Source organism: Lissotriton vulgaris, chromosome 7 (assembly GCF_964263255.1).
Source record: "Lissotriton vulgaris chromosome 7, aLisVul1.2, whole genome shotgun sequence".
In the NCBI taxonomy this organism is placed as follows: Eukaryota; Metazoa; Chordata; class Amphibia; order Caudata; family Salamandridae; genus Lissotriton; species Lissotriton vulgaris.
In genome coordinates, this window is record NC_141695.1 from 870133312 (window position 1) to 870205400 (window position 72089).

Below are 72089 nucleotides of genomic sequence, written 5' to 3' on the forward strand. Positions count from 1 at the left end.
TAGGGTCGAGATAAAAAAAAAAGGTTTACTTTGGAGTGATTTTTAGCGCCTGGAAATCCTGCCCTCTTGAGTGCGGTTGCATGTATGCCATGGCATTCATACAGTACCTTTTCACACCCCGCATATGTAGGTGATAAAGAAAGTTTTGTAAATTGTAGATGCAGACTTGTTCCTCATTCCCAGTCTCTGCAATCGCTATCAATGGATTTTTTTCAAGTAAATGAGGGTTTTTCAGCTGCATAATGTGTTTTTGCAAAACTAACTCATTACAAATGTTATTCAAAATAAACGTAGCTGACTGTTCCAAGGGTTGTGCAGTGTGACGATGGCTTCATGCAAAGCCAAATCCTTTGTGTATTCATTGTGCAGCCAAGCGGTATATTTTTACGTAATATTCAGGTTAAAACAATCATCACAATGCAGCCGAGAGCTAAAGCTGCTCTCACTCTTTTGCACTGCAGTGTATGTGACGCTGGCGTCGTGGTTTGCTATTTTACAAAAGAAAAATACAAACATCTTTCCTTAAAAACATCCGTTCAAGGGACAGAATTTCGTCAGCTTAATGTCTCTTGTAATGGAGTATTAATTATAGATAATCACTTGAAAGAATAAGGAAAGGATTCACACAAACTAAGTACTGGGCTGGGGCAGAGAGGAAAGTGGAACAGGAGAAGTGGAGTATTATTTTTATAGTTTAAAGGTCCTCTGACTCCAGAGGAGCTCTGGTCTCACCCCTGTGTGATGTCTTTATTTATGGCCTGACAAATGGCTTACATCACATGCCAATGGCTTGAATTTTACTGCTTATGTTTGGAAGTAATAAACAGAGTTTGCTGAAAGCAGCCTGGTTCTAAACGCAAGCAATACAATTCATGCCATTGATTTATCAGGACAGCTGTATCCATTCTTAACATGCAATCATTTGAATGCGAACCTAGTCCACCTTGGACTCACTTGTCTCGATGGCTGCATGTTGCAAATGTTCAGTGAGTTTGTCAGGATCCAAACTCTGTCCTCAAGAGCAATTTCTGCTCTTCTCATATTTTCCCAGCTTTGTGTCATGAAAACAAAATATAAACTTTCTAACCCCAAAAAAGGCTGACTGCGTTTTGTGATCGGGCCCCTTGTTATTTTCCCAGACTTTTAATATTAACTAAATACTACCTGCTCTTACAATATCTGACGAGTTTATGGACCAGTCTGCCTGGCCCAGAATAATATCAGTTCTTAATTACTCCCTTAAACCTAATTAGAGTCCAGATAGGCAGGAAATCACCCCAGTCCACCTTTCCGGTTCCGAGGTATGTAACAGGTAGGGCATGTTCTGGTGACTGAAACATTCGTTTGTGGCCTTCCAAATTTTCTGAAGAAAAATAAGCATATTTATAAATTGTGCTCAAAGAAGGTGACAAGACGAGCAACAGGGTTCTGGAACAAGTTCAGAGGGCTTCAATGACCTGGCTCCCTACTAAGCAGGCACAGGATGGAAGAAAGAACGTTTTGAGATCAGTGGGCAGTGGCATTTGGTTTTATACTGGTAGCAGGGAGTGAGACCTTCATCTCACAATCACTCTGTTGGGGTCATCCTTTGAACACTGTTGGGGGTATTTTCTTGTGCCCCTTTTTGTGGCACTACTCTGCCACTTCAGGAGACTGACACAGGCCACTCACCGCCTGTAGCTCTGCTCAGCTATCACAAAGCTAGCTTTTAATGTTCATTCCTTAGTGTCTCACTGTGTCCAGTCCAACAAATTACAATAGCTTTTAATTCTTCAGTTTATTTAATTTCTAAAGATATATCAATAAATAAAGAAATCTGTGAGGTAATCAGCATTGTTAACTCGAAGTCTGTTATGAAGTTCTTTGGTTATACTGGATAAGCAGCCACCTACATTATCATATGAAATCTCTTTATTGATGTCATAGCTATACTTTCACAATTACTTTATGAACTTTCTTGCTTTCTCAATTTTTCTTGAAAATGTACCATTTGCCCTCTCTTTTTTCAAAATTTTTGCAGAGGAACCCCCAAACCTCCCTTATCCCAGTTAGACGCGCTCGCCACGCTTGCTCGCCACAGTACACTCATCCCGCAACATTTACGCCCTGCCACTTTCAAATGTCACCAGCCGCCACTGCTCTCCTCACAGGAATTAAACTGCCTCCTCATCACTTGCAGTTCTGAAGAGTATCAAAAACCAAATTATTTCCAGATGACTGACCCATTCTTAACCAAGACTATCTAGGACTACCTCCACTGGCTCCACCAACAAAACAATCAAACAAAGGCCAATGTACCAGCTTTAAGCCCTGTTGAGAATAATAAGCCGTGGCAAAGGTGTTCTTATCTCTCTGACAGTATTCTGCTTCATTAACTGTTCATTAAGTGCCACAATAGCAAGAGCATCCCTTGAGCCTTTCAATTGCCATGCACTACACCCAACATTTCACAGAATAAACATACACTCTAACTGCAATGTACTCCAGGCACAATTCTAACAAGTATGAGAAGTCAACCTTATTCTCTTCTCATTCTCTGACATGCCTCAGCACTGCACAAAGTAAGTATACGTAAGACTGAGGCACCCTCTGGCTCTCACAGATGCCATTCAATGTTACCCACATAGGACACACTCTAAACATACTTTCTCTCAAGCAGAGATTCCAGGAAGGGCTAAAACAAACCCAACAAGTACCATACTTTAGGTATTAGTGCTTCAGGGTCACTCTAACAATTTAAAATGCTATATAAATTATATAATATAATAATACAAATAAGTACTATGTGCTGGGAATGTCTTGTTTACTGCTGCAGCAAAAACATCCAGAGCAGCTGAAAACGTTCAGCATATCTGGTTATCACCGTCAGGGCTGGACTGGTCGTAGCAGGCATCAGGTGTTTGCCCAGGAGGCTTGAAGGGTGGGGCCAATTTTGGAGCAGTGGGGGCCAGTTTTGGAGCAGTGGGCGGCAGCCCTCATTAACAAAAGCAGCAGCGCTGGTTGCTGGTTTTGTTAAGCAGCAGTGCTTCAATCCTGCACCCCTCTATCCCCCCTAGGGCGGTGCGGGTTAGTCGACCAAAATTGCCAGGGCTGCTTTGGATCTCCATCACCATCTCTTCAGTCAGTCTTCTAAGTTCACCTGACACACCCATTGCTAACCATGCCAGTTCAGTGATATATAGAGGATGAGACTGAGGCAAACTTAATCACACCTATATTGAAAACAATATTTGCAATGTGATGCTTTAATCAGGATTGAAAATACCCTGTCCTTCCTTATGAGGGTATGACACTCAATAAAATGTAAACAAGCATGATCGGCACACACAGTCAATTCATCAGAGTCAAATGTCTCTTAGCTCATCATAGCATAGGTTGCAAAACAGTTTATTGAGATGAGTCTATGTGTCTTGTGAATTCATCTTTTAAAAGAATTGGGGATTCCCAGTAGTCAATGTGCTTTGTCTCAAAAGGAACTTCTTCAGAGCTACAATGACAAACAATTAACGTATTTTTAAAATAATCTTACAAAAAATAATCTTCATACATTTTTAAATCTATTTATGAAGTGACATATGCCAAATTTCAGTACATCTTCACAGATGTATATCGAAAGTTATCATTAGCGATCATGCATCAATTAACTGCACCTTAGGTGCAACCTAACTGTGAAGTGAAATGTTTTACCTTCCACGTAATCAACTAATGAAACCTACAAATTTACAAAAGAGGCCAGGCATGACTTGAGGGATTACTAAGGTATTTTCTGCATATACAAGTTATCATAATTCAAAAAATGTAAATTGCAAATTTTCCTTTGACGAACAGGCTCAATTCATAGTAAACAAAACTTGAATTCAATTCTTGAAAATGTATATTTCCCAGCTTTGCTCAAAAATCCCATTGCTCAATTTAGACAATTCAGTTCCCCTGGAAGCTTTACATAATCTAGATTATCTATACAAAACATGGGATACCTTGTTTAGTAGTATATATGATCCCATTAAGATCCTAGTCATCGGTCCACATTTCTATATCTTCAACATGATGAGAGCATTCTGTGATTCACAACACATATCATAAGCCTATGTTGGCATTTTATCCTGGTAAAATGGCCAATGAACCCTTTCTATCGATGTCCGAGTGGAACTAAATGACTAGGGGACATTTAATTAATAATTATCCTTAATACCATTGCACAACATGTCCCCAGTTGGGTCGGTAGATTTCCCATTGAAACCGCCAATCCAGAATTTCTTGCTTGTGTGAAACCTCATCCATTTAATGGATGCTGGAACGATGCTACATCGAGTAGAGTTACTATGTTTCTCTTAAAATGATAAGATTAAGGGCGATATGTATCAAAATAGCATTTTGCGATTCTCAAATATCGATTTTTTGCTAATCGCTATTTGAGAATCGCAAAATGGTATGTATGTAGAAATCAGCTTCTTTTTAGCGATTTCTTAAGATTCCTTAATTGCGATTAGCAAATTGCTAATCGCCATTAAGGAATAATTTCCCATTCATTTCTATGGGCCAGGAGGCCCATAGGAATGAAGGGGAAATTTGCGATTAGCAATTTGCTAATCGCAAATTGAGAATATTCGCAAGGGTGCAGGGGTGTCCAAAGGACACCCTGCTGCACCCCTGAAAATGACATTTGTGCGCATATGGCGCACATACATGCCCTAAGGGCATGTATGAGCGTCACATGGCACCTTTTGTTTTTAAAACAATTGCTTTTTGAAAGGAATTCGCAACTTACCACCAACTTGAAGTTGGTGGTAATTTGCGATTCCTTAGGGACAATTAGCAATATTTTTTTGCATGATATATTGCATTTAAGGAATTGCACATTGTGCGATTCCTTATATGCAATCGCAAAATAAGGAATCGCAAATTGTGCGATTCCTTATTTTGAACCACATTTGCTTCATACATACCATATTGAGAATTCGCATTCGCAAAGGCCGAAATTCGGCGAATTTCGGCCTTTGCGAATGCGAATTTCAATGATACATATGCCCCTAAGTCTGTTTCACTGACAGTTTGTAAACACATCCCTATACCATTACAGATTTCTCTAAATGGTAGTGATTATGATAAGCTTGAGAAGCATTTCTTTTTTTATTTAAAAAAAAAAAAGCATATTGAATTTAGCTGACTTGGTTTTACAAATAGTAACCAACATCTTATAACGTACAGAACAAACAAGCATGATGTCAAAACATTACATAGCCGCAGGTGCTGAACCTCATTTCACCTGATTCTTCTAAAGGCCTTTGTACGAGAGAGCCAAGAATCTCACTGGTATACTCTAATTCTCAATACTCTATTAATTTATATTACACAGGAATGGCATAAGAACGCGGATCGTGATTATCGACCGCCATTTTGTAGTATATAATTTCAACATGCAATAAGCAGATGGATCCCCAATGCCCGAGATTCAACAATCTCTTTTGTATTTTAAGCATTGCTAGTAAGCCCTGGTTGTCTTAGATGCATTATATGATTGCATTAACCATACTATTAGAGATCGTTCCTGATCATAGCGGTTGAACCAAGCGCAGAGAGAACTGACACTGATTAGGGCAAGTGGTCGCCATCTTGTAATTCACATACCCTTTATAAAGTGTTATAGTCCTATAGACTATGTGAATACTTCAAAGAATCACTGGTTTCTAAATTATTTATTCACACAGTAATTGTTTATTTTGTAATCATGCTGTTATAGCCCACCTGTTTCTTCTCAAATAAAGACCAAAATTTGTCGGCCAAAATTCTGCTCGTAAAAGTTCATTAGAATGATAACACAAACTACAATGTAACCAGCAAGAAAAAAAGAAAGACGTCCCCCTTGTCTCTATGTTCTTTCCTCCAGTCGTGATGAAAGCAAGTGTGGCATATTATAAGCAAAAGATTCAGGTTGTATATCACAGCAAAAATTATAGTGTACCTGATCACAATTACCTGTGCTATTGATCAATACTGAAAACGGCATGAATGTTAAGCTACCGCCATCTTTTAACATGCATTTTATATAACTAAACCCTATAGTAGTAGCTATCAAAAACCATTTAAATTTCATATTGTAAAGAAATATATTGAAACCCAGAGAAATGAATTGATGTAGTGTGATTAACCTAGTATGATTTGTCTCAGTCAATTCCGCCTCATTTGATAGTAGTGTTATACTAATACATACTTTAGAAAACATGACTAACAGTGTGATTCATAAAACACATCAGAGTTCAATCTGCATAGTAAAAGCAGGCAGTATGATCACAAATCAGTTTGAGAGGAAAATCATTAATGAGAGAGGAGAATATGTAATGTTAATGAATTTACATCTGTGCTATAAAAACCAATAAAAGCAAAATTGTGTGACATAATGATTTAGTTTTTAACCAGATGATTATAAAAAATGTTAAAATAAATGCTCTTTTAGTTGAATAAAATGGATTCCCTGAAATCAAAAATGAGTAAAAGGATTTCTGTTTATGTAGCAATACTATCATGAAAACCTGCAATTTCAAAATGTCGAGAGAAAATGTGTTTGTTTACTTATAAATGATATAGCAAATAAGTTAATGCTTAATGGAATATAAAATGTTGTTTAGAAGTATAAATGTTTATGGAAAAATATTAATCACAAATGAAACAGCTTCATCTATATTCAATTAAACGTTTGAAAGGTTAGCACCTTTCGGTAAATAATAATGTCTTAGTAGGTTTCTCGTTCAGGCCTTAATATGCATTTTAATTTTTTCCTTCAAATAAGACTAGAATGTCCTGACATTACTTCCCTACCAGTTATGAGAACTGTTCCTAAAGTTTCTTTACTCTATTTTTGAATAAAGGACACTCTTTCTGATAGTACGAACCTGTGTCAACTTTGTTGCAAGCTCAGAAGTGAGCGCTTGGGAACGTACATGATATCATTCGAATGAAATCCTAGCTACCAGGTGAAATGAAATTGAACTTTTAAATAAGGATGGACATCGGGTGAATGTTATTATGTTTAATTTCTGGATCATTTGTGTAAAGGTGAGGATCACCCCATGGACAGACTGTAGACTTTGACCAATGAAATCATGCAACCTGCGTAAAGAATACTTTTGTGGGAAGGAACTATGCATAATTGGAAGTGTAACTGCCCTGTGGGAAAAGGGGTCGTGGCTGAATATCTTTGAAATATCCTATGCCTGGCACGCTGTCGAACTGAACTCTGATTTTCCTAGAACTGAACTTTCCTGATTACCTGCACCTTGCCGGCTGGTGAGATTGAGCAGGCAAACCTTTCGGCTATAGAGGTGAAAGACTCCGGCTATTGCATGCTATGCTCTAGCATCTCTTTAAGCTCACTTTGAATCTCTGTATTCCTGACTATCTGCAACGATTCTTGGTTTGTATGATTCATATCTGAATTTCTGAAATTGTTAGAATTGTTAGAGTTAGAATAATGGTAAGGGTTGACTAATAGAGACATTAAAAATGGACTTGTGACCAAGTATGGAAATGTTTGTTTGTTTGTGTCTCATGTTAAGGTCTGTCACTTACCTTAATGGAAGTAAACCGGTCAGTTGTGGCCTAGGATCCCAGGATAAAGACTAAGTGCATTCTTAGGGGTCTATAACGAAGTCTGCCCACCATCGCCCCGCATGTGTAATTAGGATGCGCCCAACACACTGGCTGGAGCATTCCACATTTTTTACATTGCACTAAGCGGTGCTGTCTGCAGCAACCGCCGCAATACGTAAAAGGCATTTGTGCATTTGCATGCACAACGTGGCAGGCACAGCGTGGTGCCTGCCACGTAGTCCATGCAAATGCAGGGGGGTACCATAGGTACCCCCATGTGCCCCCCACCCTTTCCAACATCCTGGAGGCCCTCAACGGGCCTTCAACTGTGGAATTTGCATGCCTTTCGGTGGCGGCATTGCCAGGCAGAAAAGCATCAGACAGTCTTTCCATCCGCCGCAGTACCCCCCGCCATCATAATCTTGCGGGGGAAATGGGTGGGGGGTAGGGGATGATGTCGAGCAGATCGCCACCACCATGCGGGCGGTGGCGATCTGCCCAACATCATAATAGTCCCCTAAGTGTGGCATACACTTAGCATGTTTTGTCTGCTGTGGAAGTAAGTACTGTGCAAAAGGCCTTGCCGGTGCAAACAAATGGAAACTTGAAGGCTAACAAGTGGAAATTATTGAGGTTTCTTTAAAAAGGTGCATTTAAGGAAATCTCAAGGATTTTTTTGAGGGCGAATTCACGCTGGTCGAGATTTTGCTAGAAGCGAGAGAAAATTCTTGGAGTGTATGGTGGTATTGTTTCTCTTAGTAGAGAAGACAGAGTTGTTTTATGTTGTTTGTTTAATTTTGTTAAAAGACTTGAAAAAAAAGCCGAACAACATTGTGAAGGGAGGGTCAATTGCAGTGAGAAGATAGACTGACATTATTTTGTGCCACACTGGTATTGGTGGACGAGGACGCCTTTTGATTGGTGGTAGAGAAACATAACACGGAAGAGAAATTGTTGAGGATTTATATGGCCGAGATACCCGCCACCCCCTCTCAACACAATCCCCAAGAATTGGGAAACCGGAAACAGTTCTTGAATTTTTGGAAGGCGGGAAGGGAGTCACCCTTCCCGGCCGTATTTATTAAAATATGAAACAAAAAGAAAACATTAAAATAACAGTTTCATATAATGTACAATTTCATTTCCACATTACGATGTTGGCTAACCTTAACAGATCTCTAATACAAAGGTTCTCCTAGCCGAACTAACATCCTACAAAACATTTGACTTGAAATTGTACATCCTAACGTTAAGGGCCAACGGCAAGGTCGTAACCGGTGTCAGATCCCTAAACCAGAAATACCCCCCTCACTTGTGAGAGGGGCGACCGCACAGAGGCGTACCTCAAGTGCATTTACCAATTTCCCTTTGTACTTGACGGGGGCCCAAATAAACTCGACGCCATTTAACGGTCGTTCGAGGACTCGTGTGAGGTGTCTAAAAGGTAGCGTAAACCCCCTCACGCACCCCACACAACTTACCCATCTGCCGTCGCAGATGTCCTGGCCCCGGGAAATTCCCCAGGAGGGGCCGTAGCCCCTCCTATCCAGGAAGGGGCCTTGACCACCTTTCCTTTCCTTCCGGCGGCCTCTCCTTAGACAGGACCGCCTCCCCATTGAGGGGCCAATTGGCCACCTCCCCCGCGCGCTCCCATCCGTAATGGGTGACGCCCCCTCATAGGGATCTTCCAATTACTGCTCACCGATCATGACCTTACCGCCCGACCAAAATAAATACGACAGTTTTACCTAAGTTACTAAGATCTCTAACCAAACAGCATTTATTATCAAGCATAAATACTGATCAATCCTTGTTCAAAATTACTTTATTAGCAAAATATACTGACAATCATCAATCTTTATTGCATCGTTAAGAACTATCACGACAATCATCACAACCTGCAAGAAAAGCAGAGAAAATCAAAGATACTATCAACTGTATTCACAACGAATCGCTGTCCTCAGGGGCTGGTGGGTGGGTCAAAATTGCTCTTCGTTCCGTCTCAAGCTCACGTGCAGCGGGGAGGTGCAGCTTCAGAGCACAGGAACAAGAGGATGCTTTGTTAGCTTCCGCTCCTTTTATCCGTCTTCAGGGTGGGCGTGAACCCGCCCCCGCCTGCCTCCAAGGGCGTGGCCGGCCGTGTTGGGTGTCTAGGCCAGCCCACTCTAGGGCGGGAAAAAGGCGCGCCCCGGCTACGCCGCTTCGGGCATACCAGCCGAGACTCGCCTCCCGCCCAAGATGGCTTCCCGGGGGGATCGTGGTACTCGACCATACGTTCGGGGGGACCGATTGGTCGCCCCTTTCCATATGGCCGAGATACCCGCCACCCCCTCTCAACACAATCCCCAAGAATTGGGAAACCGGAAACAGTTCTTGAATTTTTGGAAGGCGGGAAGGGAGTCACCCTTCCCGGCCGTATTTATTAAAATATGAAACAAAAAGAAAACATTAAAATAACAGTTTCATATAATGTACAATTTCATTTCCACATTACGATGTTGGCTAACCTTAACAGATCTCTAATACAAAGGTTCTCCTAGCCGAACTAACATCCTACAAAACATTTGACTTGAAATTGTACATCCTAACGTTAAGGGCCAACGGCAAGGTCGTAACCGGTGTCAGATCCCTAAACCAGAAATACCCCCCTCACTTGTGAGAGGGGCGACCGCACAGAGGCGTACCTCAAGTGCATTTACCAATTTCCCTTTGTACTTGACGGGGGCCCAAATAAACTCGACGCCATTTAACGGTCGTTCGAGGACTCGTGTGAGGTGTCTAAAAGGTAGCGTAAACCCCCTCCCGCACCCCACACAACTCACCCATCTGCCGTCGCAGATGTCCTGGCCCCGGGAAATTCCCCAGGAGGGGCCGTAGCCCCTCCTATCCAGGAAGGGGCCTTGACCACCTTTCCTTTCCTTCCGGCGGCCTCTCCTTAGACAGGACCGCCTCCCCATTGAGGAGCCAATTGGCCACCTCCCCCGCGCGCTCCCATCCGTAATGGGTGACGCCCCCTCATAGGGATCTTCCAATTACTGCTCACCGATCATGACCTTACCGCCACAGGCCGGATAGTTGACCGGCTATCCGGACCCCCCACAAAACACTCCTACCTAAAGGTCATGCCGTAAACTCCTTAACCATGCTATGAAGTCTCCTATGAGTAATTCGTTCCCCACCCGGGACAAATGAACACCGTCCCCCAAATACATACTGTCCCCTTTAATACAACCATGCGAGACAGAATGCAGTGTACTTGAACGAAACAATCTACTCATTTTATTATTAATTTTCCTTACTGAATGATTCAACGCAGAAACAGAAATAGCCCCCCGCCACACTTTCCGTGGGATCATATGGGACCATGCAATTGTGCACCCTGGAACTCTTCTCGCCAACCAACTTACCGTGGAAAGCATCGCCTCAAGAAGAAGTCGTCTACCAGTGGTCACCAAATCATTGCCCCCAAGATGTACTATGACTACAGACGGCGGTGACCTTGTCCGCCCTAACAAACCCTCGAAAAATGATCGAAACTGGTCAATACAGAGCCCGCCCTTTCCGTAGAAGGACACACTGTACCCGTATTCCCCAGCCACGTGAATCATGTCACCTGCTTTGAATACGTCCGCGGCACGCCTCACGTATGAGTGGCCCACGACCCACACCTCCTTTTTCACAGCCGGCAATGTCTGACCGCTGGCCCCCCGGTGTCGGGTCGACTGGACAGTCCACCCCGCCTCGTAGGCTTGCGCAACTGAAAACCAAACAAAAACAAGAAGCGTGAGTACATCGTTACAGCTTCACAACATGTGCAACCGTACATACCTCTTATAACAGTTCGAGGACCAACGCCCCACACGTTTTATTTGTTCAACATTCAGACCCCTGGCTGTAGCTTCCGTAGCAGCCCCTATCCGAAAGGAATGGGTCCCAAAGTCGCCGGGGTTCAAGCCCGCGGCAGAAATCGACATCGCAAGCACCCGCTGAAACTGAAACCTCGTCAGTGGGGTGGCGTCAGCGTGTCTTAACAAGGTCCCCCCCCATGCTGCCACCCTCTGCGCTAAATATGCCTCTACGCACCCAACAGGGCACATGGCAGACCCGGGGATCCTCTGGATGATTACGCAGACCCCGATTGCATCCTGATCGGATTTGGACTTTACAAACGAGACCGTCATCGTCTCCTCTCTGACCTGAATGTGTTCCCGGCACAGTCCCCCCATCGTATCCTGCTTGTTCTTTGCCACTAATTCGCTTACCCGCATAGCGCCATGGAATGCTAATGCAAATGCGGCTCGGAACAACACTGCTTCGTACTGGGATGAACATGTTACCGGTAGCACGGATAATAACAGGGCCAACCTATCCAAACCTATCGGGTGCCTATCGTCTACTCTGCGACCCTCAAGGCGTTGCCATCCCCGTAGCGCTTTCTGCACAACGAAAGACGCTGTCGGGTCCTGGACCTCATGAGCCCTTGCCATGAAGGAAATGGCGGCCCGATGTCTCTGGGCCGTAGCTACTGACTTGCCTGCGTGACGTAAAGAGAGCAGGAATCTTACTACAGACTCTTCCAGACCCCAAAGCTCCCTCCCGGAAGTACCCAAAAAGGCCCAATAGGAACGGAACGCCCCTTCATATGCCTTCCTCGTCCTGGGTGCTAAACTCTCTCCCACGAGGTCTTGTAGTTCGGGGCACCGAGAGACCAGAGAGCTTCGGGAAAGGGTGCCGCCACCGGGTCTGCTGTGGGCAGAAAACCCCAGAAGGCCTGCATACGGAAACGAGAGAGCGCATCAGCCGCTTGGTTCATCACCCCCGGCACGTGCCGCGCCCTAAACAGTACATTTAGTTGCATGCACAACAACACAATTTCCTTGAGTAATCGGAGAATCAATTTGCAACGTGCTGCCTGACTATTGATACACTCAACCACGGTCATGTTATCAGACCAGAAAACCACAGAGTGACCCCTAAACCCTTCTGGCCATATTCTCAAGGCCACCAGAATAGGGAATAGTTCGAGAAAAGCAATGTTACTCGTCAACCCGCACTCATGCCACCATGACGGCCATTTTTGAGCCGACCATTGTGTACCCAATATGGCGCCAAAACCCACACTCCCCGCCGAGTCTGTCCATAGTCCCAACTCCTCGGAAGACACTGCTGGTTTATTCCAGACAATTCGACCATTGAAATCCGCCAGGAATGCAATCCAAATGCGCATGTCCTGGCGAACCTCTGCCGAGAGTCTCGTACGATGATGTCCTTCCTTCAAGCCGACCATGGACTGTGCAATCGAGCGGGAAAAGGGGCGCGCCATCGGCATTACTCTTAGGGCAAAATTCAACTGACCCACCACCTGTTGCAATTGATGCAAGTTCACTTTCGTTGCACAAATACATGTCTCAAGGGATAACCTGAATTTTAACACCTTTTCTTTAGGTAAACGAAAACAACCTTCCACTGAGTCGAGCTCGATCCCCAGAAACTCGATCAAGGTCGAGGGACCGACAGTCTTACCTGGCGCCAATGGCACACCAAATTGATTCATTAGGACACAAAATTCATGTAAGGCCTGTCCACACTCAGAATCCCCGGCCGCCCCCAGAAACAGAAAGTCATCGAGATAGTGCATAACATGTTGAAAACCTGTCTTCCTCGTGAATACCCACTGCAGAAAACAACTGAATTTCTCGAAATAGGCACATGAAATCGAGCATCCCATTGGCATACATTTATCCATGTAATAGCGACCCTGAAACTGGAAACCAAGGAGACGCTGATCGTCTGGGTGTACCGGGAGCAACCGGAACGCTGACTCGATGTCCGATTTGGCCATCAGCGTCCCGGGCCCCAGGCGATTCAACATGGCGACGGCCTCATCGAAAGATGCGTACCGCACCGAACATACTTCTGGATCTATCGCATCATTTACGGAAAGACCATGTGGGGCTGACAAATTGTGTATCAGCCGAAACTCCCCCGGGTCCTTCTTGGGAACCACCCCTAGAGGAGAACACACAAAATTAGCAACTGGCGGAAAATCGAATGGACCGGCGACACGACCTCGAGTCACCTCTTTCCTAATCTTTACCTGAACCACCGTCGTGTGCTGTAAGACCGACATTTGATTCTTACAGTCCGGTACCCCCTGAAAATCCCCCACTGGGATGCGGAAACCATATGAAAACCCGTTCCGCAACACCCCAGCGGAAGCATAATCTGGGTATTCGCTGAGCCAAGGAATCATTGCCATGGTATCAATCGGGGTCGGTAAAGGCGCCCCTCGGACTATATTAGACCTGTTTGGCGCCTCCCTTACCACCGTTATCACCCGTTTTGGCTCTGCACATGGACTCAGGATGGGATGGCTGCCCGCACCCCCCACACTCATGTCTGAATTTGCATGACCCCTGGGGCCTGGTACATTTGCCCCTGTTAAAATTCCAACATATCCCCCTTTTACCTGTGTTGCCACTCGGCTTTGTGTGGGACTCGTTACCTGTACCTGTCCGAAAGGGCGTCCCAGAGTTTTGGCGGGAGGATTCCCCCCCGTTACTCCCTACTAATGGCACCTTCAACATCCCTGTACTCTCCATTTTTTGCCAAGACACAGAGTCGTAACAGTCCCAGGACAACAACGGGTCGTGTTCCTTAGCTTTTCTAAACAGATTATCATAGCAGAACCACTGATTGCCCCCATATGCCACAGAATACTCCATAATACGTGACTGATAGATGGGTAACTCGGTCAACAACTCAGGTCTGCGTTCCCCCATGATGGAAGTAAAAATTCCCCACGCTCTGCCCCAAGTACCAATGGTCTCATCAACCTTAAAGGCGGCCATTTTAGCGCGCCAAACACTCGGATGCATGAGCTCCTTTTGACTTTTTACATGCTCGATCTCATAATGGTCGGTAAGCAATGAAAACATCTTTACATATTTGTCCGCCCAAATCAACTCCTTGACTTCTAGTGGGACGTGCTGGGCAATCTTCTCCTTTCGAGAAGGTGCAGAGTCCCCACCCGCAATCGGCAATGGCCGCTTACCTGAAGTAGACCCCACGCTTGTCGCCGAACTTGGGCCTGCTGTACTTCCAACCGCTGGGACCTGCGGGGGAACAGGAGATGGAGCTTTCGCTGCCTCCCTCGATTCCCGCAGTTGTCTCATTACTGCCCGAGCGTCGTCAGCCGTGGCGCCCTCGCTATCGTTTCCCAACCACGCTGCCAATTGCGGCGCTAACTCGGGGGGCATATCCTCCCTGTTCGCCGGGGTGACCACCACAGGGATTGGGTTCCCCTCCTTTGGCGCCGGGGTTGGCTCTTCTCGTGGCGCTTCGGGAACCGGGGTCTCCCCCCCAAGTGCTCCCCTTCTGGGCCTTTTGCTCTTTCCACCGGGAATTGTTCCCGGTAAAGGCCGTTTCGGTCCTCCCTCCCCGTCCTTGGCCTCAACCTTTCTCTTCAGATCGGTTATCTCCTTCATGAGCATACGGAGCATCTCATCGGTACCGACCCGCTTTCCGACCTTCTTGGGCATTTCTTAGACAGGATATCTGTAAGACAAAAAGAGGGATTACAACGCTCAAAATTGCTCTTCGTTCCGTCTCGAGCTCACGTGCAGCGGGGAGGTGCAGCTTCAGAGCACAGGAACAAGAGGATGCTTTGTTAGCTTCGGCTCCTTTTATCCGTCTTCAGGGTGGGCGTGAACCCGCCCCCGCCTGCCTCCAAGGGCGTGGCCGGCCGTGTTGGGTGTCTAGGCCAGCCCACTCTAGGGCGGGAAAAAGGCGCGCCCCGGCTACGCCGCTTCGGGCATACCAGCCGAGACTCGCCTCCCGCCCAAGATGGCTTCCCGGGGGGATCGTGGTACTCGACCATACGTTCGGGGGGACCGATTGGTCGCCCCTTTCCATTCTTTTTGTAAAGGTTTTTGATTTAGTGTCGAAGAAGTTTTTTAAACTGTTGAAAACATTGTTTCGTAAAGATGAACCAATATCAATTAGGTAAGGAATTCCTGTGGCTCCGGAAGGAACCCATGCTTCGCTTATTTAATTAGAAAAGGGATATCATGCGTGCACTTGTTTGGAGGACAGGATGAAATATACTGAGAGAGATGGTGACTTAGCATTTCCAGAATTGGGAACTTTTAATACCTGAGTTTTGGAAAATCTAAGGAATCAAATGAATAATTTGTGACCAAATCATGGACCTATGCAATGTGAAGCTCTTGAGGAATGACAACATGAAGCAAATAAGAGAGAAAAGGAGCTAAAACAGAGTAGGTACAGGAATACTGTAAGTTGATATGCTGACGCAAAATAGGATGCACAGAGAAGGAGATGGAGAAAGGATGTAGCTGAGAGGGAACAAATGATTCCTGTAATGGTAGCCGAGACCAAAGTAGTAGAGAAATGCCAAGGAAAGAAGAAACATGTTGAGAAGTTGAATACTAGAGATGCTGATTTAACTAATCAAGGAGTTAATATGAGGTAGACAATGAATTCTTGAACGAACCTTTACTCAATATACCTCCACCTTATCACGAAGAACAGAATAATGTAGAGACAAGTCCCTTTGTAGGATTGCAACACTAGTAAATTTACATCTGGCTCAAAAGAAGACATTTTGGAATCAGAATCAGACCCCAGATAGAGAAGGGTTGCTGAAAATAATAATAACAAATCCTGCAGGTGCCTTATTTGTTCCAGTGACTTTAGGACCCATTATTCCGTCAAATAATTATGGACAAGGAGTTTCACAAGTTCATGCTATAACAGTTCCCAATAGAAAGATGGGTGAAACTCCTACTGTATCAGAGAAAAATGTGAGTGTGGAAAATCAGGGAATGGCTGAAAGAAATGGAATCAATAAGAGTTGATTGAAAGAGAATAGTAGAAGAAATGTACATGTGGAAGGAGAGATTGAGCCATTAGTTCAGAGTTAAGACAGGTTAATGGAAACCCCAAAAAGAGGTTCACAAATGGATACAAGAAGGATGCTACTGATGGAAAGACTGCTTTCACCGTTATCGGGAGGGTCAAAGACGGGTGGAACAGTTGAGGGAGTACAGAGCCCAAGAGAGGATACATCCTTAGGACCCTTCCCAGAAAAACTGGATGAATGGATAAGGGATATTGCACGTGGTTGTAAAATACACAGTGATTCTTCTTGAGATTTGGGCATAGATGTGAGCAAATTAAAAGTGGAAATAGAAAAATGTATATTAGGAACCATAAATTCTGAAAGATTAGCCAAATACAGGATGAATAACTACTTTTTATGTGTAAGGATATTACCCAGAAAATGAAAAACACCAGAGATTGCACAAAGATCTGGAGTGTACATATAAAATTCCAATTCTTTATAAAAGACATATCGATTGGATTTTAGTGACAAGGATTTAGAGAGTTTAAATGCCTCAGGAAGAAGATTACAGATTAAAGATTTGATTAACACCCTAAGACGTTGAGGGAAAGTGGATCAATGGGAAGGCAGATGGGTTAAAAGGAAGGAAGTGACAGTGCCTTTACCTCTGTATACTGTGAGGGATGTGGAAAAGGGATAGGTAGAAGCAACGGTATATCCTATGAGAGAAGTACCAGGAGGCGGGTTTGTTCAAGTCCCTATGTGGATGGCAAGGTAGACAGAAAGCCTATTTTGTTTCTTGTAGACACTGGTGCTACCCATTCCACTGTGAGAACTTTGGAAATTGCCCACCTACCCCTCTCTGGAGAAAGTATCCAAGTTGTAGAAGTATCGAATAAATTGATCTCTACCCCAGTGACCAAACCTGTGAAAGTACAAATTAGAAGTTTTAAAGATCAACACAAATTTGTAGTGTGCGATACCGGTCCAGTTAACCTGTTAGGTCGAGACTTGTTATTTGAAATGAATTGTTTCATTTACTGTACACCAGATGGGATAGAATTCCATATAAAAGATGAAGATGTGTTGCCAAAAATGGCCAGACAAAAGTTAGAAGTAAATAGTTTATATGCTTTACTTACAGTGAATGACTTGCCTGGAGAATTGAAAGAATCAGTTTTGCCTGATGTATGGGATTTTTCAGTTAGAGACATTGGTTTGATAAAAGGAGTGGCTCCAATTCCAATTACTGTAAAACCAAATGTATAATTCCAGAGAACTCCAGCATATAATTTGAGTCCCGAGACAGTTGTTGGAATAACCCCTTCGATTGAAACATTGATTGAACAAGGCATCTTGAAAGAAATATTAGGAGGTCCACGTAATTCGCCTATCATGGGTATACGAAAACCTAAGAGAAAATATAGAATAGTTCAGGACCTTGGAGAATTAATCAGATTGTACTACCTTGTTGTCCAATAGTGATGAACCCAGCTGTGATTCTATATCAAATTCCATGTGAAGCAGAACGGTTCTCAGTGATTGATTTGTGTCAAGCATTTTTCTCGATTACCTTACATCTGGATAGCAAATATTTATTTACATTCCTGTTCGGAGACCATGTCTTGGCATGGTGCAGAGTACCACAATGTTATGCTGAAAGTCCCTCAATCTTTAATCAGATTCTGAAAATAAATTTGGAAACACTGTAAATGCCTAATCACTCTTTGCTGGTGCTGTACATTGATGATTTACTTGCTTGTGTTACTGATTCCATTGCTCTACTAAACCATTTGGCAGTAATTGGGCATAAAGTGTCACCAACAAAATTACAATTTTGTCAGAGAGAAGTTCTTTATTTGGGACATCACATTGAAAAAGGAGTCAGAAAAGAGTCTCAAGAACGGACCAATGCCATATTGTAGATGAATCGGCTGAGTATACAAAAAGAAGTCTGAATGTTCTAGGGCATGGTTCAATATTGCAGGCAGTGGATACCAAATTTCTCACTGGTAGCCAAGCCCTGACACACAAATACATGTCATATCCTGTACTCATGGATGAAGAATGCATACGTTCATTTCTTGAACTGCAAAACAGTTTGGGCCCCATTAGGATGGCGGGCGGATTGCCCCCGCCAGGCTGGTGGTAGCCACCGCCAGCCTGGCGGGGGAAATCCGCCTGCCATCCTTCCCTGTATTCCCCCGCCATATTAGAATGGCGGGGGGGGGACCATTGCGGAGCAAAACACCGCCCGCCACTTTTCCGCCCGGTCGCTTTGCGGCCGGGGCGGAAAACGAGTAACATGCAGGCGGTGTCTGTCAGACACCGCCCGCATTATTACAATGGGCATTTTACAATGCCTTTCCGTGGCGGCATTGCCGCCACGGAAAGGCATGCGGTGTTCACTCTGGGGGCCCCCTGTGGGCCCCCAGAGTGAAGGCCAAAGGGGGGTGGCACACGGGGGGTACCTGTGGTACCCCCTGCATTTACATAATCAAAGGAGTAGGCACCGCGCGGTGCCTGCCGCTTTGATAATGTAAATGCTGCACAGCATTTTTAGTATTGTGGCGGGCGGAGCACAGAGCTCTGCCCGCCACAATACTAAAAATACAGGATGTGCCCGCCACAGTGGCGGGCACATCCTAATGCTGCATGCGGGACCCCCGCCCTTAGGGCGGGCGGTCCCGATTTCCGATAGGATGGCGGGCGGGCAAAGCCCGCCCGCCATCCTAATGGGGCCCTTTGTGTTGAGCTCCAGCATTGGGAAGGCCCGACGTTAATGACAGTTTTACTCTATTCTGCAGTGAGCGAGATGGTTGTGCACTTTCAGTTCTGATGCAAATGCACCGTCCTGTGGCATATTTTTCAGCCACACTGGATCCTATGGCTGCCGCTTTACCAAGATGTTTAAAAGCTGTTGCTGCAAGTGTGATACAATTCTAATGGGTCATCCTTTGAAACTGTATGTGCCACATTCAGTTGAGATTATGTTAACGCGAACATGTAGTCAGCATTCTTACAAGTAGTTGCTTAAGAAAATATGAGCAAGTGATATTGGGTGTGGAAAACGTGACTATAACAAGGTGTACGAGTCTGAATCCAGCTACCTTGATGCTGCTCCCGAGTTGTGAAGTGGTTGTGGAAGAAGCTGAACAAGATTGCCATGATGTGACTGATTTGTGTACAGAGCCAAGACCTACTATAAAAGACACTCCATTGCCAGAATCTGACCACGTTATTGTGCTCTAAATCCATATGTGTTTGATGGGGAATTATTGAAAGAACAATCTGATGAATTTGAATGCAGACTAATATTTTCAGTTGTTAAGACATGGAAAGAGATTCAAGAATTGCAAGATTCAGTTACCCAGACAGAAATGGAATGGTGAATCAAAGAAGGATGTACACGTAGATCAGAAAATTAAATGTGGGTTTATACAGATGGAAGACCTGTATTGCCACTTAGTTTTCTGTCACCAATGGGAAGAGTCTACCATGGAACAACACATATAGGCAGGGGTGCAATGATGCGACTTTTTAGATAGACATGGTACAATCCAAAATTCTGAGAAATTGCAGAGAGTCTGTGCCAGAGATGTATAACATATCAGCAGCAGAATACAGGAAGGAAAACAGTGGTAGCATGGGACAAATTGGAAGGTCGGAGGTCCTTTTACCCGCATGCAGATGGATATAATTGAAATGCCTCCTTATAATGGATTAAAGTATGTCCTTATCATTGTGTGTGTGTTGGGTTGAGGCATGCCCTACACAACAAAATAACAGCCTAACAATTGCTAAACTATTGCTTAGAGAGCTCATCCAATTTCCAGTCTTGTTGGAATCAGATGGAGGAACACACTTCAATAATGAAGTGGTGCAAATGCTCTGTGCTGCTATACAGATTGAGCAAAAATGTAAATGCAAGTGTCAGGCGTAGTTGAGAAAATTAACACCACAATACATTCCTGATTAGCAAAGGTATGTGCGTCTACATCACTAAAATAGCCTGAAGCATTTCCTCTGGTGCTGATGAGTTTGCACAGTATTCCAGATAAAAGAACAGGACTGTCCCCTCATGAAATAAATATGGGGTGGGTTATGAGACAATGCAAAAAAAAGAGGGTCCCTCAGTCATAACATTTTAGGAGAGGAAGGCAGGGTACAATAGAACAACAACAGAGAACCTCACCTTAACATATAATTAATAATAAGGTAATACCTGAAACATCAAAAGTACATTGCCCCACAAAACATTAGTTTATATTTTTTTATTTATCAAAATATTTTTGTATATTCATTTTTCAAGAAGTATAAATCAACTCAATAATATTGGAGCCCAGAGAACACGTTCAAACATAAACTCAAAACATGCATTCAAACATCATCAAACACAACTACAATCATACACAGCACTGTCATACTACAAGACATAGCTCAACAAATCAATACATATTATAATACATTTAATAAACACATGAGATAAAACATAGTTAGAAAAGTGCCGACGCACGTGCTTCGGAGGGGGGTCCAAAACCCAAGATTCCTTCGTCAGGGCACAGCGGGTCAATTATACATTGGATGTTTAGTGGTCACTCATAAATATCCAGTAGTTTTCTTATACATGGTGCAAAGCGGGCTCTATATAACAATAGTTTGAAGTTTATTTCAAAAGTTAATCTGTGGGAACAATATAAAACTTTTAGCACATTTCTAATATATACAAAACAATCATATGAAGCACTGGCCATACTCCGTATAAGCCACCCTAAATGAACTGTGAGAGAAAAGAGGGTGCTAAAAAGAAAAGGCTGAAGAAATTAGGCTATTTCGAGACACTGGTTAAAGTGTTCAATTGAAAACGCAAAACCTGCTGCTAATCATAGAATATGATAACAGAAAATATAAAATGGATGTCACTGGTTCCAAGACTGAAAATCCGAAAAATGTTGCTTGCCTAGACGAAAGTGTATAGGTGCTTGCTTTATGTGTATTGTTGTTGATCGTTCTAAATGTACCTCCATTGTTTATTCCATCAAACCTACTAATGTGTACATGAGTACTACTACTGAAATAATGAGAGTCCCTAGAGAAAATATAGGGCCAGATGTACAACCATTTTTGCATGGGCAAACGGGATTGCGAACCTGTTTGCGCATGTAAAAACAGCATGGGAAATGTACAAACCCTATTTTGCGACTCGCAAAATAGGGTTTTGCGACTCACTATTAGGCAGGAGCGTTCCCTTCCTAATAGTGAGCGCAGCCCTATGTAAGAATATTTTGCATCTGCAATTGCGGTTGCAAAACACTCGCAAATTACCACCCTCTTCAAAAGGTTGGTAATGCACTCGTAAAAGGGAAGGGGTCTCCAGGGGACCCCTCCCCTTTGCAAATGCAGAGAAAAATATGTTTTAAGAGCAGGCAGTGGTCCCAGGGCTGCATTAAAACAAACTGCTTTATTTAAAAGCAGTCCCAAAAATGGTGGTCTGCGGAGCCCAGCAGACCACCATACCTGGGAGGGCCTGCCATTCCCAATGGGGGTGCAAATTGCGAGTGGCTCATTAATATTCATTAGCCTCTCAATTTGCGACCTTATTGGGAATCACTAACATAAGAAATACACTGTTGTACATTGGATATAGCACTTTGAAAATTGCGAGTCGCAAAAAACTCGCAATTTGCGAGGCGCTATTTCCACGGTTGTACATCTGGCCCATAGACATTAAAGAACTAACAAGTAGTGACTTACACCAAGATAATTCAATAAATGACTTTTCAGTAAATGTATTTACTAAACTGTTGTATGAATAAATTGACACTATGGATGCAAGAGATTGGTAAGTGTGCATGCAATTTCCTACGTCTGTGTCTGAAGGGGTGACTTACCATCACCTTCGTTTAACATGTGATATTTCTTGCAGTGTATTAACAAGTTCATTCTATGGCAAGTAGCCGTGTCAGTATTAAACCTGGGCGTAGTTCACCTAGTAGCGCTACGCGTATCTACGCAAAGTGCACTTCGAACTACGCGAGCTACGCGTAGCTCTGCGAACTGCGTAGTGCACTGTGCAAAATGCTGTTTGCACTGATTGCACAGTGCCGGATGCTTGTCCGCACTGTGCAGTCAGTGCAAACCACATCTTACACAGTGCAAGCGGTCATTTTCTGCCGCTCAAGTAGATTTCTACTCGAGCGGCTGCTTTCTCAACGCGGACTAGTAGTTTCTCATCGTGAGTGGTCGAGAGCATACGCGACCACTCGCAATGAGAAACCCGACCTCCCCACGTTGAGAATCTCGCCGGGAGGTTTATATTCCATGCTTGCCATCGGCAACTTGATGTTGCTGATCGTGAATGAGAAAAAAGTGTCGCCGGGATGTCATTTTGCTCGCTCGCGGTCACCAACTTGACGTTGAGGACTGCGGGCGAGCAAAAAAATGACCGCTAAGCTACACCACATGTGTTTGCACTGTGCTACGTGCAGTTCCCGGAGTGCAAAGTAGCGCAAACTTCACAAACTACGCAAGCGTAGCGTAGTGCTTCGCCCAGGGTTCATTACTATTCAAATTTTGAGCTAGTATTTCCTGAAATTCCTATTAAGAAGAACATGAATATTGTGGCTAGTGCAAAAAAGGCTGTAAAGGCGTAAAACACGAGAGTTCAATCTACATTGTAAAAGCATGCAGTATGATCGCAATCTAGTTTGAGATGAAAATTATTCTTGAGACAGAAGAGAATTTATAATGTTATTGAATTCCCAATACATATGTGCTTTGAAAACCTATAAATGCAAAAATGTGTGATGTAATGATGGAGTTTTTAACCAGCTTCTGTGCTCGTGAAGGAACTGCGCCATCATGAGACATGGGTGGCGTGTGCTCATGACAGCATGGTTCCGGCAAGACCACACCCGCTCATCAATTCACCTGCACAGGCGGGGAATCAGTACCGCGTGGGCAGAGCGGCCGCAGCATGAAGGAACCAAGCCGTCATGAGCACACGCCGCCCGTTTCTCATGACGGCATGGTTCAGTCACAAGCACGGCAGAGGTTAAAAGCATCCTGGGACCGGTTTTAGCACAACACCCCTCATCAGCCAGGTTTGCTTGAATTCAGTGGTGCAGTGAGCACAGGACCCACGTCTGGGCATACCCATCCCACTTAGGGTGGCAAAAGGAACAAATGATGAACAGAATGCTGAACAATGCAAACATTTACCCCCAAACAAAAAGATCTGGGTTTAATCCATTATTCTTTCGCTCACAACGGCACCCTAATTTGAACCCAGCCATATGCAAATCAATCTTGGCCCTGTGCTTCACAGGAACCGTCCAGCCTGAACTACCAAGCCACTCCTCCCTGGACCAGAAACAAGCATCCTGGGACGGGTTTTGGGGCATCACCCTTCATCAGCCAGGCTAGCTTGAATCCAGTGGTGCAGTGAGCACAGGACTATCAATTGGTTTTTTTGCATTTGTCACCCAGAGTGGGACGGGTGTGCCCAGATGTGTGTTCTGTGCTCTCCATGCCACTAGAGTCATCTGCTGTATGCTGTTTTTTAATATTTTAAATGTAGTTAATTGTGTGGGTGCTAGGAATGTGTGTATATGTGTGTGTGATTGCGCATGAGTGTATTAAAAATATGTGCATATTTGAAATGTGTATATTTTTATATGTCCTCTTTGTATGTAACACATGCATGTTTGGCTGTTCCTGTGTGTTAGGAATATACTTCTAAATGTGCTTTAAATACACCTTTAGAAAGTGTGCCTTGCTGTGAGTCTTCAGAATGAATCTGGACCTTCATGTCTAGTTGTGTACTTCACTAATGTACATCTGGCTGTATCTCTTAATAATCTGTTCAGGGTATGCCTGCATTATGAAGATATTCCAAAATAGGTGTTTTATGTGTGTTTGCATCAGGAATGTGTGCCTGGTTGTTTGTGTTGAGTCGAGGTGTCTGATTGTGACGTGTTAGGAACATGTGTCAGGATATGTGTGTAGAGTTGTGGCTTACGGCAGAGTGTTCAAGTTGAGAGGAGTCTAGATACAAAGAGATATGGTGGCTGGGCATATGTGTGAGAGCAAATAGTTCTTCCAATTAAGAGAGGGATCAGTTCAAATATGTTTTGTGTCCACATATGAAAGAGCACTATGTGCATACAAGTGAGTGAGGGCCCATGTGCTTGTAGGTGAGATAGTGCTTACTGGATTTAAACAATGAGGTGCTCAGAGGTGATGGAGAAAAGGTGCAAACGGGCCATATAGGGATTAGTGCATCTAGTTTTGCAGAGGCTAAATGTATATTGTTACAAAGCGTGAAATACCTTCATATGAAAGGGACGTAGGTGGGTAGAGGTGATCAGAAACTATGTTCACCCAGATGAGAGTGGGTCTAGGTTTACACAGGATAGACAGGGCTACTTGAGATGAGCATTGTGATCCCAGAAAACTCAGTTAGTGTAATTGTCTCTATACATAAGTAATGTGGGTAGATGCAACAAGGTGTATGAAAAAAGATACAAACTTCAGAGCTTCATGTGTATAGATGAGTGTTGGAAACTGGCTTCCTGATTGACGGGGTGAAATGCAACTCATGCAGAAGCCACAACTTCTGTCTGGGTGAAGTCAATAGCAAATCCAAAATTAATCTGTATTTACCTTCTGGTAGCTTGACACAAAGTAGTCAAGCTTACCTTAGAGGCAATGTGTAAAATATTTATGCAGCACATCAAACAGTAATGAAGTGAAGACATGTAACAAGAAACATACGACACCAATTTAGAAAAATATAGTAAAATGCAATAAATTATTTGACACCAAAACGAGAATTCAATTTGTAGACCTGGAAATATGCAATTTTAAAGATTTAAGTGAAAACAGTGCCTAAAAGCATAAAGTGCCCACTTTGGTTATCTGGTCTCACCATACCAGGACAAAGTCCCAATTTCAAGTCGCCCTTGAAGGATGAATATAGTGAAGAAAAGTCGAGGGTGAGTAATACTGTAGAGGTTCTAAAGAGCTGCAAGGCTGCAATACGAGCTCCTGTGTTGTCATCACAGATGCAGTGGATGAGAGTCTTGTGATGTGAAGTCCTGCATCACACATCAGCAGTTCTGAGGAAGCTGCTGGGCTGCAAAACAAAGTCTTGCGTCGTTGTTGAGGAGGCTGTCAAAGAGGGCTTTGCGATGCGAAGGCCTGCATTTAGAATGCATTGCACACCAAAGCATGAAGTGATTGATGGAATGATTTTCAGCCACTGTCAATTGCTCTGGCTGCATCTCAGTCCATCATATTTCACCCACCATGCCACCTCCATTTGGACCCAGCCATACGGAATTCCGCCTTGAACCTGCTTCAATGGGAACAGTTCATCCGATTCTGCCAGGCAGGTCCTCTCTGAACCAGAAAACAAGCAACCCAGGATTGGTTTTGCCCTGATTATGGGCTTATCAGCCAGTAATAGCTTGATTGCAGTGGCACAGTGAGCATGGGACCCACGTCCATGTCTTGGCATACATGACACACTTATGGCATCAAAAAACAAGTGATGGATGGAATACTTGACTTGACCTCAGCCATTGATGATTGCTCGGGCACACCTAAATTCATTGTTTTTCGCCAACCATGTCATCTAAGTTTGGACCCAGTCATAAACAAATCAGCCTTGAGCCCCTAATCCAAAGGGAACAGTCCAGCCCAAACTGCCAGGTGAGGTCCTCCCTGAACCAGAAAACAAGAAACCCATGATCCGTTTTCCTCTTTCTGATTGGCTCAACAGCTAAGTGTAACTTGATTCCAGTGGCGCAGTGAGCAGGGGATCAACGTTTGGGCATACCTGTCATACTAATGGCATCAAAAACAAAGTGATGGATGGAAATCTTGAATTAATCTCAGCCACTCTGGCCGCATCTGTGTCCAAACTTAGGTGGCATGGTGTGCAACATAATGATGGATTGGAATGCAGCTGAGTAATTACCAGTGACTGTGATTTATTCAAGCATTCCATCTATAACTTTTTGTACACTTTAGTGAGTCACCCTAAGTGGGACATATATGCTCAGACGTGGGACCTGTGCACACTGTGTCACTAGAAACAAGCTATACCTGGCTGTGGATCACTAACTAGGTCCCTAACCAGGGCTTTAACGAGAGCAAAACCAGTCCTAGGTTGCTTGTGTTCAAGTTCAGGGAGGACCTGCTTGGCAGCTTGGGCTGAGCTGTTCCATTTGGAGCAGGGTCAATCCTGATTTGAATATATCCAAGTCCAAGCTGAGGTGACCTGGTGTGCAAAATATCACTGGATTGTGATGCAGCCCAAGTATTTATCAGTAGCTGAGATTAATTCAAGCATTCCATCCATCACTTTTTTTGTGTACTTTAGAGGATATCATGCAGCAGTGTTTCTTCAGAGACTGAGGACTGCGATGCTAACACTAGCATTGGGGATTAACCCTGGGGGTAGTTCTCGTAGTTGCGCTACGTGTAGCTACGCGAAGTGTACTTCGCACTACGCGAGATACGTCTAGCGCTACACGAACTGCAAGGTGCGCGGTTCGCAATAATTGCACAGGCCGGATGCTTGTCCGCACTGTGCAATCATTGAAAACGGATTCTCGCACAGTGTGAGCTGTCATTTTCTGCCGCTCGAGTAGATTTTTACTCGAGAAGCAGCTTTCTTAACGCGGACTGGTAGTTTCTCATCGCGAGCCGCCACGAGCATACGCGATCACTCGCAATGAGAAACCTGACCTCCCGGCATTGAGAATCTCACGGGAGGTTTATTTTCCTCGTTCGCGATCGGCAACTTGATGTTGCTGATCGCGAATGAGGAAAAAGTCTCGCCGGGATGTAATTTTGCTCGCTCGCGTTTGCCAATTTGACGTTGAGGACCACGAGCAAGCAAAAAATGCCAACTACGCTACGCGATTTTGCACTGTGCTACATGCAATTCGCGTAGCACGAAGTAGCACAAACTACGCAAACTGTGCGAGCATAGCGTAGTTGGCTGCCCAGGGTTATTGGAAATGCATTGTGCGGTTGTGGTTCCGAAGTGAGCTGTGAAGAGATGCTGTGCTCTGAGTCGGGTTTGTCCACAGCTGGACTGGCAGAGAACCTTCAAGACCACTTCCAAGAGTACAGGACTGGGTTGCTACCACTTAGGGTTAGGACACATGGCAAACAGAGTCCAGGTGCTGGGTTAAAGGTAGTTGAAGCCTTTTCTGCCACTGAGGCTCTGATCAGGAGGCCAGCCAACTAGCTTTTGGAGACAATTTGGTGGTTGTGGGTTGAAGATACAGGTTCAGTGCATCGCTCAGACAGCAGGGCAGCAGAGTAGCAGTCCTTCTTGCAGAGTAGCACAACAGTTCTTTTTAGTCTTAAACAGGTCCAGAGATGTACTGAAGGGTTGGGTCTGTGGGGCCATTATTTACCTCTGGTGCCCACTATGAAGTAGGAGAAGGTTCTGGAGGTGCCCACTCCTGAGGTGTTTAGTATTTCCTGTCTCCCTGTACTGGCCTCAGCTTCTCTGCGGTTACAACAGACTGGTGTTAAACTGTGGGAGAACAGAGCCTGTTTGCAATGTCCCCACACTTTTTGCCCCCATTTTGACTACAGGATGCTGATTGTCTGACTCTGATTGTGCCCCAGGCTTTGATAAACAGACCCAGGGCCTGTGCCCTGTGTAAAAGGTACATGGTCATTAGGTATAATTACAATTGATACGGACATCCTACCTGTAAGTCCCTAGTAAATTCTAGGGCAGTAGGTTTAGAGACCCAGCAGATTTAATACACTTAAGTGTGCACTACTGTGGGGCCTGCTGTCATTTAAAAAACCTGTCCTGCCTTGCAGGCTGCATTTAAACTTAAATTATAGGCAAGTTCGACTAGAATTAAAGGTACTTCCAAAGTCTTAAAATACCTTATTTTTATATATTAGTCACCCCTACAGTCTCTCCTGAATGCCCCAGGGTTGGGTCCCTTTCAATTTTAAGCAGGGACATTGTAAAAGATATTTTGTATGCCCTGGTGAGGAAAATTTTTCCAATTTTGTTTTTCCGAATTGTAGCCCAATGGCTTCATAGGCTAACATATGAATACTTCATTAAAGTATAAATATTGGGGGGGAGGGGGGTGGCTTGAGCGCAGAGCAAGATGGCCGGTCCCTAGAGAGGCTCTGCCCGGCTGAGCCACTATCCGCTTATTATCCAACTATTGTGCTGTCATCAAGCACTCCAAAACCGGTGCATCTCACCCCTGGAAGCGCCTGCCTGCAATAGTGCTGTCATCCAGCACAAACACCTACCGCTGTGACCACTGAGAGCTGTGTCCCTGTTTCTGCGGCCTTCACACAATATGGCGGCTCCTGCGAGGTCCTGAAGGAGGGCCGCCGCGGCCTCACTGGGCTTCCTGCACCCAAGGTGATCACTCTCCTAGCTGTGGAGTTTGCCCTGGCCTCGCTGCGTGTCTGGTACCGGCTGTCGACCTCCCGGGCCAGCTGCCCCTTCCTGCTGTGGGCCAGGCACCTGCCACTGGAGGAGACGGTGGCGCTGTGCCCCTGCGGGGCCCTAGCCCAAGTTTCCGGATTCGCCTGACCGGACTTGGAGGAGAAGCTGTGCAGTATTTTGAGCGCTTGGCGCCCGCTGATGTGAGTGGGGGATGGCCTGACCTCTACAGGTGTCTTTGTTATCAGAGCGGCTGGGGGTTCGGGCCACGGCCTGCGAACTGTGTGGCGCGTTGATGCGCGAGGGTGCATAGCTTGCTGCGAGCTGGCAAGACTGTGTGGTGACTTTCCCGAACCGGCTGGGGGACAACATGGCGGTGAGTGGCAGTGAGTTGCATCGTTAGGGCGTGCTGTGATTGCTGCTGTGGTATTTGGTACGGAGCAGCTGCCGGCCTCTTTGGTCTCATTGGGGGTAGTATTGGCTGCTGTTTTGAGTCTGCTGAGATCGCGGCTCCCTCCCACCTATTGCCTTTGCTGTGGACATACTTTGTGGGGAAGTTCTCTCTATACGACCTACAACCCCTGGTGTGAAGGCCTCAGCGCCAACGATCCTCTTATGGGAGAACTGTTCTTTGCCTGTGAGGCCCCCTTATCGGGCTCCACTACGACATAACCTAGTTTTGGTGCACTTTCACTGCTCTAGTGCCTCTGATTAATCTATTATGATCTCAAGCACTCCCTGGCCGGAAGCCTGCATTTCATTGGGCCCTTGCACTGCCTGGCTCCCCCCTTGTTGTGCATACTGGGACTGTGGACGTTGCCGCTTCTGCAACCATTATGGGGAGGACTGATAAGAATCAACTGCGTCTCACTTTTGAGGTGCTCAAATCTCCCAAATCCCCTCAGAGGGCTGCAACGGACTCTGAGGCTGATGCTCCAGCTGCCAGCCCCCCCACCCTTGAAACAACGTTGCTGGCTATGCAGTGCAGCCTGCAGTCCATAGAAGGGACAATGGCCACTGTTAACCACCGCCTGAACCACTTGTCGGCGCAGCTCGAGAAGCCGAATACTCGCATGGGGGAAGTGGAGCACTGTGTGTCGGTGACAGAGGATGGCGTGAGTGAGGTTGCCGAAAAAACACTCAATATGGAGAAGGTCTGTCCCTTATCCAGGCTAAGAACAAGGATTTGGAGGCCCGGTCCCGGCAAAATAATATTAGAATCACAGGCCTTCCTGAATCCACGAATGTTGGTAAGATGGAATTGTTCGTGGAAAACCTGATCAAGGACATTTTTGGTACTGAGCATCTCTGTCCCATGTTTATTGTTGAGAGGGTGCACCACTCCCTTGCTGCTGAGCCTGTTCCTGGCACTCCACCCCGCCCAGTCTTAGTGCGCCTCCTGAACTATAGGGATCGGGATGTTATTCTACGCATGGCCCATGACAAGGGCAACATGGAGCATCAGGGTGACTCTCTTTCGTTCTTTCCCGATTTCACAATCGCTGTGCAGGCAGTGAGGAGAGAGTTTGGTGCTGCAAAATGGTTCTCCAGTCTGAGGGGGTTCCTTACGCTATGCTATACCGTGCCCGCCTCCGGATTGGTTCAGATGGGGCCTCAAAAATCTTCATGCCAAAGATCTCAAGCGGGTGCGCCGAGAGTCTCTGGTGCCGTCTGACAATGTAGAACAGTGAGGGTCTGCCTGCCTGAACCCAGTACCAATGTTCTATAGATGGTTCTCATTTATTCTTGCAATTGGAATGATGTTTCTAACTGTCCATTTTGACTTTTCAGGTCTTCTCCTTTTGCTTGTATTGCTACATTGTTTTTTTGTGCCTCATTGGGCCTGTGGTTACAGTATCAAAGTGTGATAAGCACAGCTACCAGGTTTTTGCTCAGCCATCTCCTACTAGCTAGGAGGCCAGATGCGCTCCAGCTCCCTCGCTATATGGGTGTCCCCAAGTGCAAATTTCACTTGTTTGGTTTTGTTGGGGGTGGGTATTTTTGAACTGGGATGCTTTAGCGAATTTGGGAAGCTGAAGTGAGTGCGGGGGTTTGTAAGTGGGTCAGGCAGACAGGCATTGCAGTTATTTTGTGCATCTCTTGTAAAGGTATACTATGGTACTTCAGACAAACGTGGTGTGCTATATAGTGTTGGTATCCTGTTCATGACAGCTCCTCAACATGAGTGGTAAGATTACGTTCCTCACCTGGAACATGTGTGGACTCAACACCCCAAACAAAAATAGAATTAGTACTGGCGTACCTGGATAGAATGGAGGTGCAGGTAGCCTTACTACAGGAGATACACCTCACTGAAGAATCAGCACAAAGAGTGAGTGCATGCTGGGCAAATGTGAGACTTACTGTAGTTCGAACTGACACAGATGAGCATGGGTGAGTGGCGATAGTACATGGACAACTGAGTGGTATGAGTGTGCTGTTGGTCAACGTATATGGACCAAACACAGATGATCCGTCCTTCTTTTCGGACGTATGGCGCAGGTTTTCTGAGTTCCCTCCGGCTGCAATAATTTGGGATGGCGATTTTAATGTCAGTCTTGTTGTCACCTTAGATAGGGTTAGTAGTGGAAAGGTGAGGCCTAAACAGGCAGCGGCCGTGCTATTGGGGTTACTAGATGCTGGCCACCTACCTGATGTCTGGCGTCTTCAACATCCTGCTGGTCGGGAGAGCACATTTGTATCTTCTGTACATGGGACATGGGCACACATAGACTTCTGGCTTGTTTCAGAGGTGGTTTGTATGTGGGCTGTGAAAGTTGAGCATATGGCTTGTATACTCTCTGGTCATCCCATTGTAGTCCTTGAGTTGCAGATACCCACATACGAACGACCCGTCCTTTACATGGAGATTACAGCCAACTGAGTTAACAGACCCAGTTTTTGGACAGACAATTGGTCCATAATTTTTCTAAAGAGAAAGAGGGGTCTGTTGACAGTGATGGAGTGCTTTGGGAGGGAGGATGCCAAAGAGAGAGGCAAGACACAATTATACCAGTTTGTAACAAGGTCTTTGTATTTCAAGACAGTTATTTCAGCAATTATATACACATCGTACACATAGTATTCAAACAAAGGTGCAAAGTGTCCCAAGTGTTTCTATGAGCGAAACAAAAGAAGGTATACTTCAGTGACAATAAGTAAATATGTACAGGTTTCTGCTGGGAGTATTTACAAGGAGAGAGGGAAATGACCATGAGCGATAATACAAGCAATCGTTATCCAGTGGCTATCTACAATCATAGGCACTGTGTTTTATGGTTCATTTCCTATGGCGTCGACGGCGTTTCGACCCAGTGCCTAGGACCTTTCTAGTTCTTAACTAGAAAGGTCTTTCCTCCATTTTTTATGCAATGGATTAGAGTGCTCTATGCAGAACCGGTTGCCCATGTGCGTGTTAATGGATGGGTGTCTTTGGCATTTCCTATAGAAAGGGGCACGCAACAGGGATGCCCCCTGTTGCCGATGCTCTTTTCGCTTGCATTGGAGCCTCTGGCTTGCAAGCTCCGACAGAAGCATGCAGCAGCTGCACTACGCTTTCGGCAGAGACCACTGGTGGTCTCCCTGTATGCCGATAATATGTTACTATATGACTCTGAACCCACCACTTTTTTGCCAAAATTGCTCAGGGAGTACGTTAAATTTCAGCAGTTTTTGGGTCTCTGGATTAACTGGGCGAAGCCAGTGGTGTTTCCACTGACGGCCGGAATGGTGGAGGTGGAGCTGGACTTTCCTCTGACTTGGACGCATGATCCAGTGTGATATTTGGGGGTATGGATGCATAGAGATCCGGATAAGGTGATCTCTGAGACATATGGATGCTCCATTACGCGTATCACTGGGCTGGCTGAGGGGTGGGCGTGACTGCCCCTCTCCCTCGCAGACCGGATAGCAGTAATAAAAATGGCCTTCCTCCCCAAGCTGCTTTATTTTTTTGTCATATTCCAATCAAGTTGAATATTGTGCTGTTTCATACACTTGCTTAAATTTGTATGGTGCAGAAAGAAGCCCAGATGGGATGTTCTTGTTCAGCCTTTTGTCGGGGCGGGTTTGAGGCTTCTGACCTCCGATTTTACTATCTTTGCGCGCAGGCGCAATTTGCACCTTATTGGCACTTACCGCAATGATTTCAACCTCACACAGCTATTGAATCTGATGCTGTCTTTCCAATGCCCCTGCAGGAAATGACTCTTTCAGGAGGCTCAGGTGGCCCTCGGACTGAAATAAACCCTGTGCAATGCACGGCATGGGCTTGGAGGACCCTAGCAAAAAGGGCGCAACTCCTGTATCTGTATGCTCCACTGATGCCATTGGCTTCACATCCTGACATTTTTGTGGCACAGGAGAAGCCCACTCTATTGGAGTTGGCGAATGTTGGAATCTCCTGGGAGGGGGACCTGTATAAGCGGGGTCGGTTCCGGTCATTGCAGAATGTACAAGGGGATACAGATAGTGGCTTTGTGTTAGGTTTTACTTATGTTCGAGTCCGGCAAGCTGTTAGAACTATTTACCCAAATTATCTGGAGGAGCCTTTACCAGAATTATATGGAGGAACCTGCGACTCAGGCGATGCTGGCGAGAGAGGAGCAAAAGGGCTTAATTACCAAAATTTACAATGCTTCCTTGCAAGAGCAAGAATTAGGGGATCACGCCTCATATCTGAGATGGCAAACAGCGTTGGGGTCTACCCTCACACCAGACCTTTGGAAGGCATGCTGCGAGCTTACTGGTCACCTCACAGCGAATTGTAACCTCCGCATAATTCACTTTAAATACCTACCCCAGTTATATTATTCCCCTCTGAAACTGTAGGTATGGTCTGCGTGAGTCTGCTGGTTGTGTGAGCTGTGGGCAGGCTGACGCTGACTTTCTGCATGTGGCATGGCTGTGTGCAGGAATATTTGCCTTCTGGTCTAAAGTGGTGCGTGTGCTCACTGATGTTGGGCTGGAACCAGTGCATTGCACTCCTGAGATCTGCCTCTTTGGGTATGTACCACGTCTTAAGCCCTGTAACAGGCGTGTAGTCGCAATATCCACTCTGTTTGCCAAGAGAGCTGTTGCACAGTGTGGGGGAACGAAGACCACTCCAACTGTAAAAAGTTGATCAGTGATCTAATTTACTGTAGGGATCAGCAGGGGGTCTATGTAAAAAAATTCCCAGAGGCTTTGCGCCCCAAGGATTTCTGGGCCACGTTCACTGCATACTTGTTATCCCACACAGATTTGATATAACCTGTGGAAGTGTTTGCCTCTTACTCCCTATGTAACAGCTGCTTCATTATGACAGTTCCACCACTGGGTGGAGTAGCCAGACTGGTCTTCAAATGGAGATTGACACTTTAGGACAGCATAGGCTCATCCCCACATCCTGCACCCCCAGCCACACAGGAGGCCCTGCACTTAGATTAGTCAATGGGCTGACTTCACCAGATATAACCTTCCAGGAGATATTATCTCCATTTTGGATTTTTGGATTTTTGGATTTTAGAAATATACTGCTTTCTGGGACAAGAATAGGCCACACTTTGGAGGAAGTGGTCATACCTGAGGGTAGCACCCTGCATCCCATTAATCAGGGGTGCCCCCCCATGCTTGATGCCCAGGAACACAAAATAAATATGGAAAAGTTGCCAAGTAATCCAGATCTACTGCCTGAAAAAACAAGGGGAGAAAGAACCGCCCTACTGGAAGCCTGACCGGCACCCAAAGGCCTGCACTCTGAAGGACTGCACCTGCTGCACAATCTGATACCACAGCCCTACAGACGTTGCCTGGCATGATAAGGATTAAGAAGTTGAGTCCCTACAAGCTACAGGTTAACATAATTCACCTGTATCATCTCCACCAAGAGTCCTTGTCCTGAAGTGTGCTCAATGGACTTTTAAGGATTTGGCCAGGTGCATTGTGGGAAATGTAATCCCAATACTCCAAGGACCATTTCAGAGCTTTTAAACAATTGGATTGGTATTTTGGACACTTTGAATCCTCCAGAGGAACTTCAGGAAGAAGTTTCTGAAGTTTGTAGATGCTTAGAGCAACTTTTGGAAAAAGCTTGAGAGCCATGTCGACTACGTCGAACCGCGACACAGCCTGGATTTCTGGTTCATCCCGCTGGAAGGTCCAGAGCTGAAGCTTTCAAGGAGTTGACAAGGGGCTCCCACTGGGCCAAGCCAATTAAGCTGATGCAAATCCGGCCTGCTCAACGTCGTGAGAACATCATCCAGAAACTTTTCTAAGTCCGAAGGTAACATTTTGACTGAGGCCTCCCACTTAATGTATCTGACCAGGGCTTTATCACCGTTCTCAAACTTGGACTTTTTCCAGGTCAGGCGCGACTAGATGTCCCACATCGGCACTATTGGTTTTCAAGCATTAGAAAATCTTTATTCTTTAAAAATTCATATCTCCGGTTTCCTTCATTGGATGTTTTTCCTTTGGTGTCTATTTGTTCATAAAAGTATAACCTATTTTTATAAATTGGTGTAAGATTTTTAATGTGTATTATGTCTCACTTATTTAATTTATTGGTGTTTTTAAATGCTTTAAACGCCTATCTCCTATTTTAAACCTGCCTGCTTGTTGCCAGCTACCAAGGGTTGAGCAAGAGAATAATATTTTGAGACTTTGACTGAACCTTTTGTTGTGATTGTGGCCCTATTATAAGTGGTAGGTGCCCACTTATCACTACTAATAATGCACTCTCCAGCACAAACCCTTTGTGAACATGCTAAGGCAGAGCCATTGAGATGTGCGAGTGTGAAGGTGATAGCTCCTCCCCCTCTTCAAGTCAGAGATGGCCCATCCTGCCAACACCTATGCTCCTTTATCTCACTGTCTAGGAGCAATACACAAAGACCAGCTGCCAGCTTCACATAGTCATGTGACCCAGGATGCAGGCTGCAAGCGACAAATGGTTGGGACAAATAAAATACCTACTTTCTAAAAGTGTCATTTTCAAAATTGTGCCTTGACTTTACCATTAAAGAGGGTTTTAAAATTACAATTTTTCAACACCAGGATATGTAAAGGTTATAGGTACATGTGCAGAATTTTAAATACACTGCCTTAACTGTTGTTTAATACCTACCCTAGGGGTGACTTACATGCATAAAAAAGGAAGGTTTAGGCCTGGCAAAAGGTTTATTTTGTACATGATCCAACTAGTGGTGAGATTCATGTACTCCCTGGTAAACTTGATGGTTCGTTGAACCTTTTTAATGGTGCTGGTTGGTTGGTCCTCCTGAGTATAAGGCATGGTTAATCAACAAAAGATGTGCTGACCCCTTAAGACTGGGGAGCATCCCAAAACAGCACTCTAAGTTTTTAATATCAAAAATTAATTTTTCAAGTTGTATTGAGGTAATGAATTAAGTTCTTTTTATTTTATTTTATTTCCATGCCTAACATCCTTGGGCCTCATTTATGAAAAGTGATGCATCGCTGCGTGAAAACAGCGAAGCGTCACTTTTCACTGCGCACTCCTTACAACATTCCTGATGCGTCATATTTAAGGTATGACGCATCATGTCGCAAGGAGTTACAGATACGTCAGTATTTCTGACGTATCTGTAAGCGCAAAAGTGACGCATTGCTGGAGTGTGTCACAAAAGTGACGCAACTCCAGCAATGCGTCCTTCCACATGGGGAAAGCCCCATGTGAAAGGGCTTGCATCAGTCTTACGCCTGCTGTGAGGCAGGCGCAAGATTTTGACGCAACAGCGTCCTAAAAGCGACGCAGTGAAAGCTCATAGATTTCACTGCGTCACTATTACGATGCTTTTTGCGGGGGAACGCCCCCTCTGCATATATTATACCTGCCGCAGGTATAATGTGGCGCAGGGGTTTAAAAAGTGATGCGTCACTTTTTAAATATGGCGCAACAAGGTGCATATTTTACGTCGCTGGTGCGTCACAAAAAAAGACGCTCGGCGGCGCAACACTGACGCAAGGCCTCATAAATAAGGGCCCTTGTTTATATGGTACTACTCATTTTGTTATTCTTCCAAACTCAGGTCCCATATATTCAATGTGCCCAATGCATTTTGGTCTATGCACTTCGTCAGGGGATAAATCATGCAAAAATGGAGAGAAGATAACTCGAGTAAATGCAATATATAATATATTCCCATAGCTCAACCAGATTATGAAAAGCATGTTGACTGATGTGAGTTAGCAATCGGCAATTTTGATAAATACTAAATTTTATGACCAGTATAAGCGTGCTCGTGATTGCCGATCTGAAGAGGTCTAGAAATGTTATGGCCGGTAAAACCGTGCTCTTGAGAAATCTTAGAAACGTAACACGTTATAGGGAGTTCTATCAAAGTTAATGCACAATAAGTAAAGAACGTGCCCGGCCAGTCATAGATGTGTCTTCATGCTATCATAGTTCATGTGAGCATTTAAAGCACCTCGTGGAATACAGACCATAGTAAACCTTGAGAAAGTGAAGGTATATACCTAACTTGATTTTACAAGAAGTGAAAAAAAGCAGAGAACAAGACAGGTGAAATTTACTCATTACCTATAACAAATTCAAAGAGAACGATAGTAGAATGGCCTTTGTATCTCAATACTCCACTCGTAGTTATCGGATCAAAAGCATTATATTGAAATACTGGCCAATGTTACATATGGAGAAACATTTCAGAGGCATATTTCAAAACCAACCTAGATGTGCTTATTTGCGCATAAAAAATCTTATACAAATTCTCAACAAAATACAAGACCTGAAGCATCAAAACCATCGTGGCACTGTACTGTGCATGAATTGTGGGAGTTGCAACTCAAGTATCACAGGCAACACTTTTTCACAAACTTCTAGAGGCACAACTATCAGACTCAAAGTAACTGCTATGTGTGACACTAGTAATGTTATTTATATGTTTAAATGTCCATGTGGATATGCATATGTGGGAAAGACAAGTAGGAAAATCATGATATGCCTCAATGAACATGAAAGCAACATCCGAACAAAAAAACAGAAATCGACTGTCACAACCCATTTTAATCTCAACAATCACAATATAAGCCAACTCAGGATTTCGATCCTCTAACAACTTCCGATTATAGCAGAAAGAGATAATACCTGATTCTTACTTCAAAGAGAAATATACTGGATTAACTATCTGGACACAGTAAACCCCAATGGACTAAATGAACGTATGGACTTAAGCTGCTTTTTATAGAGAAGGTTCAACATATGGATGTATACTTCAGTGTAGAAACACAGTGCAAAAGACAAAGACATCCATTGCATTAAATGTATTATGCTTGTAGGGAATTTTATTTATAACAGACTTTATGACTAATAGTGATTTAATATGATTACCACCATTAATGTCATGAACTTTCACATCATATTTCTTTTACCTGCTAGTACATTACGTAACTGTGGATTCATTATTATTAAGTTACTGTTCAGATACAGCTAATGTACCAAGAAGATTTGCAAAAACTGCAAAGTTAACACCTTCCAGGTCGTATGACACTGTACCCAAATAATTGCACAGGAGTGAATTATGACCGACAGTGATTTATTATGATCACCATCATTAATGGTATGACCTTTTTACTACATCTTATTTTCCTGCAACTACATTTTGTAATTGAGGATTTATTGACATCATTACTGTTCAGGCATATTCAAGATACTGAGAAGACTGGTGAATACCACATTGTTAACACTTCCTACATTGCATGAAACTACGACTAGATGGATCACATATTCTACAAAGGGTTTTATTCCCTATCATACAGGGGGAAGCGTGTGCACAACGGGACTATTGGAGTTCGCTTTGAAAATTCTTACACACTCTTTAAAGATGTATCTTCTCATACACAAACATGATTTACATTTTGCACTGCACGTTTTGCAACCTTATTTTGGCACTCCATACGGCATGTTAAATTTTCTGTTCTGTCACCGTCAGTTTTCGATGTTCAGTCGATTCACTCATCATGACAGTTTTCCATTTTGGGGTGAAGAACTTATTTATATCCAGACTTGCACATGATGGAGTAAGTTGGTTTTTACACGGCCTGAATTGTGTCAGTCACACTTTGAACTTATCCAGCAAGTTTACAGTCACAGCCTGATAGTATACTCTTTAATTCTTTCACAGTTACTAGTTGATGATACCAATTGGTGAACGTTGTTCTTTAAGGCAAAACAATTGAACCCGTGATATGCGAAGTTGCTGTGAAAAGTAAGTTGCATGTACAGTATACGGTATATGCCACCACTTTCTCAAGGTTTACTCTGGTCTGTATTCCACGAGGTGCTTTAAATACTCACATGAACGATGATAGCATGAGGACACATCTAAGATCGGCTGGGCACGTTCCTTATTTATCGGGCACTAGTTTTGATAAAACTCCCTATAACGTGCTACGTTTCTAAGATTTCTCATGAGCACGGTTTTACCGGCCATAACATTTCTGGACCTCTTCAGATGGAGAATCACGAGCACGCTTTTACTGGTCATAACCTTTAGGATTTTTTCAAATTGCTGATTACTAACACACATCAGTCAACATGCTTTTCATAATCTGGTTGAGTTATGTGTATATATTATGTATTGCATCTACTTGATTTTCTTCTATTTTCGCATGATTTTTTTATCCCCTGATGAAGGGCATAGCCTGAAATGCATTGGGCACATTTAATTTATGGATACATGAGTTTGGAAGAATAACAAAATCAGTAGTACCATGTAAATAAGGATGTTATCCATGGAAATAAAATAAAAAGAACTTTATTCATTACCTCAATACAACTTGAACAATTTATTTTTGATGTTGAAAACTTAGAGTGCGGTTTGGGGATGCTCCCCAGTCTTAAGGGGTAAGCGCATTTTTTGTTTTGCTAGGTCGAAGTGGCAGTGTAAAACGGCACACACAGTCTGCAATCTCAGGTCTGAGCCATGTTTAAAAGGCTACTTAAATGGGTGGCACAATAGGTGTTGGAGGCACTCTAGTAGCATTTAATTTACAGACCCTAGGTACATGTAGTACCACTTTACTAGGTACTTATAAGTAGATTAGATGTGCCAATTGGGTGTAAGCATATTAGGCCATCTTCAAAGCAGAGAGCAAATGTACTTTAGCACTGGTTAGCAGTGGTAATGTGCACTGGGGGAACTGGATGGCTTGGTGAGCAAAATAGCGATGGATTAAACCCAGATCTGTGACTGTGGGTGAATGTTTTGCCATTGTGCAACATTCCATCCATCATCTTGTGTGTTTTGCTGCGCACCCTATGTGTGAAGGGTCCCGTGTTCACTACGCCACTGGAGTCAAGCTATCCTGTCTAATGAAGTCTGATAGCCAGAAACCGGTCCTAGGATGCTTGATTCCGGTCCAGGGAAGACATGGCTTGGCAGTTCGGGCTGGACTGTACCCATGAGGCACAGGGTTTAGACCAATTTGCATTTGGCCATGTCTGAACTGGGGTGGCTTGGTGAGCAAAATAACAATGGCATTTTGTATTTTGTATTTATTTTATTTTGTATTGCACAGTTACTTAAATCCATCTGCAATATAGCTTACATGCGATTTTAAAAACAAATTGAAACAATTATTTTAAAATAATACATTCTTATAAAATAGGAGGACAATGGGGTTACTTGCAACCATGTAAATACTAAGTAAGAAGATATATTATATACATTTAAAAATCTGCGAATGGAAAGGGGCGACCACTCGGTCCCCCCGAACGTATGGTTGGGTGCCCCGATCCTCCCGGGAAACCATTTTGGGCGGGGGGCGTGGCTCGGCTGGTATGCCCGAAGTGGCGTAGCCGGGCTGCGCCTTTTCCCGCCCAAGAGGGGTTGTCCTAGACACTTGCACAGAAGACCACGCCCAGAAGGCGTACCGAAGGAGGGTACACGCCCTCCCGCAGAAGAATAAATAGAGCGGGAATCCGAAGAAGCGTCCTCTTGTTCCTGCGCTCTGAAGGCTGCACCCACTCGTTGCTCGTGAGCCCTCGACGGAATAAGCGGCAATTTTGAGAATTTGTAATCTTGTTGTTTCTCTTTCAGTTATCTGGAGTACGAAGGATCCAGGACCTCGTTAATTGACTAAGAGCAGAATACTCAAAACCATGGCTGGCAAGAAGGCAGGAAAGGGTTCCGAGATGGAGAAGGTACTACGCCTGTTGTCGAACCGAATGGCTGGCATGGACAGAAAACTAGGAAAAGTTGATTCGATCGGTCGAGGTTTGTCGGAAGTTAAGAAACAGTTGGCGGCCCTGAGCAACTCAGGTCGCCCTAAGAAGGTAATAGGCCCGGCCTTGCCGGGAGTCGTCCCCGAGGGTAGGGGGAAGCGGGTCAAGAGGAGGGCGGTTTCGGGGGAGATCCTGGTTCCAGAGGTACCCCCAGTCGCCCCCGTCACGCCGGCGGACATCCCGGTACCTAACCCAGATGTAGATTTGCCGATCCCGGTTGTAATCACTCCCGGTAATGATGAGGAGATGCCTCCCGAATTGGTCATGCAGTTAGCGGCGGTGTTGCCATGGCTCAAGAAAAAAGCAGGGGGTGCAGTGGCCTCAGGAGACCCGGCCGAGGAGGCCAGACTAATTATCGAGCAATTGCGGCAGTCGAGAGAGGCCGCAACGGCGAATGTTCCTCTTGTTCCCCCACAGGTGGCGCCGGGGGGACCTGCTGTTGGTCGGGAAAAGGCGGCAGAAACAACGGCCAAACCTGGTAAGCATGCATTGCCAATGGCGGGGGAGGGTTCATTACCCTCGAGGCGGGAAAGGGTGGCACAGCACATCCCTATGGCCACAAAAGAATTAATATGGGGGGACAAATATGTTAACATGTTTTCATTATTGACTGACCATCGCGAGATGGAATATGCAAAATCCCAGAAAGATTTATGGCATCCGAGTGTATGGCGCGCCAAGATGGCGGAATTCAGAGTTGATGAGACAGTAACGAACTGGGTTAAGGCCTTTGCTATATTTATTGCAGTCATGGGGGAACGAAAGCCTGAACTGATGACCGAGTTGACTTGCTATCAGAATCGGATTATGGATTTTTATTCCCTGTATGAGGGGGATGAATGGAAAGGTTATGATATGAAATTTCGGAAAGCGAAAGAGTTTGATGCTACTTTGACTTGGGATTGCCTTGACTCGGTGTCATGGCACAAGCAGCTCTTGCCAGGGGCGTCAGGTACATCCTCCCCAAGCGGGAGCGTGTCAGAGATCGTCCGCCAAAAGCCCGCGGTGCCCTTTCGAGCGGGCGCCGGTGGGGACTATCAGCCCAAGTCCGGCGGGAATGGCGGCAAGCATGGGGTCTGTTGGGGCTTCAATAGAGGTAACTGTAACAGACCCCAGGGAACATGTAGGTTCAGGCATGCGTGTGCGGGCTGTGGGAACTCCTCACACCCGGAGAGTAGCTGTAGATCTAAAAACAGCGGGACGGGAGGTAAAGGGGGGTCTAAGCAAGAGTGAGGTGAGACTTTGTAACCGATTGCCTACACCTGTTGATATAATGGGCTGACTCCTTGGTCGAACAAATACCCTGATCATGTATCCGCTGGGGTGTTGAGGAAGGGATTCTTACATGGCTTCCACATCCCGGCGGGGGATTTTCGGGGAGACTCCTTTTGTAGAAACCAGTTATCTGTCCAACACAACCCAAGCGTTGCAGCAAAGAAAATTACAAAAGAAGTCAGCTTGGGGCGGGTGGCAGGGCCTTTTCATCGCCCGCCGGTGGCGGAGTTCATATGTTCCCCGTTAGGGGTTGTCCCGAAGAAAGACCCTGGGGAGTTTAGACTTATTCATAACTTGTCCGCCCCAAGGGGCTCCTCGGTGAACGAAGCCATTGACCCAGAAGTTTGTTCAGTGCGGTACACATCGTTCGACGATGCCGTGGCCATGTTAAACCGCTTGGGCCCCGGGGCGCTGATGGCGAAATCAGATATCGAATTGGCGCTCCGGCTGCTCCCAGTACACCCACAGGATCAGCGCTTGCTAGGTTTTGCATTTCAAGGGAGTTATTATATGGATAGATGCATGCCGATGGGTTGCTCCATTTCTTGTGCTTATTTTGAAATGTTCAGCTGTTTTCTACAGTGGGTATTCACTGAGGCCACTGGCCATAAGCATGTGATGCACTATTTAGATGACTTCCTGTTTTTGGGTGCAGCCGGCGATACGAGTTGTGCGCAGGCGCTACGGGACTTCTGCATCCTCATGCGGGAGTTCGGGGTCCCACTGGCACCAGGTAAGACGGTCGGACCATCTACTTCACTGGAGTTTCTCGGAATTGAGCTCGATTCGGTGGAAGGATGTTTCCGTTTGCCTACGGAAAAGGTAGCCAAATTTAGGGCTTCCCTGACACAATGCCTGAGCAAGGAGAAAGTGACCCTGCACCAGTTACAGCAAACAGTGGGTCAGCTTAACTTTGCCTTGAGGTAATGCCAATGGCCCGCCCCTTCTCACGCTCTATTGCACAAGCTATGGTGGGTCTCAAGGAGGGACACCACCGTACAAGACTGTCGGCGGAGGTTCGCCAGGATATGCGCATTTGGTTGGCATTTCTGGCGGACTTCAACGGTCGAGTTGTGTGGAACAAGCCACCAGCGTCTTCGGACGAACTTGGTCTGTGGACTGACTCAGCTGGGAGCGTGGGATTTGGCGCCATCTTTGGTAACCAGTGGTCAGCTCAGGTATGGCCGACGTGGTGGCACTCCAGCGGTCTCACAGGTAACATTGGGTTCTTGGAGTTATTCCCCATTTGGGTTGCTCTGATGGCATGGCCAGACAACTTCAGGGACCGCTCAGTGGTGTTTTGGTCTGATAATATGACTGTGGTCGAGTGCATTAACCAGCAGGCAGCCCGCTGCAAGTGGATCTTGAGATTGTTGAAAGAAATTGTACTACTTTGCATGAGATTGAATGTACAGTTCAGGGCGGAACATGTGCCAGGTGTACTGAATCATGCAGCTGATGCACTCTCTCGTTCACATATGCAGGCGTTCAGGGGCTATCTACCCACAGCGGACCTAGTGGCGGCACCGTTCCCCGAAGCGCTATGGCTAATCGGTGCCCCGGATTACAAGACCTCGTGGCAGCAAGCTTAGCCCCCAGGACAAGGAAGGCATACGAAGGAGCGTTTGTTCCTACTGCACATTTTTGGGTCCAACAGGCAGACAGAGCTGGGGTCAGGAGGAATCCTTCCTGGGGTTCCTGGTAGCGCTGCACAGGCAAGGCCGATCAGCGGCAACGGCCAGTAGGCATAGGGTGGCCATTTCATTCATGGCGCAGGTGCATGGCATAAAAGACCCGACGGGTTCCTTTTTGGTTAAGAAAGCCCTCCGCGGCTGGCAGCGCCTTGAGGGTCGCAAGCAAGATGCGAGGCGCCCGATTGGCTTAGACAGGTTGTCTCTACTCATAGCAAAACTGGAAGAGACGTGCTCCTCCCATTTCGAAGCAGTTCTGTTTGGGGCAGCTTTCGCATTGGCGTTCCATGGGGCTATGCGGGTGAGCGAACTGGTCGCAAGGAACAAGAAAGATGTGGAGGGAGGCTTGTGCAGGGATCACGTCCAAATAAGGGGTGATTCGATGGTGATCTCGATAGCCAGGTCCAAGACTGACCAGGGGGCTATGGGAAATAGTGTTGTCGTGCAGCGCGCGCGAGGGTCCCCCACGTGCCCGATAAAGTGTATAGAGGAATACTTGGCACTAAGGGCGGCTACATGGGGGGGGGAGTTTGCTGAGGCACAAGGATGGCACCCCACTGACGAGATTTCAGTTCCAGAGGGTGCTAGCACTGTCAATCGCTGCTGCGGGCATGGACCCGTGCGATTTTGGGACCCACTCCTTTAGGATAGGGGCTGCTACTGAGGCTACAGCCAGGGGTCAGAGTGCGGAGGAAGTAAAACAGTTGGGACGTTGGTCCTCGAATTGCTTCAAAAGGTATGTGCGATTGCACGTTATAAAGATCAATTGACATGCACTCACGCTTCTTGTCTTTTGTTTGAATTACAGTTTCGCGAGCCTGTCACGCGGGGCGGAATTTGCAGTCGACCCAGCACCAGGAGACCAGCGGTCGAGGATCACCGACTGGAGGGAGAGTGGTATGGGTCGTGGGCCACTCATATGTGAGGCACGCCGGGGTCGTATTCAAGGCAGGTGACGCGACTCACGCAGCTGGGGAATACGGGTACAGAGTGGCCTTCCATGGGAAGGGCGGGCTCTGTTTTGACCAATTTGAATCGTTTTTTGAGGGTCTCTTAGGGCGGCAAAGGTCACCGCCATCTGTAGTCATAGTACACTTGGGGGGCAATGACTTGGTGACACTGGGTAGACGGGTGTTATTGGAACGCATTTTGTCGGCTGTTAGCTGGTTGGCTAAAAGAGTCCCGGGGTGCACGATTGCCTGGTCCCACATGATTCCCAGGAAGGTATGGGGGGGGGGCCTTTCGGTGTCAGCACTGAACCATTCAGTGAAAAGGGTTAACAATAAAATTGGTAAATTGTTTCGCTCTTCGCAGTTGCATAGCATTCCTCACGGTTGTATTCGGGGTGATCACATGTTTCTGAATGATGGGGTTCATCTGTTCTGGGAGGGGAATGACTTACTCATAGGAGACTTCATAGCATGGCTAAGGGGTTTAAGGAAGCATGACCTTTAGGAGGAGTAGGGGGGGCCGGATAGTCGGTCAACTATCCGGCCTGTGGCGGTAAGGTCATGATCGGTGAGCAGTAATTTCAAGGTCCCTAGAGGGGGGCGCCACCCAGAATGGATGGCAGCGCCCGGGGGGAGGCGGCCATTGGCCCCTTCCACGGGGAGGCGGCACCCACTAAGGATGGGTCGCCTAGGGGGAGACGGCCATAGGCCCCTCCCAGGGGGGAGGCGGCTAGATGCCCCTCCTACTAATTTCCCGGGGGCCGGATATCCGCGACGGCGGATAGAGAGTGTGGGGATGGGGGGGAGTCCACGCTGTCCTTCCTACAGATTCCTCACACGGGAACTCGGACGACCTTTAAGATGGCGTTGAGTGGAAAGGGGGCCCCCACCACGACAAGGGAAGTTACAGTTGGCAATGAGGGTAGAGTCCTCGGCCCATGCGCCACTCACACCGTGAGGGCGAGTTTTGGTAGTAGGGATCTGACACCGGTTAAGACCTTGCCGTTGGCCCTCAATGCTAGGATGTACAATTTTAATTTAGAATGTATGCATTTTCAGGATGTTAGACTCGGCTAGGAAACCTTTGTATTAGAGATCTGTTAAGGTTAGCCAAAGAACATGTCTTCATCGAAATGTAATAAATGTAAAATTGTACATAATGATGAAACTTTTATTTAATGTTTTAAATTTTGTTTCATATTTTAATAAATCCCGCCGGGAGGGTGACTCCCTCCCGCCTTCCAAAAGTTCAAACCTGTGTCCGACTTCTCCCATCCTTGGGGATTGGTGTTGGGAGGGGGTGGCGGGCATCCCGGCCATATGGAAAGGGGCGACCACTCGGTCCCCCCGAACGTATGGTTGGGTGCCCCGATCCTCCCGGGAAACCATTTTGGGCGGGGGGCGTGGCTCGGCTGGTATGCCCGAAGTGGCGTAGTCGGGCCGCGCCTTTTCCCGCCCAAGAGGGGTTGTCCTAGACACTTGCACAGAAGACCACGCCCAGAAGGCGTACCGAAGGAGGGTACACGCCCTCCTGCAGAAGAATAAATAGAGCGGGAATCCGAAGAAGCGTCCTCTTGTTCCTGCGCTCTGAAGGCTGCACCCACTCGTTGCTCGTGAGCCCTCGACGGAACAAGCGCCAATTTTGACCCACCCACCAGCCCCTAATGGCAATGTTTGTTTTAATAAAGTTTTGCTGAAGAATAGATGACTAGGCCTTTTTTCCTTTGTAGAAAAAGTAGAAGACTGTTTAAGATAAGGATATAACTTCGGCCTTTAGGATAATGGTTTTTCTTAGTAGGAGTGAGCAGTTGATGACATAATCAAGGCTATGTCAGAAATTTTCTTTCCTTAGTAGGTAAACAACTGTCGTATTTATTTTTTGGTCGGGCGGTAAGGTCATGATCGGTGAGCAGTAATTTCAAGGTCCCTAGAGGGGGGCGCCACCCAGAATGGATGGGAGCGCACGGGGGGAGGCGGCCATTGGCCCCTTCCACGGGGAGGCGGCACCCACTAAGGATGGGTCGCCTAGGGGGAGACGGCCATAGGCCTCTCCCAGGGGGGAGGCGGCTAGATGCCCCTCCTACTAATTTCCCGGGGGCCGGATATCCGCGACGGCGGATAGAGAGTGTGGGGATGGGGGGGAGTCCACGCTGTCCTTCCTACAGATACCTCACACGGGAACTCGGACGACCTTTAAGATGGCTTTGAGTGGAAAGGGGGCCCCCACCACGACAACGGAAGTTACAGTTGGCAATGAGGGTAGAGTCCTCGGCGCATGCGCCACTCACACCGTGAGGGCGAGTTTTGGTAGTAGGGATCTGACACCGGTTAAGACCTTGCCGTTGGCCCTTAATGCTAGGATGTACAATTTTAATTTAGAATGTATGCATTTTCAGGATGTTAGACTCGGCTCGGAAACCTTTGTATTAGATATCTGTTAAGGTTAGCCAAAGAACATGTCTTCATCGAAATGTAATAAATGTAAAATTGTACATAATGATGAAACTTTTATTTAATGTTTTAAATTTTGTTTCATATTTTAATAAATACGGCCGGGAGGGTGACTCCCTCCCGCCTTCCAAAAGTTCAAACCTGTGTCCGACTTCTCCCATCCTTGGGGATTGGTGTTGGGAGGGGGTGGCGGGCATCCCGGCCATATGATTGTCAGTTTGTTGTCGGTTCGGCCAAGTTGGACAATACTGGTTTAACCGGCCTAGTTACCTTTTATAATGCCTGGCCCCTCTTATTCCATAAGCCTAAAACGTAGCTTGGCCATGTATCTCCCAAATCTGGCTTCTTTTCCTGTTCGTACCCCGTTGCGGAGCCATATCTGTTTTAAAAGGATCCTACGGTGCTGCGACATACCAGGACAACAACAAATCAAGTGTAGCAGGGATTCAAATTGGTAATCAAAGATTCTGCATCTGATTCTATGTTCAGGGGATCTCCACCCTGGATTTAATTCCTTAATGGGGAGGGGCACCAGTCTGGCCCATATCATGTTTTTTAGTGCTTTCCTTCCCAGAGCTTGCTTCAGATATGGCTGAATTGTACTCCTGGCGAATTTTTTTTTCAGCCAAGGTGAGCCTCTTCCTGTTGCGTATTCTACTAGATCACTTTGGTGCGACAGCTGATAACATTGTTTATTGATTGCATTTTTTGGGGGGGAAAACCTTTATTTACCGATCAAAGTACACGGCTATTCAGCCTTACATCCCAGAGGCTAGGCAGCGATATAAAAAGAGGATGATCAGTGCACACAGTGCATATTATAAAATCGTACAAGGTTTAATTTTATGTTATGAGTAATAAAACAAAAATTAAAATACCATAAAAGAGCACCAGAAACAGTGCGGAAAAGGCAAGGCAAAAATACTTAAGTGTGACAGTACCCAACGCAGGAAAAGGCTGGACCTTAAGCCCAAAGAGTACACGTATGAACAGTGCAAAATGGACGATATCGGGAGGGGAATAGTGCAGGATTTACAAGGCAATGACAGTTTGGTTGGAAGTAAAGGCTAAGGGGAAAGTCGTATCTCCAATGGGGCAGTGTCGGGAGGGAGACAGATATCACCCCTGTATTCTTTCCAGGCCCCCTGGCCCGGGGTAAAGCCATTTCTTGGGTTTACCCCGGGCCACATATACTGTTTTCTCACGGAGCATGCACCAGTCCATATTGGTCTTCCACAATTCTACAGAGGGAGGCGATGTGGCTCCCCATTTCTGAGCGATGTCACGCTTTTCCACCACGTTTCCCAAAGTGACCCATTGGGTTTGCGCATTATTGTAATCCGTGGGGCCCCACACATTCAGTAAGCAGCGCCGGGCTTCAGCCGGCAATTCAACACCAGTCACCTCACACATCACCGCGTGGACACGCCTCCAGTAGGAAGCGACCGCATGGCACTCTCAGATAATGTGCATGAAGGTGGCCAGTTCACCACATCCACGCCTACAAAGACCGTCCACCGAATGGCCCATGTGGATCAACCGGGGGCCGGTCACATACACTCTATGCAAAATTTTCAGTTGGACCAAACGTAGTCTGGCTGGGATTGCCACTTCCTTGGGGGATGACACCGCACACTGCCAATCCTCATCATCCAGTTCAACTCCATCACGCACCCATTGGTCTCTCACACTCAAAAGGAGGTCCGTCTGGACATTAATCAGTTTTTTATATACTAACGAGATGGCACTGTCCGGCATATGACCATCTAGCAGCCTATCTTCCAGCGGGGACGACTCAGGGACCTTCTCACCCATCGGCAGCACCGCCAGAAGGGCGTGCTGCAATTGGGCATATCTAAAAAATTCCGTTGCACCCAGTTGAAATTCTGTCTGTAGAGCGGCGAAAGACTTTATCTCACCCCTGGCCATCATGTTGTCTACCTTGGAGATACCAATGAGGTCCCATCAGTCAAACCCCTCAGTATGCCACAGTTTACCCAGTAGGTCTGATTCGTAAAGTGGGGTGGCCAACGTGAGTATCCCCTTCCATCCCTGTGCCTTTGTGACAGTCCTCCATATGTGCACCGCTGTCCTGGTAGGGCCCGTTATTCTTCCATCCAGAGATCTCGAGTATAATGCCCTGTAATACTTCCCACCATCAAGGAGCCACCGGTCCATGGCGTACCCCGGGCTATCGGCTGGACCGTATAAACCATGATTGAGGGTGGCTAGTTGGGAGGCCCAATAATACCTCCGGATATCCGGCAAAGCGATACCTCCGTCATACCACAGGAGCGTGAGTTTGGTTATAGCAATACGCGGTCTGCCGTCCCAGAGAAGGGCCCGCTGCAAGCCCTCGACCTCTCTGAAGTACCTGGAGGGGACTGGGTGCTGGGTGTTCTGGAGCGCATACAGAAATCTGGGCAGGGACATCATTTTGAACAACGCCGCACGTCCAAGCAGGGAAAGCGGTAGCTTCCGCCACCCCTCTACGTCACGCCGAAGGCGTGCAAGTGGGGGAAGCAAGTTGTTCGCATAACGTATCTGGGCATCGGTTGAGATATAGATGCCCAGGTATTTAAACCTCTGCCTCGCGATCTGTATGGTGCAACCCCTGGGGAGCCGCGGAGTCTCACCACTCAAAACATATAAGTGGGACTTCGACCAGTTAATAACCAGGCCCGAATACCTACCAAAGGTATACAACACGTCGCATACCACGATAAGGGACTTACAGGGAGAGGTAAGGTAGAGCAGGATGTCGTCGGCATATAGAGACACGCGGTCCTCGAAGTCAGAAGACCACCGTATCCCGTTGATATCTGGGTGAATCCGCAGCCAGAGGTTCCAGCGCCAACGCAAACAACAGAGGCGACAAGGGGCAGCCCTGCCTGGTGCCCCTGCGAAGAGTAAAGGATGCGGACACTCGGCCATTGACCGTAACATTGGCGAGTGGACTAGCATACAGAAGTTTGACCCATCCTATAAAATCAGGGCCAAACCCGAACTTCGTCAGTACCGCCCACAGGTAGTTCCACTCAAGGGAGTCAAAGGCCATCGTGGCATCCAAGAACGCCAAAACGGCCGGCTCCCGGAGCGTACGGATCCTCGCCATGACCGCATGGAGTCTCCTAAGGTTAAAGGCGGTGTTACGGTGAGGAATAAAGCCCAACTGATCTGGGTGAACCAAGTCGCTAATCACGCCCACCAGTCGATTAGCCAGTAATTTAGCCAGGATCTTAGGCTCGGCATTCAACAAAGAAATAGGGCGATACGAGCGGCATAGGTCTCTGGGCTTCCCTTCCTTATGAATGACCACAATGGTGGCCAACCTCTGGTCCGGGGGGAGCACGCCCACCTCACGCGCCTCCAAGAACATGTCCCGCAAGGTCGGGGCGATGGTGTCAGCCTTTATTTTATAAAGCTCCACCGGGAGACCATTAGGGCCGGGTGCCTTGCCGGACCTCAGAGAGCGTATCGCCAATGCGACCTCATCTGCTGTTATACCTCTATCCATGTCGTCGCGTTCAATGTCACGGGACACGGGAGGTCCACCTCTCTCAAAAGGGCGTCAGAATCCGCCTCAGACATATCAGAAACCGAGGTATAAACGGACTCGAAATAATCGGCGAAAACCGTGACTATGGCGCTGGGATCGGTAACAGACACGCCGTCCTCCCCCAGCACCTCAGGGACAACCCGGGAAGCCATCTCCTTTTTGTCAAGCCACGCAATAAGCTTGCCTGCCTTGTTCCCAACATCGTATATCCTCCCCTGCTGTTCTCTGCCCATAGCCTTGGCAGCGTCAGTATCAATGGCCCGGTACTCAGACTGCTTAAGGTAGAAAGCGTGGAGCAGGGCAGGCGTCGGGGCAGTCTCCAATTGGGAGTCAATTTCCCCGATCTCTGATTCCACCCGCACCGCTTCCTCGTCTCTACGCCTGCGCGCCTCCGCTATTAAGGAGAAGGCTTCGCCTCTCAGGACAGTCTTGAAGGCCTCCCATAGGGACACAGCTGACGCAACCGAGCCTGCGTTTTCAGAAAAGTAGAGCTCAATGGCTTTAGCCAGGAGTCCATGGGTCTTGGGGTTACGGAAGTACCATGGGTTAACCGGCGCCACCCTCTTAGCCACCACAATGTCAAAATCAAAGGACACCCACACCAGAGAATGGTCCGAGATACCCCTGGCCATCAGACGGGCCTCAGAAACAGCCGACGCATGGGCCGCCAATGCCAGAACGTAATCAATCCTGGAGAGGCTACCATGCGCTCCGGAGTGAAAGGAGTACTGACGCTGGGTAGGATGAAGAAGCCTCCAGCAATCAGTAAGGCCCATAGTATCCAAGAAGTCTGGAAGCCAGGGCTGCACACTCAGAAGATCTCTGGATGGATGTCTGTCTAAGGTCCCAGAACCCACCTCGTTAAAGTCACCACCAACTATAAGCAGGCCCTCAGGCAGACCCAAAATGGCGCCCCCAAGTTCCTGAAACGTAGTCGTTTGCAAACCATGGAGGACGTAAACAGAAACCAAGACTAGGGTACGCCCCTCCCACCTACCCGTGACGGCGACGTAGCGTCCTCTCTCATCAATTACGCTGGATTCCATCTCAAGCGGGAGTGACATGCTGTTCTGACATGGTTTTTGGCTCTATTTCTGAGTGATGATGACTTTAAGCTTGCTAACATCTTGAATCTGTATTCTTACCTTGTGTTGGCCCTTTTAAGCCCTTTTTTCCAGACCTAGAAGCATAAACTAGAGGATAGCTGCTTAATATGATGATAGATCCCTTATTCTTTACTCTAATCCATCTATTGCCTATTGGCTTTGACATAATTATGTGTCCTTTCATCATCCTGCCTATAGAAGAGGGTGGATCCTGTAGTCCTGACTTTATATTACATATTGGTATGGTTTGTGTAGGTACTCTGACAGAGCTAAGTGTTATTTCATCCTTCTCAGGCCTACAAGGCCCAGAACTAGAGAGACTCCATTTTGCTTTCTGTCCCTGCAGAACTGAGATGCTTGCAGGGTAAAGGTAATGTTTTAGTTTTGAGCTGTTGTTCGCCCTAAGCGAACTGGAGAGAACCGGCCAGAGCTGAATCTAATCAGGAAGTGTCTCTGGGCTCAGGTCTCTAGACGAAACAAGCAGCTGGTCACTGTGGGAGCGTCTAGCGCAAGGAGCCTGGTACATGGAATTGGTGGGAGAAGGCTGCTGGCTGGAACTTTCCATGAGGAGGCAGCATTCCATATTAGTGAAGTGCAGAGGCGGAGTCAGTTAGTTGAGTTGGATTGGAGCAGAGGAGAGGAGTGCAGTTGCAGAAGGAGTGGAGAATCAGAAAGAGTTTGAGTTGGAAGGAGTTCAGTTGATGATTGGAGCAGAAAGAGTTGAGTGCAGAAGGAGAGGAGTTGGAGCAGAGGAGAAGAGACAGAAGATGCTTGGAACAGAGAGAAGACAGACAGACAGTCAGTGAGCTGGAACTGAAGGAAGCAGTCAGAAGCAGTTACTTATCAGGAGGAGTTGTGAACAGCTGGAGTCTGAAGTAATGCCTTTTGGAAGAGACTGAAGTTATATCGTGGATTAATCTGTGGGAGCAGCTGGAGTGAATTGGACATTGGAATAGAGACAATTAAACAGAGTGAAGAAGCTAGTGGAGCGAACGGTTATCAGAGCGGCAGAAACTATTAGACTGAAGTTGGAAGGTGGAGAGAGTTCGTGGGGGAGAGGAATCCAGTGCAGAGTGATCAGCGCAGATGTGTGTCCAAGAGTGCAGGAGAGGATCTAAGACGAGCTGAGGCACAGACGAGAGAGGAGCCCAGATGACAGCTAGAGCAAGACCTCACACTCCTTAGGTGATACCTTTCCTTATCTTTAAATATTAACCTTGTCCCTATTGTATGTCTAATCCTTTTTCTTTCAGAGGTGTGCAGTTTATTTACAGTTCCTGTTAGTTGCATGTGGATGTAGTAAAGTAATAAAGCTTTACAAAGACCCAGCAGATCTGTGCATGTGTCTATTCCCATTTTATTGATATTGTAATAAAGATACCCCAGTTCTTAGTGAACCAGCATGTGCCTCGTATTCTTGTTCAATCAGGGTAACCTGTTCTTCTAGTCAGGCATTGTTTTCATGAACGGATCTAATTCCCGGTCAGGTAAGTAGTGACTGAGCAATGAGGGAGAGAGGGGCCCCTTGAGGGGGAGAATAGATTGTACATCATCTAATTTGGTAAACTGTTGTGTGATCTATAATATTGTAGTATCGTATCCCTAGTAGCCAATGAGAGATTCCTTCCAAGGGTATTCATAGGAAAGTGATCGTCGTTGTGTAGCGGCGTTAATGAGAGCACCGGGAGGATACGGTATGTAGCGAGATCGCTGCTAGGGAAGGTGGCGTTAGTGAGAGCACTGATTGTGGTCAGTGTGTATACCCACAGGATTGCGGCTTGTGAGAGCACCGGAGGGACACGGTGTGCAGTGAGATTGCTGCTAGAGAGAGAGTGGCATTAGTGAGAGCACTGATTGTGGTCAGTGTGTATACCCACAGGATTGTGGCTTGGGCCCTGGATGAAATAGTGAGAGCACTTGGGGGACACAGTGTCTATCTTGAGCGAGCACTGGGTGTAACCAGTGTGTAATGGTAAATAATCAGAACTGCCCCAGGGTAGATTAGTCTGGGCCCATGTGGTCGCGAGACTATGAGGTATGAGTGTGGTGTGGTGCATGGACGTCCTTAGTAATCAGTGAGTATTCCTAGTAATCCCTATAGATTTAGTGGTGTTTCTGATGATATGAGCTTGTATATTGCGAGTTCCCCATCCTCAGGTAGGTACCAAGGTGCCTGGATAGATGGGTCCTGAGGAGGGAGGTGGTTACGTTTCCGCTGGGTTGGTGGTGCTCTGGTGAGCTGATTCTATCTGGTCTGAAAATCCGTCTGTCACACATGCGCACCATAATCCCCGCCCCACGGGACCCCGAAGAGAACCCCGAGTGTGCCACCATCTTGAAACCTTTTCTATTAAGCGCGTGGCACGTATTTCCTATCAAATGAGTTTCTTGCAGCAGAATGACATCAGGCATGCATCTCTTAAACATTTGTAGCACCACACCTCTCTTAATACGATCCCCCAGCCCATTAACATTCCAACTCAGAACATTTAACTTCTTACCCCCATCGTCAATGTAGAGGCCCATGCCCGCCCCGCAGGGCGGTGTCACTACATCAATATTAGCAGCATAACAGTTACCTTGCCATGAAGTAGAAAAAGAAAAGAAAGAAACACATAGAAAACAAACGACCCATCCACCCCCCACCCTGCACCCCTGCATTAGACTAAAGAGCCCCCCCAACTAGCAGTGTGCCTGTCGCCCCCAAAAACTACTCTACGAAAAGCCCCTAGAGGAGAAAGGAAACTACCCCATCCCCCCCCCGGTTCCCCCGTTCGTGCGAGAGGATAGTAACAAAAAACACAGTACTGTATAAACTACTGCCTGGGCAGTCTCATTGTCCAAACAAAGTCCAAAGGATCATTCTATTCCTGAGAATCAGGTCCTCCAGCTGCCCCTTCTGACTGTTCCTCGGGAGCCTCCCGGCGCTGAGGCAAAGTGTCCAGCCAGTCCCCAACAACTTCAGGCATGTCGAAGAACAATGCACGGCCATCATGTTCGATACGTAGTTTCGCGGGGAACAACATGGAGTACTTCATCCCCAACTCGCGTAGTCTACGTTTCACACCCGTGAAACTTTGCCTCCGCTTCTGCACCGCTTGGGTGAAGTCTGGGAAAAAGTTAATGTCAGCATTTTGAAATTTCAGTGGTCCACCTCTCCTCGATGCCTGCAGGATAGCGTCCCGGTCCCTAAAGTTGAACACACGGGCGATGATAGGACGCGAAAGGGTCCCCAGCTTTGGGCGGCCTCCGGGCAGTCTATGAGCTCTCTCAACTGAGAAAAACTTGCTGAGGCCCCCCGGGGCCAGGTGGTTCTGGACCAGGTTCTCGACAAAGAGGTCGGTGGCATCCTCCTCAGCCCCCTCCGGAACACCTACAATTCGGACGTTCTGGCGCCTGGCACATCCTTCAAAATCATCAAGCCTACGGGCAAACAGCAAGTTGGCAGCTTTCAGGTCACGGACCTCTGATTGCAGGTCCGATACATCCGAGGTCAGGCTCGACGTTTTTATATCAAGGGACTTGACCCAATCATTGGTCTTGCCCAGATCGGCCATGATCAAGTTGACCTCAATGGCCAGCGTGTCGACCTTATGCGTCAATACCTCGTGTTGCTTGTGCATCTCGGCTTTGATGCCCGCAATGGCACCCATGACGTCCCGAAGGGTTGGGGCCGAGCCATCCGGCGACGCATCTCGATGCATGTCCTTTGGTCTCGCAGCGGCCCCGGGTGAACCCTTTGGGTGGGCGTAGCGTTCTATGTTGGTGGATTGAGAGAAAGTTGACGATGAGCAGTAGCAGCCGTGTGACCGCTTGTGCGGCACCAACAAACTTCGGAACTCCGCAAGCTTTACTTCGAGACGGGACAGCCACTCTCTATCCACTCCACCACAGTACGGCTGTGTCGCAGTCACCGATTCAGGCAGGGGCGCTGATGACGTAGTCGTCCCCAAACTTCCACATGGTGTAACTCCACCTAGGGACCTCGGATTTTCAATCGGACAACGAGTCCCGTGTCAGCAGCAGTTCACCAACAATTTCCCACTGCCGTGGGGCAGGATAGGTGACAGGATTAATTCGGAGGATCAGAGGGTCTTCGGAGCTCCGAGCTCACGCGGCCATCTTGGTTGCCCGCGAAGCTCCTCCCCATTGATTGCATTTTTGATGGCTAGATAGTTTACTGTGATACCAATTTTACGTTGCTAATCCCAGTGTTTCCGCTGCTTCCTCTGTGTAACGATGCCACAGGTTAATTGACTCCCCAAAAATTGGGTTCAGCATGTTCTTTAGGGTTCCAGCCGGAGCTGTTAGGACTTGGTAGTAGTATTTCGCATGCGTTCCCAGGCAATCTTTACTTTGTTGCTTCAGACCAAATTCTAGAAGAATTAAGCTGATGCGTGTGTGTTTGGGCAGTTTGAAAATGCGTTTGTAGGCCTGGCATTGTGCTTTATCTAACATTATTTCCAAATTTACCCAGGAATGCCTGCTGTGCGTAACCGGCAATTGCCCTGATTTTTGCTTGTATTACTTTCCTAATCGGAACAGTTGTCGGGCTTTGCATGATCTCATTTAGTTTGCATAAAGCATAAGTAGTTCAATGTGCTTTAGCCTTCATTTTATGTAGATGTATTGTTGCTTTACCGGTTTCACTTAGCCAGCAACCTAGATAATTATAGGATTTTGCTGTGACGATGATTTCTTTGCCCACATGCCATTTCAAAAGAGCTTTTTTTTTGTAGTGTCCAAAAATAACTACTTTAGTTTTTTGAGCATTTATTATAAGTTCATTTCTTTCATTGTAGTTATTGAGGGCATCTAGGCCCCTTTGTAGCCCGATTTTTGTGTGATCCATTACCACCAAGTCATCTGCATACTGTAATACTTGCAGTTTGTTGGTTCCAATTTTCAGAGTTACAAGACTAGCATTTTGAAGCTTCTTCCCCAAGTCAGCCGTATATAAATTAAACAGTGTGGGGGCAAGAACGCATCCCTGTTTTAGGCCACGGTTTGTCCGACACTTCTTCGTTGTGGTATTATCTGCTAGCTTCACTTTGATCCAGGTGTTACTGTATAATGAAATGATGGCGCTAAGAAGACCTACTGGGATATGCCAGTTGCGCAACTTATTCCAAAGCTTGTGTCGAGGCACTCCGTCAAAGGCCGCTGAATAGTCAACGAAGCATGCAAAGATTGTTTTATTATTTTTGCAGTTAGCGTGCTGGTTCAAATACGACATGGCCACGATGTTGTCAATAGTGGAGCAGCCTTTGCGGAATCCGGTCTGGTAGGAGGGGAGGATTTCATTCTCTCTGATCCAACTATTTAATTCATTCAATAAGGTGCTGGCATAGGCTTTTCCTTCAACATCTAAAAGGGCAATTAATCTATAATGGTCTTTGGGGTCTGTGTTATCTCCTTTTTTGAAGATAGCATGTAAAAAAGAGCCTCGCCATGAATCCGGCACCATTGCTTTCAGTCGACATTCACTGAAAAGATTGGATTAAATTTTGCCCCAATATACCAGATCTTCTCTAAAAATAGCTCCTGGAAGACCATTCGGCCCGGGTGCCCCGTCTTTTCTTATCTTTTTTATTACCTTTTCAGCTGCCGTGCAGTCTTGTTCTTTACCCAAGGATTCCTCTAAGGCGTCCTCCTCTGTTATTGCGCTGTCTGAGGAACAAATATCAGGGCTTCCAGGGACTATGATATCCTCCTTTTCAATGTAGATTGTGGCAACATGTCTGAGCCAGGCATCTGCATGTACGGAGTTGCTCCTGTCTACTTTACCTTTCTCCATGCTAGCTATAAATTGTCAGAGCTGACGTTGTTTGTTTGGTTTTGAGAGCTCGTGTATCGTTATCCAGTCTTTTTCTAATTTATTTTGTTTCAGAGACCATAAATGGTGTCTGTGCTTTCTCGATAGAGCTTTGCACAATTCCCTTGTTTCTTGCTCTTTTAGCCCTCTTAAGCTTACTTATTGTTGTACATAGTATTTTATTGTGTCTAAAATGTGAAGAGGATGTTGTCATTCCATGGGGGCTATTTTTGTCGTTCTTTAGTAAGTATAAATTTTAAGGCACAAATCCAACTCGTCCAATTGGCCACACTAGGTTGTTTTCCAAGAGGCTGCCCTTTGTACTCTTGTTTTTTTTTCCATGCATTAAATTGTGTAGCCTGATGCTCGTTCCATTTTAACCTCCTGACTAATGTGTGGTCTCCAGTCCCTGTTGAGTGGGATACTGCGGCCGCTTGTTCCCTCTGTAAGATACTAAAATTTAATTCCACCTGCAGTTTGTGATCGCTAGTTTCATGTTTTTTTACTTCGAATTTGACTAATTTCTGAGTGAGTAGATTGCATAAGAAAATGTAGTCGATTATAGAACAGTTCTTAAAAGTGGCAGTTTCTGAATATTTGAGATCTAAACTTTTCCAGGTTTCATTGACAGACTTTAGGTCATAGTTTTTCAGAAATGCATTGAAAATTCTTTCTGAGCTGGCTGGACGTGACATATCATTTTTTGTTCCTAGATGGTGGAGGTTAAAGTCTCCTACTATCACTTTTGGAAATAGTGCATTTGCGTGTAGAATTTCTTTTATTAAGGTTATGGTATTTTTTGTAACTTCCAGCTTTTTGTGGCTAGATGCATTTAGGTATATGTTTATAACTAGGATTACAGCGCGTACATCTTTGTCCATGCTTCCCTCTATTAAAAGCGCCTGAAAATAATGATGGATTAAATCCAGATCTGTGACTGGGGGTGAATGTTTTGCCATTGTGCAACATTCCGTTCATCATCTTGTGTGTTTTGCTGTTCACCTTATGTGGGAAGGGTATGCCCAGACGTGGGTCCTGTGCTCGCTACGCCACTGGAGTCAAGCTATCCTGGCTGATGAAGGTTGATAGCCAGAAACCAGTCGTAGGATGCTTGATTCCGGTCCAGGAAGACATGGCTTGGCACTTCGGGCTGGACTGTTCCCATGAGGCACAGGTTCAAGACTGATTTGCATACGGCCATGTCTGAACCGGGGTGGCTTGGTGAGCAAAATACCAATAGATTAAACCCAGATCTGTGACTGGGGGTGAATATTTTGCCACTGTGCAACATTCCGTTCATCATTTTGTTTGTTTTGCTAGATCAGTTTATGACATGAGCTACAGATGGCAAAACAAGTTTGTGTATATCTAGGTTGTCTCTCACAGGTCCATGCAGGCTGACTCCATACTAGCTTTTATGATAGCCACTAAAATACATGTACATGTAAGTAATCTAAATGCAATATATTTAAAGAGTCGATGGTTATTCTAAAGATCTGGCATAGATCGAACCTCCCGGGTGTCTTGATCTGAGTTTAAATTTCAGGATGATTACCCCTCCTGGACTTAAGTTGAATAGTTTTATAAAACAAAGCAATTATCATTATTAACATTCATGGGCTACTAACATCCCACACAAATCTTTTAATAAACTAAACATGATATTCACAAATTCAACTCCCACATATTTTGGGCACAGATATATGTCTGACAGAAGAAGGAAAAAGGATTGACAAGTGCATATGAGGTGAGTATATGCAGTTGTTGGTGTGCATATTTGTGCCCAGAGTAAAGCTGCGTCTGGGAAGCCTGTGAACAGAAAGGCTCTGATCAGGAGAGTCTACACATGTAAGAGAACTATGGTGCACATGCATCAAAATAGGAAATTGATATTCTATAATTGTGATTTTTAAGGAATCACAATTATGGAACCGCAGTTGCCTATGCATGTAGGAATCACAAAAAATGTTGCAATTCCCACACATTCCTTAATTGTGACTCGCAAATTGCGAGTCGCAAATAAGGAATTGCTTCCCATTCATTCCTATAGGCCTTCGGGCCCATAGGAATGAATGGGAATTGCATGCGCAATTTACGAGTACCAAATAGGTATTCGCAAATTGTGCATGCAATTCCAAGGGTGCCAAAATAACACCCTGTTGCAGCCCTGAAATTTCCATTTCACCACATGTTACGCACACACATGCCCCAAGAGCATGTGTGTGTGTAACATGGGACTTTGCAAAATGAACTTTAGTGCATTTTTCTAAGAAATCACAAATTACCATCAACTTGAGAATAATGGTAATTTGTGATTCCTACTTGCAAAATCGCAAACTAGTTTTGCTTAATGCATTGCATTTAAGGAATTGCAATTGGCAATTCCTTAAATGCAATCACAATGTAAGTAATCGCACATTTTGCAATTACTTATATTGCGATTCTTGCGTTTGGGATGATGCATCTCAAATGCAAAAATACTGGTCTCAAAGGGGCAGATTCTGCTAATCAGCCTGATTGCGAAGGTCTATTTTCAATGATGCATGTGGTCAAAAGTGTTTAATTAATACGTCCTTACCGAACAGCACTTATCATTTTGAGTTATGCCTGACCCTTTCTTGTTTTTTTCTTTGTAGGTTATGTTTCTGCCTAGGTCTTTTACCACTGTGCAGGTGTATTTGAGGCTATGTCTAGACACACTGTGAATGTGCATAGGCAAGTGATGGTTTTAGTTAACAAATGATGGCAGTGCCTGGGAGTTTGGGGTTGTGACCTGGTATTTGAAGCTATCTTTAGGAATATTATGATTGTAGTTTGTCTATGATGTCTTTTTAAGTAGTCCATGGTGCCTGTCCTCCTGGCTCTTCACGATTGTGCCACTGGCATATTGTGACATCAGCCAGCCCAGTACAGTAAAATGTGCTCCTATCTATTTCAGTATCCTTTTGTGTTTATGACTTACTGTAGGTTTTTACTTCAGCAAAGTCACTTCCGGTAATGCCCACATAGTCAAACATCATGTAACATCAATTCCTGTAACATTGCCAGGGCCAAATGTCATATTGTGTCACTTTCTGTGATGCCATCCTAGTGTCAAAGGCCAAATGATGTCACTTCTTGTGATGTTATCTGGTGGTCAGAGGACATGTGTTGCCACTTCAACTACCCTTAGACATTTTGTGATTCAATATACAAGTGTGAACAGCACCTGTTCCAAAGTAAAGTTCCACTTTCTACAATTGACCTGATTTCTCAAGAGTGTGCCCATATCACATGTATGCAAAATTGCTACGGTAAGCTCTGTGAAGAATATAAACATAGATTACTTGAAATCAGACATTAGGTCTCTCTAAGAACCAAAATATGCACATTCTCCCATTCCTTGTCTAAATATGTTTCTGGGAAGCCCAGAGTTGACTAATTGAGCTTTTTTACAGCTTCTACACTACTCTAGATGTATTTTGAGTTTAGCTGGTTAAAATCCATATAAAAATGGGAAACAGACTTCAGAGCATCCTGTATCTTTTTTAGACAAGGAACGGGAGAATCTGCTACTACGGTTCCTAATGAAACTAGTACCACCAGATTTCAATTGACTGAGTTTTTCATATTCTTCACAGAGCATACGCTAAACCACCATATTGCACAGACTAAATCCTGCTAGGGAAACAAAATGCCCTAAAGGCTAATTTGCAAAGGTGTCTTTCCTCGTCATTTGACCTGGCCCCATCAGATGTCTGCTTATTATGCCACCTGGACTGAACTCAAATCTTGGCTCCCCCGCAGCTTGCGCAGAAACACTTGCACCAACTAAAGGCTCATCTTGATAATGGTACGTTATAACACCCACCCGCTGGGGGCAACCAAATGCAAATACACACGCTTATTGTTAATCATGGCTCTCTGCATGAGTTTCATGCTGCCCTCGTCTGTTACACTGCCACTCTTGCTACCTGTTACTCACCATGTAACTGTATATTGCGTGTTGGTACCAGGGTCATGATAAACAGTCACAATACATAAGTTTGAAAGTTAAGCAGTTCCAAAACACTCTTTCCTGTTAGTGTCACTCACAGTGTAAGCCATTAAACTGCAATTCGGCCTTCAAAGTGACTGATTCCATTTAAGGCCAGTTCACTCACATCCCAGATGCTACATTCTAGTTCATCTGAACTGCCAGTTCACTCCCCACTGACAGGCATGTCTTTGCCAACGCGATGAAATGCTGTACATGCCAACTCTACACTGTTTGTACAGGTTACATGATTATCAGTCACACTTAACCTGCGTACTTCGGTCAAACACCCTTACACTTCCACTGACCGCAGGCTGTCTGGCGAAAAAGACACTTATGGGGGTTTCAGGGCATTACGTGTTAAAGGGTAAGTATCAATTACCCCTCCAGGAGCAGCGTCCTTGCAGCTCTGCCCACTCTCTCTAACTGACATTCTTACCAACAAGGCACTCATCAACATTCCATTACATCCCACACACACTGGCTGAGCAGCAGGGAAGTGGGAACCTGTGAAGGGGATGCATTGTGCAACACAGGGTACAACAGACTTGTTTAATAACGGTGTTCTTATGATACTAGAAATCAAACCACAGAGCTGCCTGCTGGGCATGTCACCATGTCATTCAAATAATACAATTATGATGGGAGAATCACATGTTGCCCTATTGTTGGCTAAACACCAACATACATTGGCTGTCCAATACAACCCTGAAACTGGAAAACTGGATAAAAGTCATATAAAAATGGTCCACATCTGAAAAAGTATGAAAATGTATAGAACAGACCCTCTAAAGTGTTTAAAATTCTGATAGGTTGGAAGGAATGTAATTGGAATCTGCTATATCTCCATGACAAACATCAATGTCAAATACAAGTGGTCCAGTATTTCTGGACACAAACGTATCAGGTCTGAGAACATTTTTTTTGTCTCTTCATCAAACTTTTTTAACAACTTCCATAAGGGTACCACCACTATTACAAGTTTGCATGTTTGTTCTGTTTCCTCCCCACCATTATCTATGATGCATGATGATACATATATGATGATTTCTATCAGTGTGTGAGGACAGGGGTATGGCACCTAACATGATCCCACAATAGGGCAAGAGAGCAATAAACGATTTGGTATGTACACTTTCCACTGTGTGCCATGCTTTTTGCAGCGAACCAACACAGTTCCATAACATTATGTTTGTTTCTCTCTCATGACAATGCATGTACAATTCGTACTGGTTAGAACATTGCATCAAGATGCATGCAAGTTTCGCTGTATTATGACTGTGTGAATGATGGATTCATCTATATTTGCACATTAAGAAAAACGGAGCTATGATACCAATGTGGACCCAGCTGATTGATTTAATTATTTGTTGCAGGAATAAGAAGCATGCTCAAGAATTAGAAGGTAAGTAAGCCCCATGCATGTTTCGTATCTAAAATGATATGTTCTAACATAATAGGGAAAGGACTGGACACTGACTAACCATACTAGTGATCTCAGGAAACAAATTATAGTCTTGATGAAAGCATAGGACCCAAAGTTGCCAATCATAAAAGCTGAAACATGCCAACACTATAATCAGAGTGGAGGGTCACTAATTCCCATAAACAACTTATACCTGTTTTTATTCATGCCTCGGACTCTCATTATTAAACAAATACCTGGGCGGTCCAAGGGTATTTCAACAAAAGACCCCAACAGGATAGTATCTTATGTGCTCCCTCGGATATGGTAGAGACCATCCTGGTTTATAAGGACCAGGATGAGACCTGATGATGAAGCATGCAACTATGAGAGTGGGTGACGATCTAAAAAAGAATCCCAGGTGGTTCCCTTTGGGTTCTCATTCATGGGCTTGTCTGTGGTTTAGGTGTATGAGCCCAACGATTTTGTATGCTTGATACTGAACTAGGGAGATAGGGTTTTATGCCCTGTCAAGTTCTCTCTTCCATCCCCGATTAAATCATTCTTCAGTCATAGTTGAGTTTTAAGAGTAACCACTGAGAGATTTGTTAGACACAGATACTAAGCAGTATGCTTAGGCTGGTACTAAATTAATTACCATGCTGGGTTCAAAGACACAATTTATTTCCCAGCTAAAGAAATAAGTCTCTAGGCAAACTGTGGTATCATAGGCTACATTATCTCTCTTTCAGTGCTAGTACTGCAGTCCACCCCAATAGGGATGTATGACGATACAATGCATGCTTTTACCACGCATGCCTTTACAACGCGGTTTTTACAACGCATGCCTTTACAACGCATAGTGCTTTGGGGCGCTGGATAGTAAATAGTTTAATTTACTATTCCAACTCCAGTCCCCGTAGATAGTAGGGAAGGTGTTGGATAGTAAATTAAACCTATTTCCTATCCTAGAGGGCCCCCCAGCGCAATGCGTTGTAATGGTTTGCGTTGTAAAAGTTGCGTCGTAAAGGCACTGCGTGGTAAAAGTTGCGTTGTAAAGGTTGTTTACCCCCCAATAGGAATGTCTCATTATACATGTGTTTCATCAGTGTCAAAACTGATATTGGTGATATAGAAAGAACACTGTTGGGGAGCAATCTTGCAAAATTGGGGTATCTATGAAATGTTCTAAAGTGGCTATATAAGCCTTATTATTGGATACATGGATCGGGGTAAAATTAGGGGGAAATGCAGTGATTGCTGCAAAAATTCACAACTAAGATTCACATTACGAGTTGCAGTATCACACTGGAAGCATTATCTCCAGCTTTGAGTCTACTCCTGGACATTATATGCAGCCCCTTGTTTTGGGATAATATCATTCTGGCTTCAAGGACAACAAGAATGGTTTTACTATTTACAAATCTTCACCTGCAGATAGGAGCACAGTCAGGCCATCGCCCAACCCCTGCAGCACCACAGGAGAAGTATAAAACACTCCCACAGCTCACCCAACCCCAGCTAAGGCCTGACCAGAGCCTCATGGCCCGACCCACCATCTCCATCCCCAGTCGACCATTCTGCTGACATCTTCTACCTATTTCGAGCAGGTGGAAAACGTTTGTGAATTTGTCCTCAGGACCAGGACATTTCAGTGAAAAAGGACACGCTATTCTCAGGTCCAGCTATCTATTCCCCATAATGGAGAAAAAGCTAAAAAAATAAGTGAATTTGGTGTGGGGATACTTGTCAAATCAGAGATTCCAGCCCCCAGTGTCCTTGCACCAAAATTGGGTAAACTCATATTAATGGCTAAAGATGGATTGGGACAGGGGTGTGATTGTGCACCCCTTTTGTCCAATGCATATGTTTGAGATCTGGGCGGCAGACTGGCTATGACAGTTTATCTAAGGGCAGAATTTCAAGTAACCTATAAAAGTTCTATTTTTTACCCCACTGCAGAATTACAATTTGAGGGCCACTATTAATGATTGTCTGCGATCATTTATTTCAGTTTGTAAGAGAGTTCAATCAAATGAAGAATGCCAGCAATATACTTGCAAGAAGGAGTCTTTACTAAATATGAGTGTATGTCTGATACTAGACAAAAAGCAAAGAATCTGGTTAAGATCGTGGTTCAAACAGTTAGGAGTACGAAGTAGTCAAACAAGTTTTCAGTACTGTATGAGTTTGTAGGAGCTAACCCACAGTTAGTCGGTGGATTGTAAAGTTTATGGATGTCTGTCCACCATCAAAAAGAATGACCTATATGACGAAAGGGAAACTTCGCAGAAATGAAAGAGAACGCTAACATGTTAACAAACAGTTCTGAGCTTCAACATTAGGATTTTATTAATAAGAACTTACAATAATGGTTTTGCTCTCATGCAGCAGATGATTATACTGTGCGTGTTTTATTTGTTTTTTGGTCTGCGCTTGCATGTTCAGCAACTTGACCGTATGTGTTTTAACCCCTTTCATGCTTGTGACGGAACCACGCTGTCATGAGCCACAGGTGGGGTGTGCTCATGACGGCGTGCTCATGAAGGCGGGGTTCCATCATACTGTGGCTGCTCTGCCCATGCGGCACTGATTCCCTGCCTGTGTGGGCGAATTAGTGAGTAGGCAGAGTTGTGAGGGAACCACGCCGTCATAAGCACAGCCCGCCTGTGGCTCATGACGGCGTGGTTCCGTCACAAGCATGGCGGCGCCGCTCTACCCCCCTGCCCCCTCAGCGCTGTGGCGGAATTACCACTGCAGCCAAGGGGTTAAAACCATACAGGTTTGACAACAACACGACCTTGTTGTTGTAGTCACACTACTACTACATGCATCACTTCTGTTTGCGCAGCAAACTGAACAGTTGCAGATGGGAAAGTATGTAATCATATTGGCTCGCAAGGCATGAAATATGTTGCCCCCATTTCACATTTTATGCGCTTTAAAGGTTCATTAGTTTTCCATGATGTCCACTGTCTGTATTGAGCCACCCTAATAAACTTAATTTGGTACCCCTTAGACTTTTATTTATTTTATTTTATTTTTGGAGTTTTCTATAGCGCTGGCCAGACCCGAGGGTATCGGAGCGCTTTACATTCAGTCAGGAAGAAACAGGTGCGAAAGATAGTGCAGCATACTGTAAACAGGGTACATACAAGGTCAGCAATTAGCTCCGTGGTCTTCCGCCTGGGTGGCGGTTTTGAGGTAGAGTTGTTGAGGTAGTCCGAGTTCCAGGATGCGCTATTGAGGTAGAGTTCGGGAATGCGCTGTTGAGGTAGAGGATTTTTTGTTGTCTCTTGAATTCGGGAAAGGAAGGAGTGGTTCTGATGTCCACTGGGATGCAGTTCCAGATTTTTGGTGCGTTGCCGACAAAGGAGCGGCTGGCGTTTTTTTGTTTCCGGGTTTTCAGGGGGATGAGTAGTAGAGAGTTTGAACTTCTAAGGTTTCTGGATTGACCCGCTTTCTTGAGCTTGGAGGCTAGATATTCCGGTTTTCCTGTGTGTAGGGCTTTGTGTGTGAGGCAAGCCGTTCTGAAGTTTGCGCGCATTTCCACTGGAAGCCATTTAAGATCTTTGAGTGCGGGGGATATGTGGTCAAATTTCCTTGCACCTGAGACCATTCTGGCTGCTGCATTAAGGGTGGTTTTCAGTGGCGCTAGGTGGGATATGGCTGTGCCGGATAGTGTTGCGATCCCATAGTCCAGTCTGGATAGGACCAATGCTTGGGTGGCTTGTTAGAGATCTTTTTGTGGGATGTGTGGTTTGATTTTATTGAGGAGCTTCAGATTGAGGAAGGCGCTTTTCGCGGAGTTCTTGATGTGGTTTGACATAGTTAGTTTGTTATCCAGGGTGATTCCCAGTGATTTTACTGTGTTGGTCGGGGTGAGATTTCCTTTGAGAGCGTCAATGGCTTTCACCCATTCAGTCAATTTGGGGTTGTCATCTTTGTTGGAGATGAGGAGGATCTCAGTTTTCCCTTGGTTTAATTTGAGGTGATTCGTCCCTAGCCATTCTTGGATTTCATTTAGAGTGTTGTTGAGTCTTAGAATGTCGTTATAGGAAGTGGCTTCTATGTAGATCTGAGTGTCGTCCGCATATAGATGGAAAGGGATATTAGATTTCTTCAGTATGATGGTGAGGGGAACCATGTATATGTTGAACAGTTGAGGGGAAAGGACGGATCCTTGGGGGACCCCTCCGGTCACGGGTAGAGGGTCTGATGTGAAGGATTTTATTTTTACTCTTTGAAAGCGGTTCTTAAAGAAGGAGTCGAACCAATTCAGGACCATGTCCTCCGCACCTACTCGTTCTTTGAGGGCTTTGATGAGGAGCTTGTGGTCAACCGTGTCAAACGCCGCTGACAGGTCAAGAAGGATGAGTAGGCAGCATTGATCCGAGTCAAGGGAGTTGCGGATGTCATCTACTATGTTCAGGATTGCGGTTTCGGTGCTCTAGCCTTTTCTGAAGCCAGATTGGTTTTGATCAAGCAAGTTGATGCTGTCGAGCTGGTTGTTGAGTTGGCGTAGTACGCATTTTTCTAGGATTTTGGCTAGGAAGGGTAGATTTGAGACTGGTCTGAAATTGTTGAGGTCGTTGGAATCCAGGCCTGGTTTCTTCAGGAGGGGAGTGACCTGGCCAACTTTAAGGCAGTCCGGGATGATGCCAGATTTTAGGGAGCTGTTGATGATTTTACACCAGAGAGGGGCAAGGGTGAGTTTGAGGTCTTTGGCCATTTGGGCGGGGATGGGATCAGAGTTATGGGAGGAGGGTTTGGAGGATGAGATTAGGTTGAGGATCTCTGCTTCTTGGACGAGGTCGAAAGAGGACCAGGCAGTAGAGGTTGTGTCTCCAGCGGTGGTGAATGTTGTAGTTAGGTTGATGTTGATGGTCGGGGTAGGGCTGATGTCTAGGGATAGTTCGATCTTGGCAATTTTTTCATTGAAGAAGGAGACGAAGTTGTCTCATAGCGTTTTGGAGGGTTGAGCATGGACGGTGGATGGCTTGGAGGTTTGTTTTTTGATGATCTCAAAGAGTTCTCTAGGTCTATTTTTTGCCTTTTCTAGCGCATTGCAGAAGAAGTTTGTTTTTTCATTGTTGATGTGGTTTTTGTACCTTCTTCTTACTGCTCTGAGTTCCTCGCGCCGGCTGCAGGAGGGGTATTTTCTCCACTGTCGTTCTGTGGCTCTGAGAAGTCTCCTTTCCTCTTTGATGTCTTTGTTGAACCAGGTTCTCGATGGAATGTTCCTGGGTCTTTTTTGTTTTAGAGGTGCCAGTTGGTCTAGGATGGCGGCAGTGGTGGAGTTTCATCACTCGTTCCACCACCCTACACTCACAACACCCTCACTTATACTCATCATTACGTTATCTTACTTTGAAGAAATCTGGCAAAGAGCACCTCGCGCGGTCCATTGGGCATTGCAGCGCTGGCCCAAAGAGGACCTGCCCAATGATGAAGCATGACACCCTTCTGGGTGTTTGAGGGCCATTGCTTCTGATAAATCGGATCCCCCAGTCCAGTTGATCAGCCCCTTTTCCGACCGACAGCTTCCCCTCTCATTTTTCCTCTTTCATGAGGATCAGCACACTTTTTGTGGTTAAAGGTCATAATCTTATTGGCTTCATAAATAGAAGTGTTTCTGAAATAAGTGCCATTCCCTTAGAGTTTAAACTTTAAGGGCCATATTTATGGCAAAGTCATGCAATGTGGTGCAGCAAGTCACCTTGCAGATCTGCGCTGCGCGACAGAAAAAGGGCAGGAATGCACTGTATTTATAGAATACAACACATTCCTCCCTTTGGCTGCCTAGCTCCAACCCAGGTACCTTTGCACCATGGTGCAATGGTGCATGCGTAGTAAGGTGGATTGTTTTTGTGGAGGAAGGACACCTTCCTGCATGAAAAAAATCTCTTGTTGCATTTTCCTCTTTCTATGACATAGAAAGAGGAAGTAACGAGGAGAAATAAAGATATTTCTCCTCGTCACACCTCACCTTGAAAGGAATAGCATTTTGGCGCATTCACAGGTCTACCGCTTTTTGTAAATCTGGGAATGCATTAAAATCCATGGATGTTGAATGGCAACACCCATACAACCCTCATAAATGGCTCCCTGGTGCAGCGTAAAGAAAAGCAGCGATTTGTGCTGCGTCACTCTGGATTTATGAAACTTTTAGGATTGCATCGTCGCACCACATTGAGTGGTGCAATTGGGATGAAACCCCACTCATAATTATGCCTCTTAATTCCTGATATTTAAGTACTTACACGTTTATCTATCCCATGCATGGCTCGTTCCTGGGTAATTCATGGTTTTTACCCACCAACAATTTGAAATCTTGCACTTTTCAGAACCATCTGCTACTGTTCACTGCTACTGGTGACTATGTGATGAAGCTCACATCACTCTGTTAACAATATAACAGATAGTACTGTTGTGGTGTGCAACACGTCTTGGCATGCTTTTCTCTTGGGGTCTTGATCAAAGATTCTTATTCGTGGTTCTATTGACAACAAAAGAGAAAATGATTTGTTATTTTATTAGGAAAGATCTAGCTCTAATATTCTTATACGTAATTGAATTGACAAAAAAAAAAAAATGATTTGCAATTTTATTAGTAAAAGAACTTTTTCATTTCAAAGTAAACCCACAGCCTGAAGAAGTAAGTACTTTGTAGCCAAACACATTGGCTGGATCAATGTAAGTGAAGAAGGATCTTTTGTATACAGAGTTTTTATATCTGAAGATTGCAAGTATAGACTCATTTCTTGGAGCATTTTGGAATAGACATTCTAATGTTTAAAGATTGGAACTCACAGCTATTTCTGTGACCTACTCTTAGGATTTACAGATGTTTTGTGCACTTCTCTCTCCTTGGTTGTAGCAATGCTGATTCCCATGATTATGATTACTTGGCTAGTATCTTGTCAGCTATCTAAGGGAGTACAGCACTAGCTGTTTTACTGTGTAGAGTACACAAAGGATGTTCTGACCTATTTGCTGCCTTTCTAAATTGTGGTTTGGAATTTTAGATTTATCAACTAAACCATCAAAGCTCTGGTTTCCTGACACATAATAGTTTCATTTTTTTTTGTGAAAGTGCCTGTAATAGTGCTTTTAGAAAATGCTGTGTGGTATTTTTAATCTGCCTAATTATGCTTTGTATGTGCAATGGTTTTAATTACCATGCCAAAACATGTTTAACTAAATAACCAAACATAACTTTTCTGTGTCTCAATTCACATTTGCACAGCTCGTCCTTCATTATGTTGCTAAACTGGTTAAAAGCCCAAGCAGGCCAGTAATTTTACACAAATAACTCGAGCAGTGTTTATCACTTATTGCAAACAAGGCCTGTTTTTCTGCCACTCTGCACATTTTTCACTAAATGTTTGCCTCCTGGACCACCAATTCTCCTTGCTTGGTTGATTGCTCTTAGAACATGGATTAATAAACCCCATTCTAGTATCACACAACATCCCCTAAAAAGAGCTTTACATTGTATTCTATTATATTTCAGTATTTCTATATTTGCAGAGTGGTTGAGAAAGGGGGCGGGCTTACAATGAGGTCTCAGCAATCCCACTGTGGGGGAATTACTAGTGGCAACAATGAGGTTCTTTTCCCCCAGCGGCCCTCGGCAGCCAAGGGGACTTCATCTCCCAACCAGTAGTGTGCCAGGAGGCCCGTTTACAGAGTGGTTGAGAAAGGGGGTAGGACGTTTGACAAGCTCTCTGCAATCCAGCTGTGAGGTACTTACTGGTGGCAACAGACACCAAAAAAAACACACCAGTGCAAATTACGCAGCATTTTGCAACATATTCTGAGGTATTCTGCTGCAACACCATGATAGATTGGGGATCCCAGTGCTATACAAAATACAAAGGTTTTCTAAAAAATAAACTTATACATGTTCAACGGATTCAATTGAAAATAAGGTTTTGTTTTGCATGGGAGTACGAAGGCCCCATTTTACTAACAGCCTTTTCTAACTCCCGAAGTTTATGTAAATTATGCAGTGCTGCACTCAGAAGAAAACATGTCTATCTATTTACACTTTGTGTAATAAATGATGTATTCCAATATTTTTTAAAACTGATATCGAGGTTCAGGTTTATTCTGGGTCCACAATATGGGACTCAGGAACACCGAGGGCCACATGTACAAAACTTCAAAATTGCGGTTTCCTGATTGCAATTCTTAGTGAATCGCAATTAGATAATGCAATTTCCCAATAGAAATCTCAGCCATCACAGGGATGGTGGCCTGCAGTGGTCAGCAGACCACTGTGTCTAATTGCTTTTAAATAAAGCAATCTGTTTTTTAAATGCAGCCCATTTTTCTTAAAGGAAAACAGGATGCATTTAAAAAAAAATTAAAAGAGTATCTTTTATTTTTTAAGAGTAGGCAGTGGTCCATCAGACCATGCATGCATGGATAGGGCATCAATTGTTTAAAAATAACTTGTGAAATTCAAAGAGCATCTATTTAAAAGAATGTGGGTCCAATTTAGAGCTTAGCGGAGAGGTACTCCATCGGAACGGAGTGCCCTCTCTGCCAAATTCTCAGTTGGCAGACTGCTAGGTTTATGTCGACAGAGTAAAAAATACTCAGTTGACATGAACCTTCCTCCCATAGCCCGACGGAGTAGGGGCCAAATGAGAAAGAACAAAACACTGGC